General features: G+C 32.3%; 4 protein-coding genes, 1 long non-coding RNA gene and 1 pseudogene across 7 annotated transcripts; 3 read left to right on the top strand and 3 right to left on the bottom strand.

The window, feature by feature from the left end:
- Positions 1-10783: 10783 nt before the first annotated feature.
- Positions 10784-12292, bottom strand: LOC140841511 (zinc-finger homeodomain protein 8-like). Its single transcript, XM_073208998.1, is given in 2 exon segments — positions 10784-11211; positions 11214-12292. Coding segments are annotated over 2 exon segments (1083 nt in total). The 5' UTR covers positions 12115-12292; the 3' UTR covers positions 10784-11029.
- Positions 12293-28969: 16677 nt separating this feature from the next.
- LOC140840510 (uncharacterized) lies at positions 28970-29917 on the top strand. 2 transcript variants are annotated; one of them, XR_012120011.1, is made up of 4 exons: positions 28970-29052; positions 29294-29406; positions 29597-29691; positions 29791-29917. It is a non-coding gene; the product is annotated as an uncharacterized lncRNA (long non-coding RNA). The 2 variants fall into 2 exon arrangements; XR_012120010.1 differs by lacking the exon at positions 28970-29052 and having other exon boundaries at positions 29224-29406.
- A 3798-nt stretch (positions 29918-33715) lies between these two features.
- LOC140841509 (uncharacterized) lies at positions 33716-35065 on the bottom strand. 2 transcript variants are annotated; one of them, XM_073208997.1, is made up of 2 exons: positions 34631-35065; positions 33716-34542 (listed from the first exon to the last, which is right to left on the bottom strand). In XM_073208997.1, exon 2 carries the CDS (start codon positions 34518-34520, stop codon positions 33876-33878), a length of 645 nt encoding a protein of 214 aa, XP_073065098.1. In that variant the 5' UTR covers positions 34521-34542; positions 34631-35065; the 3' UTR covers positions 33716-33875. The 2 variants fall into 2 exon arrangements, with proteins under 2 accessions (XP_073065098.1, XP_073065097.1); XM_073208996.1 differs by having other exon boundaries at positions 33716-35062.
- An 11311-nt stretch (positions 35066-46376) lies between these two features.
- LOC140841508 (casparian strip membrane protein 1-like) lies at positions 46377-47741 on the top strand. The gene is made up of 3 exons (XM_073208995.1): positions 46377-47048; positions 47134-47257; positions 47366-47741. Exons 1-3 carry the CDS (start codon positions 46807-46809, stop codon positions 47579-47581), a joined length of 582 nt encoding a protein of 193 aa, XP_073065096.1. The 5' UTR covers positions 46377-46806; the 3' UTR covers positions 47582-47741.
- An 87-nt stretch (positions 47742-47828) lies between these two features.
- On the bottom strand, positions 47829-49375 carry LOC140840868 (pentatricopeptide repeat-containing protein At5g15300-like; annotated as a pseudogene).
- An 8577-nt stretch (positions 49376-57952) lies between these two features.
- LOC140841507 (transcription factor MYB16-like) lies at positions 57953-60210 on the top strand. The gene is made up of 4 exons (XM_073208994.1): positions 57953-58244; positions 58483-58612; positions 59076-59346; positions 59515-60210. Exons 1-4 carry the CDS (start codon positions 58112-58114, stop codon positions 60076-60078), a joined length of 1098 nt encoding a protein of 365 aa, XP_073065095.1. The 5' UTR covers positions 57953-58111; the 3' UTR covers positions 60079-60210.
- Positions 60211-62275: the final 2065 nt, after the last annotated feature.

Raw genomic sequence — 62275 nt, 5'->3', positions numbered from 1 at the left:
ACTTATATAGTATTAAATCAACAATCCCGATAAAAAAATAATTAAAATTACAAAAAAAATCAGAAATTTGTAATATAAAATACTAAAATCGTAATATTAATGTGTGTTTTCCCCTCAATCAAATCCACACACACTGACATGACTGAAATGAGTCGATTTTTCCCATTAATCAAGAAGTTAAAAATATCTTTCATTAAACTGAAAAGTTGCACGAGTTTTTGCCCAACTTATCGAAGACACAACCCATAATTTTTTCCCTTTAGTTTTTCTAAAGAAAGGAAATGAAAAAAGCTTGGCCTTCACATGGAAGTGTAATGATTTCTTGAGCTCTGCCACATGAAAAAATGCATCATTATCAGATTTAATTCGTAAATGTTTTATGGGCAAACAAATGGAGCCAATCCAAAATCCGTCACGTGAAGTAGCTCAATTAGGGTTTTGTGTGTAATAGAAATCGCATCACAACGATCAAAATTCATGCTAAAACCTCCACTGCCCCGACATGGCACGAGACACTAATTAACACCCATCCCCACAAATAAAAATAATCCATTTTCCAAAATTAATTTTTACTCATTGTGATTTACTAATCATCGATTTAATCATCGAAAATAACGAATTGCGAGTTCGATTTCGAACGGTGCTACACGCGTTCTTACCTTGGTCTTAATTTAAGTCACCAATAACTAAAATTTACAAAACAATACATCATTAATAGATTAATAACGCTCTTAATTTAACTGTTGATACGACGTTCATTTTCGAATTATATTATCTATAGAAAACTTGTTCTTATGCAAAAATTAAATAATTTTTTTTTTCGTTTTTTACTTGAGCGTCATGATGATTTTACCGTGAAAAAATTCGACACTCTTTTATTATTTATATTAATTAAAAATATAGACTCCATTTGATTTAGGACAATTATCTGAATGTGTATAAAAATCAGTAAATGGCATTATTGTCCACTCTATTATAATATATTTCACCTATATATAATATATAAAATAAAAAAATGGTAGACGTGGTCCAACCAATAATTTTGTTTGGGAATTTGGACCATTTTAATTGCTAATATAAATTTTATTTGTGAAAAACTTGTGTCGAGAGACACCACATGCCCAAAAATTAAGACAAGTCGACTATGCCATTCGTCTAATTCCCATCTTGGTTTGTCACATGAATTATTGATCTCTAAATTGTTTTCTAATTTCAGTCTATATTTTGCGTGCGTGATAAACGTTTTTCTAATTCGTCACTAGACTATGTGCAAGAATAATCAATTAATTTAGTTACACAATGATTATTAAATTGATATAATAGGATTAGAAAAAGTAACAAGTGAATAATTTCATTTCAGATATCAGCGATCATGATATATATTTGCTGTTTTACGATTTTGGTTATATATAATCGAATTTCAGTCTTTATCGTGTATCTTTCAATTGTTGACAATTTTAATCATTTTTACATACGACGTATCTCAACATACATCAATGCCCATATCAGCGTCACATCAGTGCTATATCAACCTCACATTGAAAAAATAAGTAAAACTGTCAAAAAACAAAGATAACTAACTGACTAAGATTGAAATTTGACAATATAGAAAATTAAAATCACATAGAAGCAAATACTTCAAACATTTGGTGTTATTAAATGTTAAATAATAAATATGCCCCCACAAAATAACTTTACACATATTTATTTTAAACTTATGACACATCTTCACACCTAAACAATTTATTGATTATATAATAAATAATATACAATAATTAATTGGCAATGTATGATACACTTGATAAATTAGTGATTGATATATAAATTATCATATTTCATCTTATGTTTGATAATTTTTTTATAGAAAAAAACCCATTATAATATCATAGGTCATTGCTAAATGTTGTTCGAGTAGAGAAGACATCACTCCACTGTTATTGGATATGAGGAAAGATATCATTAATCACATCTTTGTCTTCAACATCCATACATGAAAATTATTAAATTAATTATGATAATAGTATATTATGATATTTTTAAGAAAAAAAGTTGAAGCAATTACCAATATTTAAAAATTTGTGAGTTTTTTTTATATATATATAAATGCATTACATTGTAAAAGGGGATAAATCAGTAGATATTAAATATTAATAAGAGCATTAATTAATTTTCTTTTCTAAATATAGTATAATTATTTCTGGTAATATTTGTCGATTTATCTTTTTTATTTCCTTATATATTTTTTATAATATTTATTTAACTATTAATTATATAAAATTATAAAACTTAAAAAATATGGTGTTCCATATATGTCAGGACTAATTTTAGTATCCGACACTGACCTGAAAAAAATCTGGTTCGGACACAAACCTGAACCCGACATTTTGAAAGAAAAAAACAACTCGGTTAGGTGCTCGATACCCGAACTCAAACCCAAACATCCAACCATATCTGCACGTGCAAGAAATCTTTATAACATTGCAAAAATAAAAGTTTAGGTAGGAAAAATATTGTCATTATAGCCCAACAATCAAATTTAATCACTTTTATTAAAATTATATCAAACATTCCATATTTTTTCTTAACGTATTACTTATCCAAATATTATATATCATATCATATGTATCACAACTATGCCTCGTATGGATTTTGTTTAACAGACGGACCAAGCATAGTAAATATCATCACCATATATCTTAGTTGAGCCCTTGAAGAAAACCAATATGAGAATTGAGACAATACCTGATTTGGAAAGTTTGGTTCGACCTAGGGTAACCAAGTAAGGTTTTTTTATTAATAATTTTTAAAAAATGTAATTTTAAAAATAACGTAAGTGTAGATGTTTGCAATACTACTGTAAAACATCATTAAAATGTGTAAAAAGTTAATGTTACAAATATACTAGACATCCTCAGAGAAATCAAAAACCAAGAAACATCATATTACGAAAATACAAATCAAATGCCACAATAATCACGTGTACTCGCTTGCTACTTCAATTGCTTCAGGAATGGACCGATACGTGTGAATCTTAATCTTCATGACGATATCTTGACGACAGAATTTTTCTTGGTCAAACATTACTCTATTTCGCATATTCCAAACGTGGTACACTGTTGCAGCCAGTGCTGTTATTATCATTCTTTTCAACATCGAGGTACCTCTATACTGCTATCTGAAAGCTCGCAATATAGCCGCCGGAGATCCCATTATTTTCTTCATATCAAGCCAATGACGAACACTCTTCCAAATGGGATTTGTAACACTGCAATCGAAGAAAAAATGATCAACAGTTTCATCTTTATGTTCGCACAAGACACATCTCCGATCATTGATAAATCTCAGTCTGTCTCGAGTCATGAGTTTACGGCAAAACATCATTAGTAATAGCGGACGTTGCCACATAGGTAGCAGCGTTTGCTTCCAGTACATGAGTGGCAGCTCCGCTGAAACGCTGCTTAGCATCCGGCTCAACTGCGTTTTTCATCTATAAATAATCACTTTTATTTTGTTTTGTTATACTCAAAAACTTCACAATTCTAAAATTATTTAGCTAGTATTTCTTTCTTCCTTACACTTCTTCAATCCAAAATTATTTTGTCAACTTATTTAAACTTTTCATATATCCGAAATTTCTTTTTCTCAATTTCATTCAATAATGATCAATCATCTATTCATGAATAATCTTTACAACTTGTTTTTAATTAAAAATTATGTAACAATACAATGAATTTCATAAGTTAGGGTTTCCATATTGAATTATGCATTGCGGGTGTTTTTTTAGCGCTGGGGCGTGTTGTTCTCGTAGAAGGGCAAACTAGGGCATCTTTTTTAAACCAATGGGGCGCGCCTGGTGCAATGGGGCTGGCAGAAAGCCCCGCTGTGGTGCGTTTGTCTTTGCCTGGTACGATGGGGCGTGCAGAAATGGTCGCTAGAGCCCACCTGCTTTGACCTGGAGGCTCTTTCCACGATTTCAAAGCAAATGAGAGGGAGAGGGAAATAAGTCGCTATATTTTGTTGTCGTATATATGAATCAATAATTGTCTTTACATATATGTCATGTTTCTTGTAAATGATCCAGTTAAGCAACACCAAAAAAGTTAAATGTTAAAATTCATATAATCATTACATAATTTAAATGATCCAAAAATGCTTCATTATTGTTCACACGATCAAGACAGTCTCTTATAATTCTTACAGCATGAGTTGGTGAATGTGTGGTACTAAACACAGTTTTTCCACTTATAATTCAACTGATATGATTACATATTGAAAATTTTAAATATAATTATAGATTATATTTGGACAACAGATTAAAATATTACCGTCCATCATATGAAATAACTGGAAAAATATCATCGGGTTGACTTGGAGACGGATCAGGCTGTTAACCCATCTCGGTCAGTGTTAACCAATTTAATCATGCTCATGCTCATATCTAATAATAATAATAATAATACTTAAAAAGATATATGTTGTATTAAATAACGAAAATAAAATATTTATATTTGCAGAATATGTGAAGATCCAGCTATTGTAGATTTTCATATATATGTTACATTGCACAGTTCCTTACATAGGAATACTAAAACTGCACTTCCCCAACTATAAAATTTCACACGGTCAATATCATGTAGTAGTTGCAAAAACACGAGTCTAGCCGACTCTCCTTGATTATCCTGGAACAATGTACCTCCAATAATCATCAATGCTATACATAGAGTATATTTAACGATATCTACTTCCGTACTATTATCATCAATAAGGGTAAAAATGCAGTGATCGTGTGGTGTATTCATAGACAAATGATCACTTTAAAATGCAATGATGATGACACAAATCCCAACAAGTCAAGACATATATGTTGTCATCGACCAACTGTATGTAAAACATATATTCCAGTCAGCGGGTCACCATCAATTGTTAGACCCCAAATTTTCGAAACATCTTGTAACGTCACAGTCGCTTCACCACATCTAAAATGAAATGTCTGTGTCTCGCGACGCCATCGTTCAACAAGAGCTGTAATCATACGGTTATCAAACACTCAAAAACCACATTGTAAAACCCCATAAAGTCCCATATGCTTTAAGTAAGCAAAGACGTGCAAATATATTTTCCAACATATAACGTCCAAAGCCAGATTGTCTAATCACTTAGTTCTTAAAATATCGTCAATAGTTTTGGGAGAAATTGTTGACGACATATGTGTTTCTTATAAGTAGAGAACACCGAGATTTCTGAACCCTAATTTTCTATCATTGTGAAATAAATTGTCAAAACAATAAGTTACACAAAATATTATACTAAGAAATAAAATAACACATAAAATCTAATCGAAAAAGTTAATAAGCATAAATTAAAAATAATAATATAATATTTAATATATATACAAAATAAAAATTCAATCTTCACTTTTCATATAAACAAGTACTTGTTCTTGTATAACAAATATTTGTTCTTCTTTTTCGTTTGATTATTTTACTCTTCGTTTCCTTTATTTATAACAAACTTTTGAGCAAATTTTTGGTCCCGATATTATTGTTTCAGCGTCCGTTGGACCAGTGCTGGAAAAGCTACAGCAACTTTCAAGAAGTTGTAAACGTGCCAGCGCAGCGTCCGCTGCAATACCCTGGAATTGTAGCGTCTGCACTTTGTGGTTCAGGCCACATGGACCCAGGGACGTAGCCAGAAAATAATTTGAGAGTGGACTGAATGCTAGTTGCGACGGGTAAATATCTAAGCGTCCCTACTAGCGACGGTTCTTCCAAATACGGTCGCCGATCTAAATCGGCGACGGTTTGGTTAAAACTAAACCGTCGTAAATTTAGCGACGGATTTATTAAAACCGTCGCTAATATATCCGTTTTTTTTAGTGTGGGCTATGGGCTAAAATTTTTAATAAATTCAAAAATATTAGCGACGGATGTAAGAAAACCGTCGCTAATCCATCCATTTTTTTAGTAGGCCCAAAAATCTAGCATGGGCTGGAGCCCACCCCAGCCTTTGGGTGGCTCCGTCCCTGCATGGACCTTACTAGTACCCACATGGAGGCTTGGATCCGGACCCATGGCCCGACCGTGGGTTGGTGGGTGTACGTGAGGGGGGGGGGGGGGGGGACAAAAAAATTTCATTTTAGCCCATATACTTACATACCTTTACAAACAAGACCTAAATACTTTCGTGTGTGAAGAATAAAATATGCAACTCGACAATACTTTTATTTGTAAATACTTCGAATGAATTATCCGACAACCTTTTTCAGTTTACCTTTCGACTTTATAGTAAAAAAATGATAAGTCAACAGCATCTTCAGCGCCACCCAAAATTTTATCCAAGTGGGCCTTTTTAAAAGTGATCGAAACTCGCATATTCTAATGACTGACGCAATTATGTCATAATTAGTCTTATGTTAAATAAATAAATTCAATGTTATCTTTGTTTCTAGTGTCTTTATTTAGGAATATATGCCAAGTGTAGAGCTCTTGCTTGTTTAAAGGAGAAAAAAAATATATGCAAAATTGGGTTTGTAAGTTGGTCTAAATCGGTTTTCCGACCTTTAATTGGTTTCTTTTTCCGGTTATTTAATCTGATTATTGCATGAGTCTTTTGACATGATGTCGAGTATAGTTGGTTCGATGTTGGATATTGCTTATATGTCTGACTGGAATTCAGAACACCGGTGAACATATGATTACTAAATATTTGCAATGAAATCAAATTAGGGGACTTATAACTGCTCCCATCGGTACAACAATCGAAAAGTAGCATCTGGGCTGTCGTGCTATTTAAATTATTTGTGTTGTATTGTAATAATCAGTTCTTCCATTTGATAAAACGAAAAACACTCGATTTAAATTTGTGCCAAAGACAAGGTTATGCGTTGGATTTCTATGTGCAACTATAAGAAGGAGATTGTTGAGAAACAATAATTGTTCATATTAAGATAACGATTAAATATATAATACTTGAGTTACTGTACAATTTAAATATTTATGTTTCATTGTTCTCATTATTTGTGTATAACTTTGATAAGAACGTCAAATTTTTTATTCTAAAATCAAGATTGTGAAAATCAAATAAAAACTAAAAAAATTTAACTTAAGATCAGTAGTAATAACTCACTTGATAGTATAATCATCCTTATTGGATTCAGTAAGAAATTTAAAATAGAATATGGTTTATCTATATACAAACTAACACACAAAAAGATGTCATTATTGCTCGAATGAAGTGACATAAACATATTTATTTCTATGGAAGAGCCATGGGTTCAAACTCACTTGAAAGCAAAAAAATTATCCACCATAATATTGTAATAAAAAAATTTAAATAAAAAATAGCACACATAAATATCCATACTGGAAAGAAAAAAAATTCTCCACCATAATATTTTAATAAAAAAAGTTTAAAGAAAAAATAGCACACATAAAGATCCATACGCAGAGATTTATAACATTAAAAAAAATATCTAAAAGCAAGATATTGGAAATACACGGAATAGTTGTAAAGAAAAATATGAAATTTTAGAAATAAATAAATAAATAAATATATGTATATATATATATATTTATAACCAAAAATTGCAACAAGATAATCTAACGAGGGAAAATCACTATTTATAAATATTTTATAAACATTATATAACAAAATCGAGATATGCAAAATCATAATGATATCAATTTGTAATAAAGTAAATTATATTTTAAATATATCCAGCTGTCTTAATTAGGATATTATCGTTAAGTGTGGATTTTTATAGGGAATAGAAAATGCAATGGGACAATGATTATGTGTGTAGGATGCAATATATAAAATATAAATAAATAAATATATATGTATGTATATATGTATGTATTCCAGTTAGCCATATATTTTGGCACATAAAAACAATTTTTGAAATGATTACACTGTAAAATTTGTGAAAAGAATATTTTATGACAAAAACTTGTATGAGATAGGTTTCACATGTCGTATTTTGTGAACCAGATCTTTTATTTGGGTCATCCATAATAATGCTACGAATATTATTTTTTATTGTGAATATCGGTAGGATTGACCCGTCTCACAAGTAAAGATTCGTGAGACCGTCTAATAAGAGGGCAAAAACTTATGTGAGAAGGTCTCACGGGTCGTATTTTGTGAGACGGATATCTTATTTGGTTCATCCATGAAAGAATATTACTTTTATGCTAAGAGTATTACTTTTTATTGTGAATATCGGTAGGGTTGACCTGTTTCACTGATAAAGATTCGTGAAATCGTCTCACAAAAAAACTACTCTTAAGAAACATGCTCATATCTTATTTGAGATATTCATGAAAAAAATTTATTTTTTAAATAATTATTATTTATTATTATATATATATATTTTAATGATCTGTATCATAAATAAAAATTCTTAAGCCGTTTAACAAAATATCTAATATTTTTGCATTACCCACTATACTAGATCTCTGAATTAATGAAAGCACTGACCCATACTTTTGGTTGTTGAAACTGCACAAGGTGGGAAGCAGCCCTCCCACAAAACAACACTACTGATTTCACCATTCACCAAATTAATATCATTATTATAGGACACAAAGGTGATTCTGTTTCGACAAATGCATACTAATTTTTTAAATTAGATTTTTAGATTATATTTTTTTTAACAAAAAAGGGTTTCATACTCCATAATATATTAATTAGTTTTTTATTCCAGAACCTATTTTTGAGGGGGATATTGGCTAGATCCATCTCCTGAAGAGTACATATATTGATAGTCGATTGTATCAAACGTGTCAACAATGTTTCGTGACCTGAATAATATCCGAATCATGTCAACACTCCAACAAAAAATAATTAAATTTAGTTTCAACCTAGTAATTTTTTGGTTTTTTAGTTTAAATCCATTTTCAGTATATTGCTGATATGGCACCGAGTATGTAAACAATGTCGTTGTCACGTAAAACGATATTTGGCATTATGTCAGAACTCAAACGAAAAATGATTAATTATTGTATTCCGATTAAATTTTGACTAATCAAAATCAAAAACCAACTAACTCATAAAATAATTCACTAAATTTCCCCATAGAAAATTCATAACATGTAACAATATATTGAAGGCAAAAACGTGTGTGAGACGGTCTTACGGATCGTATTTTGTGAGACGAATATCTTATTTGGGTCATCCATTAAAAATATTATTTTTTATATTAAGAGTATTATTTTTTATTGTGAATATCGGTAGGATTGACTCATCTCACAGATAAAGATTCGTGAGACCGTCTCGCAAGAAACTGTTCTTTACTTTAACCAATTGTTAATCATTCCACTACTTCCCTTAAAAGGAAAGTAATATGCATGGAGATTGAACAAAGTCGAGAGGTTAGATTAGCTAAGTATCCAATTATCATTATTTAATGAAAGCCACCAAACATATCTTATTAGCTACCAAATCTTATATATTTTAATTAGGAAATCAGAAAAGGAACATTCGAATGTTACATCTAAAAGCCACATTAAGTAAGATAAGCAATAAATAAAGCTGCCATTATATTTGGATCAAACACTTGCAATTGTTCAAATTGGTTGTTAATAATTGATAACTCAATACAGAAAGAGTTAGTATCATGTAGACCGTCTCACGGATCTTAATCCGTGAGGGAGGCAACCCTACCCATATTTACAATAAAAAGTAATACTCTTAGCATAAAAGGTAATATTTTTTCTTGAATGACCCAAATAAGAGATTCGTTTCACAAATACGACCCGTGAGACCGTCTCATACAAGTTTTTGCCATACACAAGAGTATGCCTCCATCACACATACTTGTATATATATTTACATATTATTTTTTCGAAATAGTTATTTTTTTTAGTTCATTCTTTTCCATTTAAAAGAAATAACATGTATATCTTTCTATATTTTCAAAAAAATGCATCAATTTTTTACAAAATAAAGTATTCAGCCACAAATTTACCAAATCAAAACATATTATATCTATGACAAGATGTATTCGACTTGATAGATTGAGTAAATGTTTGATAAAATATTAAAAATTCGATTTTCTTATTAACACTTTTTCGGTAAAACTTATCATACAAAAATTGTTCTGTATAATTTATTTGACTACCATAGTCTCTAAACTATTGTATTAATTCATGAATTTATTTGATACTTAATAATAATAAAACCAAAAACACCTATATATAATTAGCAATTAAATGTGTGATTTTTTTTTAGCAAAAACCTTTAGATGTGATATGTTTCCCAAGCAGACAGTTGTGTTTATCCATATATAAAAGATTAAAGAATAGAGACAATGTAATAGATCGATGTAATTTATATTTATAATAAAAAATAATATTTTTTTATAATTCGATTCATTATATTCACATAAAAAAAAATTGTGATAAAGAAAATGACAAGAAAAACAAATAAGAAATGACATTAAATCTAAAGCACAAAATATGTCATTAAATTAATAGGTTAGGAACAAATATAATATTAAATAAAATCTAAAGATAAGTATGTAAGTATACATCTTCTCCACTCATATCAAGAAAAAATCGTGTAATCTCAGACAGATGCGATAAAATTATTCCATTAAATACTCCCACTTTCTGCTTCTTCGTCTCGGACAAACCACTCATTCACACACACAGAAAACTCCTACACGCCAATTAATGAGATACGGATGAAAAATTGAAAACAAAAAATAATTTCATCAGATAAATAAATCAGTAGAATAAATAATAATTTATAGTGAATTAATGGAGCTGGAGATTTCATGGAATTGATGATTTGGAGATGGGAAAATTTATTAACGGATGAATAAAAGCGGATATCCAATCATTCTCAATTGTGATCCCAAGAAACTGGATGAATATATTTAATAGCTACTTAATTAATTAAAGAAAGATTAAGAAAACGAAAATCTAATAACCATAATTTCAAGAAACTAATAGCTGCAGCCACCATTGATGACATTCATTCAAGCTTTTTCTCCCTATCTAATGCTTATTTTCGACGCATCAAAAGATCAAGAAGATGAAGACGACACATTAGCGCCCAGAGCATGTGTGCTGTGGCTCAAATCTTGTCCATGGATGCTGTGTTTCATGTCATTATTAGTGCTTTCATGAAGGTGGTGGTGGGGGTGGAAGTGGACGGCGGTGGAGGCGGAGGCGCCACCGATGGGACCGTACCCAATGCCATTAGTGTTGGGGATTTATCAGTAAGATTGTTAGTTAACTGGGGGGGTTGAGGTTGATCTTTTTTACCGAAAGTGTTCTTGTTATTGTGCATCCACACTTTGAAAACTCCTCTGTCGACTCCGCTTTCGCTGCAGAATTCTGAGATCAAATCCTCGTCTTTTTTCTGCATTTTCCAGCCGATTCTTTCAGCGAGTCCGAACATTCTCTCCTTCTGATCCTGCGTGAACTTCGTCCGGAAACGCTTGCGGCCGTTTGGGCTGGACGAGAGAGGGGTGGAAGAAGCGTTTATGGAGATTGGAATTGGCTGGTTGCTATCCGGAGGCGGGACGGATAAACCGTGGCTGAGCGCCAGCAGCATGTGAGGCGCAGAGGGGTAGTAAGAAGAAGAGATCGGCGGCGGGGACGGTGAATTGTTCGGGCTGCTGCTGCTGTTCCCGCGGTTAGACGCGCCAGCCGGCGGGAGGGGGTGGTGGCGGTGGTGGGGATGGTACTCCAAAGCCGGAGTAGCATTCGGCAGAACAAGCGGCGGCTCATCAGGCTCCCGGCGGTGGAAGTTCCGGTGACAGCCGCACGCCGCGCATTTCAGGGACGTGGGCTCCGCAGGGTTGGACGCAGGAGACGGCATAAACTCCCCACAGCCGTCCACCGCGTGGCCCCCAAGGCTCGCTGCGTGGTTCTTCAAGCATTCCTTGTAGGTGACCACCACGGGATGGTGGCTGCCGAAACCGCAACCACCAGCACCACCACCACCGTGATGAACGTGCAGCGGCGCGTGGCGCTTCAGAACCCCGTTGCTGAAGGGCGAGGGGTTGCTGGCGGGCTGGATCCTGGTGGGAGTTTCAGTGTCAGCCTCCGGAGTCTTGAGTACAGCTGCATTAGTGGGTGTTGAATTACTCAACGGGTGATCCATGGGAGCTGAAACAACATCAAAAAAGATGGAATCTTTTGGTGTAATTTGCTACGAATCAAGAACAAGGGTTTTCAGAGCCATGGGAGAGGAGAGGAGAGGAGAGATTGGGAATGGTAGACACTGTAGATACACAATAGAAAAATCTTCGGTTTATGTGGCTGAGCAGGCTCGTAAACCAGGTTGGTGTTAATTAAATTAACCTGTTAAATTTTAGCTCAAGGCTAACCATCTGTCAGATTCTTTGTCACGTGAATAATAAATATATCTACTTACCTCTTACAACCCATTTGGTCTTGTTAACAAAATGTTACACCTATATTGAAATTATAATTTTTTTTAAAAAAAATTTTATTTGAAATTTCATATATATTTTATATATTCACATATGCTATGATATACTTTTTTATTTATACATATATATATTTTAAAAGACATAATTTTAAAAAGATAAATATTATAGCCTAAAAATCGACTTTAATAGTTCGTTAGATGTATACATACATAATTAGAGTTTGGTTTGTTGGATTTATAACATTTCATATGACATATTGGGAATGAAAGGTTTTGCTCGCTTCCGGGTTTGAATTCGGATCCTGTTGCTATGCCACATGGCTGGTGGCTAACTTTGTATTCTAAATCTCCCAAGAAAATGCGACCGATTTAACTACATTATCTTTTATAATCATTTTATTATAAAAAAAAAACATGTTTTTCAATAGAATCACAAATCCTAATTTTTTTATGAGACGATCTCACGAATTTTTATCTGTGAAACGAGTCCACCATACCGATATTCACAATAACTCAAATAAGAGATCTGTCTCACAAAATACGACACGTGAGATCGTCTCATACAAGTTTTTTCCATACAATTTACCCCTAAAAAAATTTGAAGCAAATGAGTCAACCTAGCCAATCCAATTTATTGGTTTGATTCCCCGGACGTTTATATACAAAAATAAAGGGAAAAAAAAAGAAGAAAAGCAAACAAACTAACTTATGTCAGATTGATTGTTTCAATAGTCGATTTTATGATATAAATATTTTATTTGAATCATTCATAAAATAATAATACTTATTATAACAAAACTATTATTTTTTTAGGCAAAAACTTGTGTGAGACGGTCTCACGGGTCTTATTTGTGAGACGGATCTCTTATTTGGGTCAGCAATGAAAAAGTATCACTTTTTATGCTAGGAGTATTACTTTTTATTGTGAATATGGGTAGGATTGACCCGTCTCACAGATTATGATACATGAGACGGTCTCACATGAGACTCACTCATTTTTTTATTATAAATATAGACATGATTGATTCTGTCTTACCAATAAATATATACAAGAGCTACATATATTAATTATTTTACATTTATATATTAAATAAATGAAATTAATACATTTAAATTTAATTTTAAAAAATATATATAAAAAAGTACAAAACAAATTCAGGGATTATTGATTGCGTGAGAGTTACATACATACAATTATTTACCATATAAATGTAAAGTTGACAGAGTCAGAGCAGTGTCCTGCTGCATTTACTGAATCCCACCTTATTTTTTTTGTCAAAACTTCCCTGTCCTATTACACCCGGAACACCAGAGCAAAACCCAGGGCCCCCACACTCCTCACTAATTGCCTTTTGACCACTCCTCATATGCTTTTTAATCATCTTTCACAATCATACCCCTCCAAAAAATATTTATCGAATTTCTAATTATTGAATTTTATTCTTCTCATTATTATTTTTTTATTCTCCTTGACTGGAAAATTGTTCGAGAAAAATCTAAGATGTAATTCTTAGCATATTTTCTTGGATACACTTGGATTCTATGAATTTAAAATTCTCCACCCATTTTTTTTACGTGATCTCAATAATTATAATCATTTGAAATTTATTTATGACAAAAACTTGTGTGAGACGGTCTCATTTTATTTGGGTCATCTATGAAAAAGTGTTACTTATTACAATAAAATTATTACTTTTTAATGTGCATATCAGTAGGATTGACCCGTCTCACAGATAAAGATTCGTGAGATCGTCTCACAAGAGACTTACTTTTTATTTATTTAATATTTTTATCGAATTTAAATTACAAAATAATACGACGGATTTTCACTGCACGAATTATTGTCCAAACAACTTAATTATCGAATGATAAATCAACTCATCGAGTTCTTGTGTTACATGCAACTTATGTATATTATGATATGTTTGTGGTTATATGTAAGCCTAATACTAATATATGAGACAACATTTATATGGCAAAAACTTGTGTGAGACGGTCTCACGGATCGTATTTGTGAGACGGATCTCTTATTTGGGTCACTAATGAAAAAATATAACTTTTATGCTAAGAGTATTACTTTTTATTGTGAATATGGGTAGGGTTGACCCGTCTCACAGATTATGATCCGTGAGACGGTCTCACATGAGACTCACTCCATTATATATATATATATATATATATATATATATAATTATCAAAAATGAATTTTTTTAAAAAAATTATCATATATATTAAACCAATGATATTTTTAATTAATAATAATAATAATAATTTCAAAAGTTGAGGAGGGGGCAAAAGTGTCTTTTCGCGAGTCCAAGCCGGTCTGTGGACGAGCAGTCACACGATTGCTACATCCCCTAAATCAAAAGCACTTTGTCGGATTCCCCCATAGAATTTTGGGACGTTGAGCGTTTTGTCTCAATATATTAAAAACTATTTTTTTTAAAAAAAAATATTAAATTTTTATATATATTTAAAAGTAAAGCAAAAGGGGCAAAGATAATCGTAATCCGCTTTTGATCCCTAATTTAATAATATATAAACAAACGGAGATTTTCCCACTTGGGACGCAAGATTTATTTGGAGTCTAGCGCATGAAAGATGAGGTGTTTAATTTTTAATATCACATAAAAAATAATAATTTTATATAACAAATATAATATAATAAGCAAAAACTTGTGTGAGACGATCTCATTAGTCGTATTTTGTGAGACATATATCTTATTTGGGTCATCCATGAAAAAATATTACTTTTTATGTTAAGAGTATTACTTTTTATTGTGAATATTTGTAGGGTTGATCCCTCTCACAGATAAAGATTCGTGAGACTGTCTCACAAGAGACCTACTCAATATAATATTACTAAAATACATAGGAAACAATTAGATTAGAAACGAAAGTAGTAGATGGTATTACTCATTCTACCGGATAAGACATAGAAAATCGTCTTAACAAGAGTTCGCTAAAAACGATCAGACATAAAAACAATCGTCCTAACCAGTGTTCGCACAACGTAACGCAAAAACAAACTACGATGTCAATATCTCTATTTAAGATCTTACAATCTTCTACAAGTAATTCCAAATGTAGTATGATCTTTTAAAAAACGAGGAAGTTGTTATTTCAATGTTGAAATTTGTATAGCGTCGTATAGATCAAATGATGAACACCTCAAATTTGTTAGCACACATTAAGATGGTATACATGTCCAAATTTATATTATATTATTTGAAACTTAGGTCAAAGGATTTTAAATATATTATCTAAATCTATTTGATTTTTTTGAATTATTTTATAAAGGATAAATTTCACAATTTAAACAAATATTACAATAACATTCACGATCGATTTTATTTAGGAGTAGATTTTAATGTGAGACCGTCTCACAGATCTCTCACGGATCTTAATCTGTGAGACGGGTCAACCCTACACATATTCAAAATAAAAAGTAATACTCTTAGCATAAAAAATAGTATTTTCATGGATAACCCAAATGAGATATTCGTCTCACAAATACGACCCGTGAGACCGTCTCACACAAGTTTTTATCTTTATTTAAAATTAAATCCATCGACATAAAACATAACCATTAATTTGAGAACTTCAATTTCTTTCTAAATACATATTTTCGAGTACTTTAATCTTATATATAAAATTTAAATTATGATATTTAATCTTATATTCTAGGTAAAAACTTGTGTGAGACGGTCTCACGGGTAGTATTTTTTGAGACATATCTTTTATTTGGGTAGTCCACGAAAAAATATAATTTTTTATGTTAAAAGTATTATTTTTTATTGTGATAAAATTCTGGTCCTTAGATGTACCCCTACAGGCACTGTCTGTAGGGGTAGGGTGAAATAATCCGAATTGATGAGGTCATAAAGGGTTTAATCATCGGAACTAATCAAAAGCATTGAAACTCGCAATTCCAAAGTTATTAATTCGGGGAGGAATATTATTTAATTAATTAATTAATTAATTAATTAATAGAGTCCATGACATTGAGTCAATGAATTTGATACATACATGTGTTTCCAAATTAAATATAATAATTATAGATTTAAATTATTTTTATTTCCTTGATTAAAAAAAGAAAAATATTCCTTTCCGATGAGAATTTTTATATTGTTTTACTTATTTTCAAATAAATAGTCGAAATTCAATTGCCCATGTGATATTTCACAAGCCACATACGATAGAAAAATTTGTGTGAGATGATCGTACATATCGTATTTTGTGACACAAATCTTTTATTTGAGTCATCCATGAAAAAATATTATTTTTTATATTAAAATTATTACTTTTTATTGTGAATATCGGTAGGATTTACCCCTCTCACAGATAAAAATGCGTGAGATCGTCTCACGAGATATCTACTCCTAAAATTAATATTTTTTATTCTTATAAATGGAAAATTACTAAAATATACCATCGTGCTTGTGAGGCCTTAATCATAAGTTACTCTCACTCAATGTAGTGTTGGGTAATTAATTATACGATATAAATAAGTTTTCAATTAATTGGTTACCATTTCCAGTGCTCTGCTTTTTTTTTTTATTGGGCATATACAAGAACAAATGTATGTAGAAAGAGACAGATGACACATTAACAATAATTAAAATTTTAATAATGCCCCCAAAAAATCTAGAATTTTGCTTAAAAACAAAGAATCTAAAATTGAATAAAAAATTTTGAAAATATTTATCTAAAATTTTGTTCAATTTTGACATTTGGATCCAAAAATACATTTTGTGAATTTAATTAAAAAAATATGGGAGACACGAAATATAATTTAAATAAGGTGACAAAAGTTATTTAAGCAAATTCATAAAAAAATTTAAACTAGAAGAATTAATTATATAATTAAATGAATTATTCTATATAATGCACAATTTGAATCTTGGCAAAAACTTGTGTGAGACGGTCTCACGGGTCGTATTTGTGAGACGAATCTCTTATTTGGGTTATCCATGAAAAAATATTATTTTTTATGATAAGAGTATTATTTTTTATTGTGAATATGAGTAGGGTTGACCTGAGACGGTCTCAAATGAGCAGGGCCATACTTGTGATTCACAGGGCCTGAGGCGATATGTAAGAAAAAAATCTTGTTGTGATAAATAACCGTAAAGCCGAGTTTGTAAATTAAAAATAACCAAACAAAAGATATAAGGAAAATATAATTTACGAGTTATATATTTATCTCTTTACGATTTTTTTCATTGTGCGCCACAACGTCATATAAACAATTATATTGGAAAAAGATTGAAATTGGCAAAAATTGTAAGATATGTTGCTAAAATTGAAATTTATTGATATAAACTATCAAAATAACAAAATGATAAATTAAACGAATAAATATTGTAAAAATATATGATTTGTTTTAAATAATAAATATAATATTTTATTCAAGAAAATAAAAATATTTAAAATATGTAAGTATCACAATTTTTTGTGTTCTATTTTTTTAAATAGGTTCAACTACATAAATTCAAGAAAAGAAGCCAAATATCCACAAGTAAAGTATAAAAGTTTAACACATGAATTGACACAAGATAAAATAATAAATATATTGGACAAACATTACTATTGTTTACATACAAAATTTTTAAAAAATTAATTAATGAGCCGTATTGTAACGTACCGTCCTTTTCATACTAAAAATTTGTGGAAAAATTAAAAATTTTCTTGAATGTAAAAATACTTTCAATGTCTGCCATAAAATATTTCAACAAGTCCTCATAAGACATGGTTTTTCAAAATAACTACAATAAAAATTTGCTCACAAAAGGTTTGTTCAACGTATTCCCATCAAAATATGAAATCAGAGTAATTTAACTTTTGCATAAAACTTAAACATGGCGGTCCTCGGGTTTAGCCTCCCGCTCAGTCCAAGCCTGCCCCTTGGTCACCACCTCCTGTCTCCTCATCAACATACTCACCTGCATCGATCAAGTCTAGTGAGTCTAAAGACTCAACACGTATAAACTGATAGTAACGAGTGATACATAATAAAATCACATGCAACTTTAAAATAGGACATACATACTTAAAACTTGACTTGCGTATTAAAACTTGAACATACGTACATACATACTTAGACGTGCCATCAACATAAACTTTTCTTAAGCATGCTGCATACTTGAACATACTTGAACATGCATAACTTCATCATTTTGCGTAGAGGATGTTTCAAAGCAAGTGACCCATAGCATAATAAATGCCTGATCAGACAAACCACAGTACTGGACTGACAGGGACGTATCCACTGCCACATACATGAGATCTCCGTTCATAATTTAACGGGCTGGTTGGTCCCCGTTCATAATTTAACGCTTTCCAACCACGATCTAACCCGTTCATAATTTAACGGGGTGGAGAGATCCTCGGCCATGTTCACCGACTTCCAAATCCATTCATAATGTGAGACCCCGAGACTAAAATAGCTTTGATGGCATTTTGGTAAATAAGTTGAAAAATATTCAATTTATTTTGATGGCATTTTCGTAGATAAGTTGAAAAATAATGAATTAATTTTAAGGACAAAATGGTAAATAGTGACATATCTTTTTCATATGAAGCTCAAATGATTTGAGATTTGGATATGACCTAGAAAACTCAAAGATATGGATGTTTCATGTTTTGAGTTTTGAAAAATGGGATCGTTTGACTGGTCCAAAGGAATATACCGACGTTAAAATGTTAAATAGTATATATTATATTATATTATATTATTTTATTAATATAATATAATATAATATTAAAAAATAAAAAAAAAATAAAAAGATGAGATAAACTTACGTGAAAAGAATGAAACTTCATTCTTTCAATTTTCGACAGAGAGAGGAACGAGAGAGGAGAGAGAGGCAAAGAACAGAGTTTTCGATTTTTCTTTCTATCGTGCGACTTATCGGTTTATCCAATCGACGAACCGACTTCAGTTTTGGAATCGTTGACACGGGGTCTTCGATTTGAGGTACAAATTTCATAGTTTTGGTGATGTTTAAAATTCGTCGATTTTTGGAATAAATCCGATAAATTGTTAAATCAGACTGGAATTGAAGATTGTTGAATAGTGTATTATTTTAACGAAGAAGAGATGATTATAGTGATTTTATTTTGAATTATTCCTAATTTATTATAATTAGAGAATTTTAATCATTTGATTGAGATTGAAGAATTATTTGTCGGTTATATATGTGGTAGAATAACTGACAAGAAACTAAGTTTTGAAGTCGAAATTGAATTATAATATGATTTGGATTTGATATGAATTTTTGAAGTTTCAAATGATATTTGAAACTCATATTAATGGTTTTGGAGTATGTTATTGATTGGAATGAGTATGTTATTGATGTAGATAAAGTGTAATATCAATATCTCCAGGCTACATCAACTAGAAACGAAGAATTGAGGTATGTTGCGACCGGGTAACATACGACAGGTATCTGTATTTTATGATATATGTTGGATTGATTTAATTGATTGGATTGGAATACGTGTCTATATGCCTATTTGTTGATTTGATGTGGCATACATGACATTGAGATTTGAGTATCGATGTACAAAATAAATGTTTTGTTAACACACATCATTTTATGCATACATCGATACATGACATACACGTTGAGCTATGATCCTTGGATACCCTGATATGATTTGATTGGATTCCGGGGTTTGTGAACACAATCGCTATGCCGGTATTATATGACCCGTAAATCATAGACAATTGTGGCCCCATATGATTGGATATGAGATGTGGGATTGATGGCGCTTCGTCGACGCTATCATATGTGTATTCCCATATCGGCCGGTGTGCCAGCTCGAGCATTGATTTGATTTGATAGCGATTCGATTGATTCTGACATGTGCTCAGTGGATGGGCATTTGACCTGATACCTCCACGACATACATGCATTGCATACCATATATCATTGTTTAGATATCTGTGGTATGTATGATTGGTTGTTCCATACGGAGCTTTGCTCACCCCCAAGGGGGGCTGTTGTTGTCTTTGTGTGTGGACAATGGCAGGTACTCCAGGACATCAGGAGACCAGAGAGGGTACTTCTGGAGGGAGCCACAGCTTGGGCTGAGGTTTTATGTATATGTCTTGTTCCCAGTATATATGTATATGTATCTATATACCGGAGCATGTCCCGAGGATATGAGTTGTTTGTATATGATTGGTTTTGATTTCGTGTGGGCATGTTTTATGATTTGAGATTAAATACTATTTTTAGTATTATAAATCTAGAAGAGATGTTTTGGGCTCGTCGTAAAAGAAATTTTAAACCCATTTTCCGCTGTGATTACTTAACCCTAATCAAATTGTGTTATAATAACGATTAGGAGCTAAAGGCCCCACACATAATTTGGTCACGAGACAATTAGTATACCTCAAAAACTTAAAAATATTTTCTTGCACGTCGAAATACTTACTTACTTGGCGTTGAGGGATTCGTTAGACTTCGACTAGGGCCGTTGCTGCGACATACTAACATGAAATTGCATACTTCACTTGCATAACTTAGACGTAGAAATCATACTTACTCTTAAGTTCAATCAATACGTAGGACGTTCTAACATTTCCCACGACTCGACCTTGTAAACATCATATTAAACCTTAGCATAAAACCTCAAACCGAATCCTAAGTGATGAAAGAATGTATCCCAAAAATAGGAGGACACAGACCCCGTGCTTAGGTCCGGGCTTGGGTACGTGTTGGTACTGCATGGTGTGTGTGTGTCGAAAAGGAAAGGACACGGACCCCGTCTATAGGTCCGGGTCAGGGTCCGTGTACCTACTGTGAAGGGAATACTCGGAAAGGAGAGGGGCACGGATCCCGTGCCAGGGTCCGTGTTCGGGTCCGTGCACCTGCGGGACGCCGAAACCTGCGAGAAGAAATCTTACACTATGCATATTCCACCCAACAAACAACATGGAACACAAGTGGACACCTCAAGATCCATCCTGGACTACTATAATATTGACTCAAACTTCTACAATCGCTCCCAAACAATCACACATCCTAAGCGACACAATAAACTCGTGGACACGAATTTGGCATAACGATCAAACCCTATGACCACTATTGAATATAAGGGCCTAACGGCGCTAACCAACCCGTTGAATATCAACCCAACATCATAACAATCATACCTAAGCGCAGCAACGAACGCCCGTCGTACCCCCAACGGAGCCTGCAACCATAAAACTTGAAGAACACATCAATATCGTAAGTTTTCTGAAAATGCAGTTTGAGCAGTCGTACGAAAAATGCCATAACTCTCCTCAATTTTTATCCAAATAACTCTAATTTTATATCAAATCGAAGGCATCAAAAAGTTCTACATTTTTCACGTTGAAAGTTTTCTCAAAATCTTGACCGAAAAGTCGCAGTATTTGAAAAGACAGCAAAAATGTGAATTTGGTGATCCAAAAATCGTTTCAAACTTGATCTAAACACGATTGCTCAAACTATGAACATCATACATGAGTTTTACGCACAAAACAACGCACACGTAATATGACTTGATCGACGCAGCAAAAGAGAGATTATACGTGTCTTTTGATGTAAAAAAATATCGATACGACGATACCGAAGCGGAGACGGTGCGAGGCTCGATCCGAGACGAACATGGCGTTAAAATCTTGCGATGAAAACTCTCGAAAATTGATGGAATGGTGAAGGGGGTGGGGCGGCTGCTGAATGCTATGGAACCCTAGGTTTCTCTCCTTTTAAAAAAATCTGAAAATAAGATGTGTAACGTGTGTGTGGGTTTTTAATGAGGAGAATTTAGTGCTAAATTAACTAATTAAAATACTAATTAAAGGTTGACACACACTAATTTAATCAAACTCTACTAAAATAATTACATACTAATTTTAAAAGTTCTAAACTCTTAAATTACTAAATACATAAATAAGGCTTTTAAAATCTCTAGGTTGAATACACCATGTAAACTAATAATTATTTAAAATACCCCACTCTTAACTTAAAATAAAATACCACACTTTTAAATTGCTAAAAATCGTCACCGGTCTTTTCCTCGATCCCGTCTCGAATAATCGCCTGAAATATGAAACTCGAAAAGTATTTTAACGTGCATCAATTAAACATAATTATTAAAATAATACAAATTCTTAAATCGTGAATTAAAACCCAAATCAATGAATTAAGCATGCATTAAAACCATTTAATAAATACATAAGGAATTTAATAACTTGCACACACGTGGTTCATGTGGATCTCAAATTTCGGGACGTCACACGTATATCCTTATTGTTTGGACTCTACATAATTTGATTAAGTCCTGAATGAACACAATCATCATATTTAATCATATTTTCAATAGGTCAATATCTATTTTTTTTTAAATGCCCAATGTACATATTATTTAGGTGCATTTATCAACAACATGAGATCAATGATTTTTTTTTTTGGACCTCTGTGAGAGCTGGGCCTGAGGCGATGGCCTCTCTCATCTCACAATAGGTACGGCCCTGCACGTGAGACCGACTCTTGAATCTTTTAAATAATAAAAAGATGAGATAACTAACTGAATGAAAAGATTGAAATAAAATTGAGAAAAGCTCAAATTTATGCCACGGTTCCACAAGTAGAGTGGTGACACACTGCACTTTTCTATTCTTATATCTTTGGTACAACCCTTATTCTTAGATGTGTAGTCCTCATAATTTAGGGTGTGCGCATATACATGACGAAATGCAATTGTTTGCTCTATTTGTATATCAATTCATGTTACACTTATAAATGTTGAGCACAATTTCAATTATATAAGATGTTATGATCAAATGCTAAGTATTAGGTCAAAATATATAGTTGTTAGGTAAGATGCAAATTTATTTTATCATATTTGTGACAGTCACCTACTTGAGTGTTAATAGATCGGACAGTTAGGTCCATGAGTTCGGATGATGTTTCATATACATTAGAGATCGACCTTATCATTTTCTTATAGAGAAACAATACATCGTTGAGATCTGACGTCATTTTTTTATGGTTCACCCAGTCAACCAGATCAAACGAACCAGTCAACCAGATCAACGAACAACATCAGCAGCATGACACATGAAAGTTTACCACGAGATCACATATGTCAGTACTACTCTTGCTCATACACGTTTCATCCAACACCCCCCAACAAAAGAGAAATATTTTTATGCTTTTAAAAGACTTGAACACATGACATATCTCTGATATCAATATCAAGTACTTACCACTAAATTAAAAGTTATAACTGTTATTCAAGATACAACTTTATTTTCTTATAATCTTGACAGCACGAAATACACCTACTTGGGTGCTCATGGGTTGAACTGTTAAGTCCATGAAACCGGAGAGTTGGGTGTCTATCTACTGATGTTGTTTCATATCTCATAGAGATCAATCTTACTATTTTCTACAGCTGGTCATGTCTTTAACATAGAATTACTCGTTGAGATCCGACGTCACTCTTTTGTCGTCTCCTAGCCAATCAGATCAAATAACGCAACCTTAGCAGCTTGACACACGAAAACTTTGCAAAAAATCATATTATAGTATTACTTTCGCTCATGCATATTCTCAAGATACAAGATCTATTTGCCAAAAAATAAAAATTAAGGACGTCAAAATGAAGCAAATTATTTATTTCCAACAGAAATCCCACCAATTCCGAGACTGAAAAATAGATGAAAATTAATTTTTCGATACAGCATGGAATGACAAATCCAATTACCCAATCAATTATTGTGATGTGAATTGCTTCAAAATTTAAATTACCCATACCTTAAAACTCACACTTCTCCACGGTCCCACCACATGCATTTTCTGATTCATAAATATGAATTCCTGGTGATTTTTTTCTCCTTTTTTTGGTGTTAATCATCACTATTAATTGCAGTACTCGCACTAGTATATACTGGAGAGCCGTTAGAAATTAATACTCTCAACAACTCAAATATTTTAAATCACACAGCAATACAAATATGACATTTAGATTGCTCTAATAAGCATATACAATAATTGTTTTATCCAACAATATCTGGCGCTCGTTGCAATCAATGAAAATGATTTTCAAATGCCATGAATAATAATAGTTGTATTTAATATATACTACACATCAAATATGACTGATTGGAGATCCCATAACACTTTGATAGGATAGGACAACCTAATTGCACTGAATCATTGTAGATGTTACCCCTCGTGCATTTCGATAATGGAATAAAAGAACTCTTATTTGTCATGAGGTCAATGGAAGAATGTAGATTGTTCTGAGAATCACAATATGAGAGAGAACCAAGATTTGCTTCGAAGAAGTTATGATGAAGTTAGTGCGATAAAATGGGGGGAAGTTGGTGAAAAATCTCCAATCAAAATATTTCTTTGGGTTCACTCTCTACCCACAAAATTGTGGTACTATATCATACAAAATGTGGCACACTCCATGTGGAAATGTGGTACACTTCATGTGGAAATGTGGTACTAAAAAAGTACCCAGTGACTGAACACAAAAAAAAATCGACAACTGGGGACTGAAGGTCAATTTTCCGTAAAATTGGTCATGTCATCTTATGTTGATGTCAATGTGATAACTTCATTTTATGTTCTTATAGTGGTAAGATGGCCTTGAAATATGATTTTTTTAATTACAATTTAATAATTTGATTTTTAAGAAATAAATAACTGAAAAATACAATTACACATAATTAAATTCTATTAATGATTAAAATGTACACATAATAAAAAACTTACACGCGATTAAAGAAATTACAAATAATTAAATCTAACAAACTATGAACTAAATACATTACCAATTGAATTATTTACAAAGAATTTTTTCTTGCATCTTGGTATAATATTCAAGTTGAACATCATTTATGTTTGGATTGTTAATATTTTTCTTCATGATCTGATTTTGTTTTTCCGTATCCTTTGTTTCTTACTCCCTCAACCTTGTTTCCAACTTCCTTTATTTTCCTAAAATTTTGCAAAATACTTTTATGCTAGAGCAGTCTTCGTATCTTTCTTTACATAGTATTATGTCTCTCCTTTCATTAATTCTTGAAGCAAATCCACAACCTTTGGAGCTTTCAAGCCTTCCTACCCATTGGTCTAATGGTTTTGTCCAATCATGCACTTCGTCTCTTTCACAGATGGTGTGGAAAAAGAAGATCGAGATGATTCTTCATTAATATTCTTTAATTTTTAGATATTATTCGTTGAAACTCTTTTGAATTTTTCGAAGAACCATATTTTTTTATTTTGGTTGATCTCTCAACACTAACCAAGCTTTCTCTTCGAAGCATGGACTCCTATAATCTTGCTCGAACCTTATTTGAGCTCGGACATACTAAACAAAAATATATGTAATTAGGAATGTGCTAAATTTCAATTTTTTTTTAAAAAAAAATCAGAATGAATACTTTCATCTCAAATGACGAGCTGCTTTGGTCGAATGTTTCTAATTCACTTATTTTATTTTGGAAAGCGAATACTCGTTACGTAACATAAGCGAAAAGTTGTCGCATGTTGTCTCGTGTAAGTAGTTTCCATCCATTTGGCAATTCATTGTTATATTCCTTCCAAACTAATCTCTAAAAACTAGCGTTGCTTTGATTATTTCCAAGTATCAAATTGGTAGAAGCTTTGGACCATGCCTTTGCGAGGAGTTTATCTTCGGTCTTTGTCCAATGCTGTTTTGTGACACCTTCACCCCATTGTCAGTAACAATCTTCTTACTTTTTTCTGGTTTTGGAATAGGGACTTTATCAGGAGCCCACCTACAATCTTGCACGCGGACCCTCACCACTTGGAGGGGCAAGGAATACATATGCAAGATTCAACTGTTGATCTATATCACTAAGATTTTCATATTTCTTTCCATTTTTATTCATGTGCAAGATTCTTACATTGTGAGAGTAAATTACTTTTGATCTATTTCATGTGAATGAAAATCGGATTACAACTTATTTGGGATTTTCATTCAATTTCCAGTAAAACATGTGTAAACGTTTAGTCCTAGGACAAAATAGAAAAAGGGGAATTTGTAGTTTATATGATTATAATACACATTATGAAAGTGTAAAATTAAAAAATAAAATTGTTTAGTTAAGAGAGAAGCACCTACATAGAAAATATATACACTCGCCCTGAAAATGGATAGTGTTTGTACGCAGCAGCTAGACCTTATGCTACGCCGCGCACAAGGAGCTCCCCCTCATTGGAGGGAATTTAACTCCACACTGCCGCTTACGAGACTCGATCCCTGGTCATTGCTCCAAGATTTACTGCTGCTGACCAACTGAGCTAAGCTAATGATCAACCCAAGAGCAAGGAATGAAGGTGATAAACACAAGGAAATATAAAATAATGGCACACACGAAGAAACAGAAGAAAATTTTCACCGTGATAATTGAATAGTATAAAGCGATTTTAATGGATATTAATATGGTTCTAAAAAAACCAAGAAAACAAAAACAGCTATTTCATTGCGAGCTTCTCGATCAAGCCAAACAAAATAGAATTAGGGTCATCATATTCTAACGACTGGATTACCTTTTCACCACCAGATAAGTTGGCTATATTTTTCCAGCTCTTTTTTGAAGGTCTGACACTGAATACAACATGCACCTTCAGAAAAAGGATCCAAGGAGTCAACTAACTCAACTTCTGCATCACCTCCCAGAGTAATCATCTGTAGCAGGAATGTGGAGAGCTACTATTAATAAGGTATGAAATCAGCGCCATTCAGTGGACACTATACGTCTATGGTTCTACCGAAAATGTGAAAGTACTATAACCTGAAGGCGCGCACCGACGAAACAAGCAGACGTTTGAATAAAATCTTGACGTCTTTACAATTTCCTCAAGATTGAATACAAGCCAATGAGTACCTCACGCAAAAAACTCCAATCCACAGTATCAAAAGCTTTTTGGATGTCCATCTTCATAATACACTTAGGAGAAACCCTCTTGCGACAATACTTACGAAGAAGCTCTTGAGCAAGGATGGTCGTAGGTCAGATAAAACACGACCTTTGACAAAGGCTACCTGAGCTGGATCAATAACATATTCAAGAACACTACAAATCCTGGATGCTAGTATCTTAGAGATAACCTTGTAAAACACATTGCAACAAGAAATGAGCCTATAATCCCCAACCCAATAAGCATTTGAATTCTTGGGGACGAGCAACGACAGAGTGATTAATATGCCTCAAAAGAGAACCAGTGCGAAAGAACTCCCAAACCGCTGATCAAAATTTCTCCCCTTCCAAGACTTCTTAAAGAAATAAGTAGGGATGCAAATGAACCAAACCGTTTACGAGCTATTCGAAGCTCGGCTCGATAAAAAGTTCGTTTGAGTTTGTTTGTTAATCATATCAAACCAAGCTCAAGCTCGATTTTGAGCTCGAAAATTTAATCAAACCAAGCTCAAACCTTAGATATTCGGCTCGTGAGCTTGCAAACATGTTCGATAATAGGCTCGCGAGCTCGAGCTCGGCTCGTTTAGGTGGCTCGTAAGCTTGAGCTTGGCTCATTTGTTGAGTTGAAAAATAAAAATATTAGTACTAATGTTAATGGAAGGAATTTAACACAATACATGTTTGAAAAAAATGATGAATTCACACCATTTAGTCACAATTACATTTTTAATCTTATTTGCATATCTTTACACTAAAATGTTTTTTAAAATACAATAAATAAAATAAAATAACAGAAATACATCAACTTATTCTTTTTCCCTAAAAATTTAGGGAACCAAGTCATATACAAGTCGAGTAACTTTACAAATTATTATACTAAAATATTATATTAAATTGACTTTGTTAGGATAATTTACTATTAGTCTATGAAGGTTAATTAAAAATTTTACATGCTAAATTGATACGCCATTTGACATTAATTAATAATTTAAGTTAATTATGTCGAATTTATTTCATAATGATGTGATGTCGTCGATCTACTATATTTAAATATCTACTTCCAAAATATAAAGAGTGTAATGATAAGTTCGATTGAATCTATAGGAAACGGGAGATTATTTTAAAGCTTCAACTTTATTTGTCTTGTTATTTTGCTTCTATTAATATTTGACTTTTAATAACACTTTACTCACTATTTATAATTATACTCATATAAAAAATGATTTACATGTAACATATATTTTTTAAAATTTGGGAAACACATTTTTATTTTTATTTACATGTAACTTACCTTGTTTCAGGTTCAGAATATCCGACTTCAAATTTGTTTCTTCTCTAACTCTATAACATAAAAAAGTTATTGAAGAATACAAATGTGGGTGAAGATATTTTCATGGCAAAGATGATTAAGAAAATGAAGAATAAATTTGATAAATATTGGGGTGATTGTAACTTATTAATTTCTATAGTGGCAATATTAGATCCAAGGAATAAGATGAAGTTGATTGAATGGTGCTTTCCAAAGATCTATTCTGAAGTTGATACAGTTGAGAATATCGTTACAGTTCATGAGACCTTGCTTAACTTGTATAATGAATATGTTGAGGCTCACAAAAAATATATTGGCGAAAAGGATGTTCAAAGTGATCAGAGTAAAAAATAGAGCTCTAATTGTACAAGTAGTATTGTTAGTGGAAAAACAAAAGGTAAAGTAAGGGCACAATTTGCCAACTACATTAAGAATGTTGATAGTGTAGAGCAAGTGAAGTCTGAGCTTGAAGTGTACTTTGAGGAAGGAGTTGTTTTTTGCGAAGATGATCAAGAATTTTGATGCATTGTCATGGTGGAAGATGAACAACTTAAAGTTTAGGATTTTTTCAAAGATGGCGTCTGATGTACTATCGATTCCAATAACTTCTGTGGCTTCTGAACCAGCTTTCAGTGCAGGTGGTAGAGTTATTGATCCATATCGTGCCAATTTGGGAGTAGAGACAGCTCAAATGTTGCTTTGCACAGAAGATTGGTTACGTGCTCGTCACCAAATCAAGAGAAGAGCAAAAGTAAGTAAATTGATATCTAATTTAATTATGTATTTATAAATGTGTTATATATCTAATTTATTGTGTTTCATCAATTGATATCTAATTTAATTATGTATTTATTAATGTGTTATATATCTAATTTATTGTGTTTCATCAAATTTGGTTATTTATGTCTAACATATTGAATTTTTGTATTTGTATGTAAAAGGAAAATTTGCAGCTTAAAGAGATTCATTTGACTTAAAATACTTGGAATCAACTATCAAGAGCTCTTACAAAGTTTTTTGTCGTTAAATTGGTAAAGTTTATTTTTTAAAAATTTAAATATAATGGTTTCTTCTTGATTAAATTAATAACTCATTTTTATTAAAAAAAAATTGGTATTATGGACTTTGCAGGTAGTTGACTAATTGTTATTGGAGATGATTTTGTAATTCCCGATTTTATTGGATTCTCTAACGTCCTCTGTACTCTCACTAGACTTAGTTGAAGTATTAGAGGGGTGAAATTATTTCATTGTTATTTATACAGTGATATCAGTGTATAATGAATATTCTAAATGTTTGATTTTGGAATGTTCAAAAATATACTGATTTATGTTTTTTTAGCTATCATTTGTGTCGTTTTGGTTATTTATGAATGCAGAATGAATTTATATTTTTATGTCTGATTTAAAATTAGTTTATAGATATATTTAATTTTTAACAAGCTCGATTCAAACTCGAGCTCAATTCTATGTTTAACGAGCTCGAAAACGAGACGAACTCAAGCCATGCTTGTTAAACATGCTAAACGAGCTATTAATGAATTAAGCTCGAGCCTGGCTTGATTAACATGCTAAACGAGCTTTTAACGAGCCGAGCTCGAGCTTTTCTCGAGCTCAGTAATTTCAATACAAACCAAGCTCGAGTCTGATAATAGAAGCTCGAATCGAGCTCGAGCCTCAAACAATTTTAAACACACCAAGCTCAAGTCTGATACTGTTTGGTTTGAATTAGATCGTTTACATCCCTAGAAATAAGCATTAAACCCATTCGGACTTGGGGCTTTATCATTTCCAATACTAAATAATGCATCACATACCTCATCACTGGTAACGTCTGCCACAAGGAGCTGTCGCTGATCAACTGAAAGAACTGGGCCAGAGTTAAGTATGTCCTGGTCAAGAGCCTCACATGTAACTGAGGTGCCAAGCAAGCGAGTATAAAAAGTCACAAAATCATCCTCCATTTGGGGGAGGGGGGCAAAATGTAAACTTCCCGTTATCAATATAGGGACGTAATGGAGTTACACTTAGAATTCCGCTTCGCAAGATCGTGTTCATTAGAGAGAGCTAGTTTCGCTTCACGAGCTCTTGAGGAAATGTGAGAGAAGTGAGTAGAATTAAGTTTCTTTAGTTCAACCTTCAGAGCCTTAAGTTTAGAGTGTTCATTCAACTCTTTTTCTAAACTTTTATATTGAACACCTTTTAAAATTCGGAAATGATCAATAACGGATTTGAAAAAACAAGAATGAATGTCAAGCTTGTTTCAGATAACCAAAAATAGTGCTTCCAATAATTGTTAGGATGATCGGCCGACACATTCTCAAACAAGAAAAAACTTTGAACAACTTTTATTTTAAAACGAAGGAAAAGTCGTTTAATAAGAAGGAGAAATAAAGATAACAAACTAGTAACCTGAATTGATTTTTTTGAAAAATTTCCAAAAATGTTTTTTGGTTGATGATCTTCATACATCTTCTTCTCCAATGTGATTTTGGGTGGAAAATGGGTATTGTGTAAAATTTTCGAAATTTTTGGGAATGATTTGTTAATTCTCCCTATTTTTCATTTTTTTCTGTTCTCTTTAAAACCCAGGAATTCAAAGGATTTTTACGATGAAATACATCTATGAGGCCTATTTATAGTGGAGAAGGAAGGAGAGTGAGTAATCTATCCATACCCAAGCGTTGGACTATCTTTACGACATATTTCCATCAAAATTATTGACATATCGTCCATTAAATTAGTAACACTTAATTATCTATTAAATTTAATTATTAATAGAAAAATTTGAATTATATAATATTTTATTTAATTTTTTATATAATATATATTTTTTTATTTCTTTTTTTTTCTTTATTTAGGTTGTATTATTAGCATATTTTATGTATTTGCAGTGTTCAATTTAAATTTTATTTTGTAGAATAATAAAATTAACTTACTAATATTATTTAGATATATTTTTATTTATTTCATTCAAACTCTTTTAGACATTAAGGCTGCGTTTGGTTGCAGGATAAAATAAACTAACGATTAATATGTAAATGATAAAGAAAATGATTGTCGTAGATATGTAATATATGATAGTATATTTGGTAAGATTTTTAAGTGTATGCTAATTTTGAAATTTTTCATGAAAGGACAAAATTGCCCTTCCTCTTTTTTTTCTTCTTCCATTCCGGCGACGGCGGTGGTCCGACGGTGGATCCGGCAGTCGACGTGGCGGCGACGGCGTCGGTCCGACGGCGGCGGCGATGGCGTTCTGGCAAAGGTCCGGTGATAATTTTGAAATTTTTCATGAAAGGACAAAAATGCCCTTCCTCTTTTTTTTTTCTTCTTCCATTCCGGCGGCGGCGGTGGTCCGACGGCGGATCCGGTAGTCGACGTGGCGGCGACGGCGATGGCGTTCCGGCGAAGGTCCGACGACAGCTGTGCGGCGCGGTCCGGCGTATGTCCGGCGACGGCGGCGGAGGTCAGACGGCGTTCCGGCAGCCGAGGTGGTTCAATAGCGATGAAGGAAGAAGGCCAAAATTGGAAAGAGAGTACGGATAGAGGAGGGATTAATAATCCTACGGAGGAAGGAGGTATTATTTTATCACACGTAATACCACCTAATCACTCATAGGAAGGATTGAGCTGGTTAAATAAAAATCGTACCAAACGTATGATTAGGTTTGATAAAATAATCTATCACACCTAATCCGCCCAACCAAACGCTGCGTAAGTAGATTAATGTATAGACAAATTATTTATATATGCCAAACTTTTGCTAGAATAAATTTGTTATTGATTTTTTTATTATTTATATAAATTCATTAATTAAATTTTGACAAAAACCTCAAAATTTTTTTGGTGTTACATAATTCCTTTCCATTTATTTTCTTAAAGCGATAAAATTAATCAGTGGCAATATACTGATAATGATTGATAAATATTTTTACAAATCATTATTATAATTTGATAATGATAATGATAATGATTGATAACAATTTTTTGGATGATTTGAAAAAGAAATTTGAGAAAAATATATAATTTATATTTTTGAAAATTGAAATATATATTTTTAATTTTTTCTTTATATATCACATCATGGACAACTAATTGTTTTTTTTTATATAAACGATAACATTCAGTTATGCACAAGTTTTGACCGGTAGAATGTACTGGTTCAACTTGATCTACTTGTGACACCCAATTGCGGGAGGAGCCGGGATCGAAAATTTGGGTTTCGATTATCAATTCCAACAGCATTTAAAGTATGAACGAAAGGAAGAACAAAATGTAAGCTGCAGTCAAACAGGATTTCTTCGTTTTCTGGGATTGATCAAACCGAGAGCTTCCGAAAAACCGTAAAAGTATTGAATCATCGACGACTGAGCAACATCTACCAACAAGCAGTGTTAAATTATCAATATCTACCACCAAAGTTTCAGATTAGCATACCAATCAAGAGGTATTGCATAACTTTTAGGCTCAAATTCATGATCAAACGGAGGAGACGCTATACCATGACATAAGAACTTAAAGAGAAACATGCCCTACTCATCCAATCCTTCAAGATTAACAAAATATTCATCCACAGTAAATCCTTCCCGTTTGACAACATGATCGTGACCATGATCGTGATAGTTTCCGAAAAGGTTGAAGCATTGAGATGAGTTGTGAGCTGCAAAAACTAAGCATTCAACAAGTATCCCAGTCTATGTTGTCACTTCCCGTTTTACGGATTCAAGTAACAACAGTGGCTGGATGGAAAAGAAAATGGCTGTCCCTAAATCACATGTGGTGGCCTAGCTTCTGATATTTGGGATAAGGACATAAATGAATGAGAATCCAACACTTCAAGTTCATCATGGATGAAGCAACAATTTCTCTCAGCATAACAATCTTGAATTGAACAGATAAAAGTCTGCATAGGGTTAGAATATAAAATTCGATACAGGAGAATACAGTGATTTATAGAAAGTAAAGAATATGAATCATCTTTTGAATTTAAAAATTATCCAGTAATAAAGCAGAGGACCACAGGAAGAATAAAAACTCCATGAACAGTTAGATAATAAATCAGACAAAAATGAATTCCACGTTCTTCAATTAACCCTTCTGTATTTTATTGAGATGATTTATTCCAAAGATCTTAAAGTATATCTGTAAATGTATTTATGCATACTCAATATCCAATCTGTTCCCTGGAGAAAAGAAAGGGTAAAGTTCAATATAAACACTACTTCTTATCCTTTCCAGATTTTTTTGGCCCCGGAACTTCCATTCTGCCAACAGAACAACCACACCTAGCTCGGAAAACCAGAACCGCCCTCCCGTTTGCAGGCGCCAGTTTCTTGAGCTCTGCCTCCAATTCCCTATGGTGATCTCGAGGCAATTCAAACAGTCCCTTCTTTATTGCATTTTTGGCTGGATAGTTTGCCTTCTTTACATGCTCTCCTGTCTCTAACTGAATGTCGAATTCAGCCGCGTTGCGAAGCCCTCTACATCCCGATTTTCCGCACTTTCTATCCATAAACACTGTGATTGCCACAAGTGCGGACGCTGAAAACAACATGCTAAGGCCTAAGCATCCAAACACCATAGGAGCACCGACAATTTCCTCACTCAGAACTTCCAAGATTTCTTCACCGAATTCGATGGTTTTGTGCACTAAAATCTTGGCACAGGGATAGAGTAAAACCCCAAAAGCGCCAATCACAGCAATCAAGATTACGACATCAATCAGAGCAGAGCGTGATTGCTCACAGGCGGGGATCGCAACATGATTTGGGGAGTTGGGATTCTTCCTGTTCTTGTAAAATTGATTAATTTGCCTCATTTTCAAACAAGGGTCGCTCGAGTTCACATATTTAGCCATGCCCATATGCTGGTCATCCGAAATCGAGCTGACGAAAAAGACCATTTGGATTGAATATCGCACCCAATAAATCAAAAGATTGAATCTTTAATCAGACCCTCGATGTTACAACAAACCTTCAAATCAACCCACTTCCGGAAAGGGGGAAAAATTGATTCTGGGTGCACCTGAAGAAGATCCGGAATTGCCGGCGCCTCGCTACGTAAGAAACCTGATCTTTCCACAAAAGCAGCTCAAAAACAATCTCGCAAATAAAGCATCTATATTATCATTATCATCTATAATAAAATCACCAAGAAACTGCGATTGATGACATGAAACAAGAATTCTGGCCGGCTATTTAGAGAGGTTTTGAATTTTGAGAAGAGACCAGAAGATAAAGCAAAGAACCCAGATTAGTAAATGATACACTTGAGATTTTAATTTAATCAGTTACAAGTCACAATAAAGATGAAGCGCCGTGGGATGAATGGCTCAAAAATAAAGTCATACACGCTAAGGAAAATTCTTCCTCGCTCCTTTTTCTTGGAGTCTTGCGGGCTTACAGGGGAACTCGGTCAGACCAAATGCTAGGGGTTATTTAGAGTTTGTGACTCGAACTCTTACGTTAGAGTAGGTTTTTTATGAGACGATTTTACGAATTTTTATCTGTGAGTCAAGTCAGTCCTATCGATATTCACAATAAAAAGTAGAGTGAGTCTCATGTGAGACCGTCTCACGGATCCTAATATGTGAGACGGGTCAACCCTACTCATATTCACAATAAAAAGTAGTACTTTTAGCATAAAAAATAATATTTTTTTATGGATGATCCAAATAAGAGATTCGTCTCACAAATACGACACGTGAGACTGTCTCACACAAGTATTTGCCTAAAAAATAATACTCTTAGCATAAAAAGTAATACTTTTTCATGGATGACACAAATAAGATATCTGTCTCATAAAATACGACTTGTGAGACCGTCTCACACAAGTTTTTGTCATTATATTATATGGAATTTTTTTGGTGTTTTATCTTGATTGTTTTCCCCTTATATTAAAATATGAATAATTCATATGATCTACTTGACATTAAAATACGAGAGATATTGCTTTAAATATAGGATACACTAACTTATACTCATATCTAAGAAACATTGTAAGACCATACATGTGTAGGTTAATTTATGGATGTCAGATTTTATTTAGATCTAAAGATTTAGATTTGAAGAAATATTTGAGATGAATATTTCAAATGACTCTATATCGAAATTAATTTGAAATTCACTACAATGACTTAAAAATAACTGTTTTAGATTTGAAATCCATGAGGAATTTGTTATTATGTATTTGAAATTTTTGGTTTCCAATTCATCCATCCAAATTCAATGTTAGAGTTGAGTTATAGGATTAGACCAGGGCCGTATAAACTTTGACAAAAACTTGTGTGAGACGGTCTCACGGGTCGTATTTGTGAGACGGATATCTTATTTGGGTCATCTATGAAAAATCATTATTTTTTATGCTAAGAGTATTATTTTTTATTGTGAATATGAGTAGGGTTGATCCGTCTCACAGATTAAGATCCGTGAGACGGTCTCATATGAAACTCACTCATGAACTTTTATCATTTTAATATGGAGAGGCTACATTTGAAAAATAAATAAATCTTTATTCAAAAATTATTATAAATCTTTGACTCAGCTTTGAACTTATCTGATTGAATTGTTTCTCCATGCTTAGTTGAATTAGTCTTGAAGATACTTGTTAATAAAAGCAAAATCATTATTTTGATCGATTCAATTTATGATCAATCAAAAAACATAATATCATAAGTTGAGTTTGATAAATTAAATTTTACTGTGAGATTTGTTTCAATCTTATATAAGTTTTAAATGATTAAATTGTTCATTGTAATAAAAATAATATACTATATGTCTCAATACAAAAACAATTATAAAGCATCATAAATTCAAAAAAATGGCTGATTAATATTATAAATTTTAAATAACTAGGCAAATTAATTTTTAAAAAATCTTGTAAAAAAGATAATTTCTCTAAATATGTTGTTTACTATAGCATCTAAATCTTATATACAGAAATTAGGGAAATTTAATCTATACAAGCATTCGTTCTCTTTCATCCGCTATGGCATCCACCATTCAATTTGGATTTGTGCGAGTCCTCACCAAATGAAGGGTGGACGGTGGACCTAACACATCTAGTTAGTGGGTGAGTCTATGCTCTACTCTTGGCGTGTTTATGTAAGATGATCGACCGATCATCTCACTGTAAAATAAAAACAATATTGATAGACTACAATTTTTTGTTTCCGAGTGAGATGATCGAATGATCATCTTATATAAAACAAAAATCAGGAGTAGATCTCCAAGTGTAACATAGAGTTACCCCCATTAGTGATCAATACTAAAAAGAGTAGGTTTTTTGTGAGACAGTCTCACGGATTTTTATTCGTAAGACATGGTTGGTCAACCATGTTTATCTTATAATAAAAAGTAATATTTTTTCATGAATAACCCAAATAAAATATATGTCTCACAAAATTGACATGTGAGATTATTTTACAAGAGTTTTTTTATATTAAAAACATCTGATAAATACCGTAGAGAATTAGATGTCAATTTTTCAACATGCCATAAGTCAACAACTTAAATTCAATGATACCATTAAGTAGTTTATTTGTTTTTTTTTCCTACAAGTATTTATTGCGACCTCGTTGTCAAAGAAGATGATAATTAGTCGCCCTCCCCAATGAAAGTTTCTTCAATTCAACTCTTTTTTATAGATAAAATCAATTTTCATTAGCTATTTTGATGGTCAAGAAACGAGGATGATGACGAAAAGAGGTTGAGATAATTGACTTAAAATCTTGGCACCATTAAATAATGTTTTCTAAGAAATTTTTTATGTATCATATTCATTCTTTATTATTATTATTATTATTATTATTATTATTATTATTATTATTATTATTATTATTATTATTATTATTATTATTATTATTATTATTATTATCATCTAGCTAGGTACTTTATTTTGTTGAGAGTTTGAAAATTTATCATGACGATCGTTGGATGAAACTTTGAAATTTCTATTTTGTTGTATGCATGTGGCTTTGGGAGAATTTGGTCGATAATCCTCCTATATAAATGAAAACTTTAGTCTCAACGACTTTACAGATAAGTTTTACAAAATAATATGTTGGATTAATTCCCACAATAAGCATAAGCCTTGTTGTTTAATTATCATCGTTGAATTTGGAACCTTGAACATACCGTCAGTGATATGTCAGATGAGGATAAATATGATATGATTTATAAGTATTCACATAATCCTTATATGACGTACTCAAATTTTAAGCATTACTAGTATTTTATCAGTTCGATGCACGAAGTATTATTTTATGTAATTAATTATTAAAATTAGTAAGTATTTATGTTTGAATAATTATTCAGAACTATTGATATAATATAATGAATATATTTAAATTTTAAATATTATTATAAAAAGTTGTTATATCAAAATATTTATGTCATTTGAGATGATACTCAAATTATTTTTGAAAACATGTTATAAATATCTATATTAAATTTTTATTAAGATACATATATGAAAGTTATGTTAAGATACAAAATAACAATAAAGGTTTATGGGCAATTAATATACTAAAAATTCACGGTAGTGGAATACATTAATAATTATAAATTTTTAAGATACATATATGAAAGTTATATTAAGATACAAAATAAAAAAAAAGGTTTGCGGGCAATTAATATACTAAAAATTCACGGTAGTGGACTACATTAATAATTATAAATTTTTGTTTTATAGCATATTATTTTTTGCGGAAAATTTTCAAATATGATAAAAAACTATGTTTATATATAAATAGATATAGATATATGACATTATTTGAGAATGCGATTCACTCTTTCCGAGACCGATAGATTGATTTCATATATTTGTTAACCCTATAGCATAAAAAATATGAATAATACCCGTAAATAAAAAAAAATAAGCTCTTGATAATGGAAAATGCATTCTAAACTAAAATCTATATTGTTTCAATATACAGGTAGATCATATCAACAAAATAATCAGAGTTTAAGATTCAAATATATTTTTGAATTATTTATCTCACGAGTGATACTGAACATTGCACCTATTTTTTTTATTTTTATCCTGATTAAAAATTGGTTGTCTAAATGTGATACAAAAATCAGTTTGAATTATTTATATAGTTCATAATAACAACTAAATATGTCATAGCAACACAAAATCATATCCAAAACTAAATGAACTGGTATAATCAATGCAAAAATTTAAAAGTAGTTTATGTTTTCAATTGAATTTAGTTTCAATTTGAATAATGAAAATAAAAAATATAATTCATAATTTACATTTGAATTGATATAAATTTGAATTAATAAAAGAATTGATAAAATCAATGCAAATAATAATTGAAGTTATCATTTATTGCAGTGCATCTATTTCGATATTCATTATATATCCTTTTTTTATAAATATAATTTTGGCGAGATCTTACTATTTTAAGCAAGGGAGAGGATTGTAGCCCATGTCTCTGTCAGTTTCTAAGATATTTATGTACTCTTGCAAATATGTGGTGCCATTAAAGTGGTAGTTTAAATCTTAAATTAATCTTAATTATAGGCTTCCCTCTTGACCTCCGTAACCAAAATTTTAGCAATCAGAAAATATCAACTTTGATATACTGTACTGTACACTAACTTTGTTCATCTATGTATCATTGATTTAGTAGATGTACAATTTTGATATGTTTTAATACATCCAATTAGGACGATCGCCCCTCTAACAAGAAAATGATCACCCCCAACTCACTTAAGCAAAGATATAAACAACCGGAGCCAGTTCGCGAACTTTTCGAGGCGGCTCAAAAACTATTTGATTCGTATTTGACCTTATCGAATTCATATATGTTTGAACTTTTTCAAGCCGAACTTAAGCCCAAAATATTTTGTTCGATATTTCGCGAGCTTTAATATTTAATTATATCTAATTATATATTAAATAAATAAATTTCGAGCATTTTGAGTACTTATTTTTTAATAATAGTTCGAATAGTTCACAATATGTTCGGAATTTTCGAGCTGTACTCGAGTTTAAATTTGAACCAAAAGTTTTAACATTTTCGAACTTCGAATCGAGTTCGAAACCGAATAGAACTAATTCGTATAGAATTCGAGCCTTCAAATTTTCGTTATATTCGATTTGTTTATAATTTTATGTCTAATAAATGAATGTCACCTCAGCGATAGACAAGGTGAGTGCCAACATACCAAAATTATACAAGATATTACATAATATATGACAAAAATTACAGCGATGTGAAAACGGAATTGAAGTTTATATCATCATTTGAGAAAGAAACTAAAGGCCAAAATTTGCCCATAAATAATGGGGAAAATTTTCCTATTAAATATGAAAACATGAAACGGTTGAAAATTTATTTGATTGATAAGTTTTGTCTTCTAATGAGTTTCGTGATTACTTCTTCCTAAAATTTCGTAATCCCCCTTTATCCCATTTAGTTTTAATTGAATTTAGAGATTCAAAATTAGTTTTTATAATGTGGTTTATGTTAAAAAAATGTAGAAAATTTTCCAAATCAATTATCCTCCCATGTCTTACAAAATCACGAAAACTCACAGATCAATTTTATGAGACATTTATCTTATTTAAGTTACCCACAAAAAAAAGAGTGGATCTCATGTGAGACCGTCTCACGGATCTTAATCTGTGAGACGGATCAACCCTACCCATATTCACAATAAAAAGTAATACTCTTGGCATAAAAAATAATACTTTTTCATGGATAACCCAAATAAGAGATTCGTCTCATAAATACGACCCGTGAGACCGTCTCACACAAGTTTTTGTCTAAAAAAATATGAATCTTTATGTTAAAATTATTATTTTTTATTTTAATATAGATAGGGTTGACCGATGAGCCTACAAAATATAATGTCCATTTACTTGTTCAATCGTTAACACACTTGTTGCATAGTGGTGCTTAATTAGTAATGAATGAACGACCTTCGTTTGTTTTCCAATTTTTTCAACACATTTTAAATCATGGGATTTTTTAGTCTTGAAATGGTTGTGACATAAAAAGACTGACCCAACGACTTTTCTAAATCAAACGAGTCCATATCGTGAAGTTAACTTTCACCGATGGAGTTTCAGCACGTACTTGGGAAATTAGCGAAGGATTCATGGTTGAGAAAATCTAAAATTTTGGATGATGTTACGAAATTTCTATTGTGTACTACGCGTAATCTAAAAACTTATGCAATGTAGATGATAGATCATATCGAAATAGTTATAACTTCGTATTTATTTATCAGAATGATGAATATGCACTTGATGATGTTCAAGTAGATTGGATGAGTTGAGTAGGCAATTTATCGAACATAGAGATATAGCAGGGTGTATTCAATATAGGAGATTTATTGACTTTTAATTACTTTTATAGATTTTAAAAGTCTAAATGTATTCAATTAAGACTTTTGCATACTCTATAGAAGTACAATGGTATTCAAAATAGACTTTCACAGAGTTTTAAAAAGTCAAGTGGTATTCAACATTGATTTTTAAAAACTCTATAAAAGTCTATACGTATTCAAATTTTCCATAGAATTTTAATAACTTCATGGAATTCGTTAACATACAAACATTAAAGACTAAGGTACAACTATAAATTGTAAAAATTGTATTTAATTCAACCCAAAGATTTGGATGGACTTTTAAAACTTCTAACTCATACACAATCTATTTATTTTTGTCTCTATCGTTTCACATAACATATCTTCTTATCTCTCTCCTCTCATTTATTTCTATCACTCTCTCAAATTTTAGAAGTGTATCTCTATATATATTTTCATCTTTCATTTTAATTTTTTTAATTTTTTGGCTGATTGTTCATTTAATAATTTTTTATTTTAATATCACAGGAAATTTTGAATTCTAGAATTCCGGGATCTGATGAAGTAGGATGAATTGAGACAATATTTTGTAAATACATAATTATCTTATTGATTTTGTGATTTTTAATTTATGATTTATACAAATTAATGTAATGTTCAATAATAATAAAAGATGATCCAAAAAAATATTAATAATTGAATAGTCTCGTAACAACCATGATTTTTTAAATTCATTTTAGCAGTTTCAATTAATATGTAAACTATAATATTTTTATACAAAATTATATTCACACAATAATAAATAATATTCTTTTCACATGTATATTATCAATTTAAAAACAAGGTTATGGGTTAATCAATTGATGTATTTAAAAAAAATTCAAACATGCATATAAACCTACATATATACACATGTAAGGATTAAAATATTTAACTTTTAAATAAGTAACTTTATTTAGTATTATAAATATTGAAAAAATATTCAAAATGAATATGTTATATATGTCAATTAATTATTGGTTCAAAAAGATAAATAAAAAGTAATATGCTATAATTAAGTACAAAATTTATTAAATTCTATTAAAAAAAGTCAACAAAAGTCTATAAAAAATCTTGCAAAAAAATCCACATAAGTCCACATAAATCTGTTTATGCAACTATAAAATTCTGTAAAAGTTAATAAAAATCTATCAAATCCATAAAAGTCTATCATTTGAAAAAGTCATTAAAAGTAATCAAAACTCTGAATTGAATACACCTCATGTACTTTTCTTTTGAATATTTTGACCTGATAGAATGAGCCTGACCTGATGAGATGAACCTTGGTCTGGTGACCTGAACCCTGGTCGGACGAGATGACCTTTGTCGAATGACCTTCGTCGAGGGAGACGAACACTGGTCCGGGAAGATGAACCATGGTCGGATGAGATGAACCTGGTCAGGTGACATGAACCTTGATCCAGAAGATGAACCTTGGTCGGGGAATATGACCCTGGTCGGATGATCTGAACCCTAGTCGGACGAGATGAACTTGATCGGGAGACACGATCCTCGTCGGGTTACCTGAACCATGGTCAGGGTCATGAACCCTTTACATTCCTTCTCTAATTTCTACACGGGCTCTATTCAGTTTCCTATGAGCAACTTGGAATCTGGTCCTATTTTGGTTCTCCCTTCTTGCCTGAGTCCAAGGATGACCCAGGCCTTTTCCTAGCATCACCATTCCTTAATTAAATAGTCTTGCTAGAGTCATACTTGTTGTCCCTATTAGTCATGCTTGGATTGCGCCAGAAAGAAAGTTAGTTCTTCCTTTCAGATCGGCTCCCACAAATAAAAAAAGAGCAATTTGAAGAGGATGACATTCTCCCTGCAAACATGAAAGACTTCTCCAATTTGGACAAGGCTTTGACTCTTTCTTTGATGATAAGGCAACTCTTGGCCTCAGCCACTCCATTGTACTTGTTAGCTATTGATCAAAATATTCATTTTCTAGTCCAATCTCTTCTTTCTTGAATTTTTCGCTAGTTAGTCGGCTAATTGTTGGGTCTTGATCACTGACCGAAGACTAAGTAGCCCCAACACTTTGTAAAATTTTCTAAGTGTTGAAAAGTAACCGGGTTCTGATGCCTCTCGGGCTTAGAATAAGGTGTTGGGACCTCGTGCCTCTCGGATTTAGATAAAATGTCGGGGTCTTATATCTTTCAGGCTTAGAATAAGGTATTGGGATCTCTTGTCGACATCATCCTTCTCGGACCTAGAATAAGGTGTCAGAGCCTCATGTCTCCCAGACTTAGATAAAATGCCGAGGTCTCATCCTCTCGAGCTTAGAATAAAGTGTCAGGTCTCATGTCTCTCCGGCTTAGATAAAGTGTCGGGGCATCATGCCTCCCGGGCTTAAGATATGGTGTCGATAACGCATGCCTCTCAGGCTTAAGATAATGTCTCGGGGTCTAATACCCTCCCGACCTTTAGATAAGGTGTTAGAACCTCATGCCTCTGTGACATTTAATTTTCCTACATCTCTTACTGGATTAGTTATTTTAAGACCAAACCACTAACCTGTAAATCTTGAATACAAATTCATTTACGGTAGAGTGAGATTTCTTAGTTGAGCCGAATTATGTGTCCAATATAGCTATACGCTACTTAGTGCATAGCCAAATACCCTTCCATGTCAATCCGAAAATAGCTGCCGAAATTCGAGCCTAGAAGAAGAGTCATAGATAAAATCTGAATGTCGAGCTGGTCGGGCTTATTTTTGAATGAAAACCATATCTACGTCTATATATCGGATTTCCCACAGGTGCTGCCAATGATGATGTCTGGATAGATTGTATGAGTCAGGTGAGCAAACTACCGAGCAGAGATGTATACTTTTCCTGTGAAGATTTTTGACTTGATAGGATGAGCAAAGTTGGTCTGGCCTGATGGGATGAACCCTGATGGCCTGACCTAATGAGATGAGCAGTGCCAGGCCTGATGGGATGAGCCCAGATGGTCTTGCTTGTGAGTACCCATGCCCGAGTCTAATGATTTTGAGGCATGATAACCATATTGATGGGCCCATATCCTTGCGATCGACCTAAGTGGGAAAGAACCCGATCTGGAAAGATCTTTGCTGGTGTCTAAGTGAGATGAACCCTGGTCATGCGAGATGAACTTTGGTTGAGTGACCTGAAGCCTGGTCGGGGAAGATGAACCGTAGTCGGACGCAATGACCTTGATCAGGCGAGATGACCCTGGTCGTGTGACCTGAACCCTGGTCGAGCGAGATGAACTTGGCCGTGTGACCTGAACTCTAGTTGGGCGAGATGAACTATTTACTTATCCTTGCTAACTTCTACTTGGGTCTACTCAGTTTCCAAGTAATACTTGGAATCTTATCCTACTTTAGTCATTCTTTCCAGTCCGAAAACAAGGATGACCTGAGTCTTTCCAAGACATCAATACTCAAATTCAATTTTGTGATTTATAAAAAAAAATCAGTCAAAATAAATGTGTTTTTAAATTGTTCATCCGAGGGAAAAAAATTTGATACTAAATATCATGTTTACAATATATTCATTGATATATTGGAAATAGAATTTTTTTTTTTTTTTTGCTCCTTAAGCGGGCACAATTTTAAAGTTTTATATTTACCCTCCTAAATCGTCACAATTTTAGAGTTACATATTGATGATATCAAGTACAATCATTTTATAGTTTTTAGATTGAAGCTCGAAGTAAAGTATTTTTAAAAAAATTTATTGATTCTACTTAGGCAAAAACTTATGTGACACGGTCTCAAGGGTCGTATTTGTAAGACGGATATCTAATTTGGGTCATCCATTAAAAAATTTATACTAAGAATATTACTTTTTATTGTGAATATAGGTAGGGTTAACCCGTCTCACAGTCACAAATTAGAATCCGTGAGACGGTCTCACATGAGACCCGCTATTCTCCTTAAATAGAAAAATCATTTTTGATTTGTTTGTTTTTTTTTTTTTACACGGGGCCTGGAGTTATTATTATGATTTTTTTTTATAACGAGTTTTGATTCGATGTTTCTAAAAACTCTATTTTTTCTTGATGATCAATGATTGTATCTGGATTGATGGATTTCAAATTCATTAAATGATTGATCTTGATCAAAAAAATTGTATCAACTTATGTAATTTCAATTATTTTTATGATATATTTCAAATTTACCAAAAATAGACATCATTTGCAATTCAATACTAAAATTTCTCCGTAGATCGAATCATTCTCTCCACGCACAATCGAAGATAAACCAATTCACCAGACCAGATATTGCTTACAGCACCATTATAAACCATCATATAATGAGATCCAGAAATTGAAGCCCCCGCTTGGAGATTTGGCTGATTTCAAATATACATACAACTACATCAGGACTAACATTAAATTTATTTTTTCCAATAAATTGAAACCTGTTGGGCTCAAAATGCTCCATCGGACTCGCAAAAGCCTATTGGGCCCCCATTACTTGAAATGAAGAACTCATCTTCCTGTTTACAAATTTGAAGTCTTAAACATTTGTCAAATTTCAAAAGCAAATCTAGTATTCCATTTTGTAATAAATTATTAATATGTAGTAAATGTTTTGTTATTATATTATTATTAATTCTTGTTCCATTTACCATTCGAAATATTATTATTAATTTTGTAACATGTAATAGCATTTTTTTTTATATAGAAATTTGTAATTTTATTGATATAAATCATCCCTTACAAGCTGAACTAACCAAAAAAGAAACTCGTGACTCATCCAGACATACGATGGATGGGAGTAAAAAAAGAACTGGCTAAATGATGGGCCACTACGTTAGCCGGCCTATAAACATGAGTAAACTTCGAAATTGCAAGATTTCTGAAGCGTTCTCCAATATCAAGATCATAAATTTCAAATTCACTCATCGCATGGTTTATATAGTGTTTTATGTTAATTAAAACGTATTTCAAGTTCAAACTCATTTTACTATATATAATTAATGAATAAATAAGATATTGATTTAAAATTTCATTTATTATTTAATTATTAACAATATAAAAAACTATAATCGAAACCCATGTATTTCAAATTCATCTCCCCAAATGCTACATAAGTTTTCTTCTATGTTAGTCCACAATTGTAGGCTTAAAAATCCAGTGATGATGTAATGAAGAAACTCGTGTTTTGTCTGTGTTAGATTTTTTTTTTTATCTTCTTGTGTTTATGTAGGTAAACTTCGATTTATTTAAATGGATGATACTTTTCCCACAATAAAATATAATATATTACAAAATACATACAATTTAATGGAGACACAAAAGAAATACAATGCTCAGAAAATGGGTGAATCTAGGTGGAAAAATAACAAAGCTGAGTTACCTGAAGTCCCACAGGGGTCAAACAAAAAACGAGACAGTATGGCAGAACCCCAATATCCAAGTCAATATTGATATTTGTTCAACTGTTAAATGGAAAATATGAGAGAAGTCGCGCGCTCTTTCTTGAAAAAGTGATGACCAAACTCGCATATTGAGGTAGAAAGCGTGCAAGTGGATCATATTTATAATTTAAAAGTTAGGGATCAGAGCACTTGAATTCATGAAATAGTGGGTAAGATGACACTGTATGATCTTCAATTCAAAACCAAACATTGTTCAAAACCCACAATGCCAAACATTATTTGACTGGTTTGCATGATGGAAACTTGCACATACTACGTACTCAAACTAATTAACCATCTATAAATTCACATGCAAACATACAATCTTTGTCAACCAAATATATCGAAGTTTAAAATATATACTTTGAAACCAGCGCGGTAAGGCACAAGCATGTTTAAGAAAGAGAAGGAAAGTGCACCAGCGCAAGAAACCGGTGAAGCGCTCAAGAATGATGCTGCTCCAAAAGCTGCAAACGGTAGAGGAAAGCCGATACTTGATTTGATCATGAGAATATTTGCTATGATTGGTACCTTGAGCAGCGCTATTGCTGTGGGACGAACTGGTCAAACTCTTCCGCATTTCTCTGGGTTCCTTCAGTTCTCGGCTGCGTACACCAATCTTCCGACATTTACGTAAGTTGTTAAGACCATATCACTGAAAGGTGCATTCCATTATTCCATAGCTTTGATGATATGTTGAGTAGGCTTTGTGCCACAGGTTTTTCGTGGTTGCAAATGCAATAGCAAGTGCGTACCTGGTTCTTTCGCTCGTGCTATCCATATTCCACATTCTGAAGACTGGTGCAAAAGTAACCAGAGCAGTGTTAATCATACTTGACTTGGTAATGTATCACATATAGAATCACGGATAAATCGTATTCTGGGATTACCATGAATATTGTTTTTCTCATGAGAGTGGTGCAACTGATACAAATTGCATCTTCTTGTAGGTGATACTGGCTCTTTTGATTTCTGGGGCATCTGCAGCAACAGCCATAGTGTATTTGGCTCACAATGGCAATCCTCAGGTCAACTGGTTTGCTATCTGCCAAGAGTACAACGCCTTCTGTGAGCGAGTGTCTGGCGCTTTAGTGGGATCCTTCTTAGCAATTCTCGTGCTTATGCTGTTGATATCATTGTCAGCTGTTTCCCTCTCTAAAATTTGATGCTGCTAGGGAAATTGATACACTCAAATCAAGCGCCGAGTGTCTTCTCATTGTTCGTTTGTCTTCTCTTTGTTCGTTTATTCTGAAAGATACAACCTTGTCATTGATTTGACATGCTTTATTTTTTTATATGGACTCAAGTGTAGTTCTACTATTGTACTGATTGTGATTTATCCATTCAGTCAATGTACTCGCACCAAATGACCTTTATGAAAATATATGGATCAATTTTAAGTATTTGTCGTACCGAACAGATATAGACCTCAGCATCCATCAATAAAAGGCAGGTTCTTTCTCAAGAAACCGAAAAATGAAGGAGCTCGACATTTTTCTTTTCAACTAGACTAAAACCGCACTCTTTCTTCACCCCTCTTGAATCCATCAAATTTCTCACATTTTCAACTCCACTCCACTCCACTCCCCACCTGAAGCATAGATGTTCGACAATAACACATAATCGCCACTTTCATCCTTTCCTAATCTGAGTAGTTGTGCATGAGCGTGTTTCCCTAGCTCTACATTACCATGTATTCTACAAGCTCCTCGTAATATCCTCCAAATAATACCATTTGGTTCAATATCCATTGTGTTAATAAATTCAAATGCTTCATTCAACAAACCGACCCGCCCAAGCAAATCTACCATGCAGCCATAATGCTTAATATTTGGCTGTATATGATATACATCTTTCATAATATTGAAGTACGCACGACCGTCATCAATTTGTCCTGCATGACTACAAGCAATCAGTACCCCAATAAATGTAATCGCATCGGGCTCAAACTTCGTCTTTCTCATCTCCTCGAAAAGAGAAATGGATTTGTCCATATAACCAGTAAAAGCCAATCCTACGTTTATCGAGTTCCATGACGAGACATCCTATCTCTCATACATTGAAATACATCGAGTGACTTGTCCATGCTTCCACACTTGGCGTACATGTCAATGAGAGCACTACCGAGAAAAACACTCAAGACTCCATTGCCCATTTCCGAAATGGAGCTATGTATCTTCTTTCCAATATCCAACGCTCCTAGATTTGTGCACGCGGACAAAAGACTCAATATTGTCACTTCATCGGGACTCTCCCCAGTGCTCCTCATCTCCTTGTACATCTCCAATGCTTTTTTGTGCTCCCCGCCTTCTACTTTTAGGAACCACATCAAACAACTCCGTTGAACACTCCATCTCGCCTTGCTTCACATGAAACCAAGTCCTTCACAGGCATTTCATCAAACAGACACCTTGCCATATGCAACTCCCCCTTCCTGGCATACCCCGCAGTCAAAGCAGACCAAGAAACGACATCAGTTTTCACTGAGCCATCAAACAGCTCTCTTGCAACCCTTATTTCCCCACAATTTGAATGAAAATAAGTAAGTGTATTCCAGGAAAACTTATTCCACTGAAACCCGTTTTTTGTTACTATTCCATGCATTGCACAACCTACGCCAACCCAAGAAAGTCTGGTGCACGCCTTAAGTACAAAGGAAAAGTGTAATGATCAGGTTGCACTGGAAGTTTCTCCATCAGGGCATAAAGTGAAATTGCCAGCTGAGGTTTAAAGCTCTGGGCTGAACCCCGTTGCAAAGTGTCCACATAAACAGGTCTGGCTCAGAAATTTGAGCGACCCGTTGGTGGGCATATTGGATAGCAGATTGAACCACAATAACCGCGGCAAAAATGAACCTTAATTTGAAACCAATCCAAAGGAAAAAAAAAACCGAACAAAAATTTCAAAACAAATTTAAAGTCATGCCTTAATTTCGACAGCCAGAGTACAGGTAACGTCATATCTCGTTAAATCATCGTAGTCCATTTATTTATATAATAATAAATTTTTGTCAGAAAATACAGCGTTGAACCATGTGAATGGGTGGAGTGACAGCAAGAACTGGGCCCATTGTACTCTACAATTTAATCTTTGGGCTTTAACCCTGCATCCAATTAACGGACTAGGCTCTTGTTAGTGGACCCCTTTGTCTTATCTTCACCAAAGCCCATTGGACCACGCAAATAAATGAAATTTCATTTTTTTTTTAGAAACGACGACTATGACTTTTTTATACAGAAGTCGTATTTTTCATGATAATTATATGAGTCAACATATCTCACAGATAAAAATCGTTTCACAAAAATATAAGCTCTTTTCTAAAATTGAAATTATTTCTTCTTTTTTATTTGGAAAAAAAAGGCATGATTTCATTCATTGAATAATGTGTTTTTAAATTACAAAAAGTTTTATATCAATCTCATGTTTTCTGATTTGGCAAAAACTTGTGTGAGACGGTCTCACGGGTCATATTTTGTGAGACGGATCTTTATTTGGATAATCCATGAAAAAGTACTACTTTTTATGCTAAGTGTATTACTTTTTATTGTGAATATGGGCGGAGTTGACCCGTCTCACAGATTGAGATTCGTGAGACGGTCTCACATAAGACCTACTCTTCTGATTTTATGTAGGGAAAAAATATTTAGTTTTTATGATTTATTGTTACAAGAATTTTGGTATTTACGTAAATATTTTCATCTAACAAGATTAAATATGGACAATTATTGATATATTATTTTGAGTTTAGAATCCAAAAAATGTAACATTAAAATGTTGAAGTAAAATCACTATGGTAGGATATTGTCATATTTGATTATAATATGAACAAAAACCGTAAATACAAGCAAGAGTGATGCTATATGTACATCAATGTGTACAACATAAAAAATTTAATTTGTCAAAATCTCACTTGATATTGAATACAAAATCTCGCGATATAATGATATATTGGTTATATCTTTAGCATTATTCTACAAGTAACACGAGTATCAAAAGCACTAAGTATGTATCTATCTATTCCAAGAATTCACCATCTTCTCTTGGACTCTAACTAAAATATCGAACTTAAACCGAGATATTCTGTTGAAAATAAGAATATTTGTAGTGCACGATAGATTTCAATTTTCAAGATATTCTTGATCTAATTAAATAAAAGTTTCACATATTGAATAATTTATCTCGAAATGCACAAATTCAAAACTCTAGCAAAAAAAAAACTAAAATGTAAGCACGATCCAACGTTTTCATAACCAGATCAATGATCGAACCAATATAAATGTGCGAACCGATCGGACCGGTTATGATCGGTTCTTGATCGGTTTTGGTACATTTTTTCGCACTTTCTGTGCCGGACCAGTTACTTGTTCTCGGTCGAACCAAAGTCCGATCCGCTTTTGAATTCAAACTTAACAAGATATAAAATCTCAAATTTTCATTTCTAAGTTATGTCACTTAGAATTTATAAATATATTCTTAGCCAAAGATTGTAGGGGAAGCCGTATAGTGAGTAAACTATATTTTAAAGAAGAAACAACAAAAAATTTGATGTGATTCATTTTCAATTGTTATAAAGTTCAATAAATATCTGAAAGTGTGGAATGTCTTATGTAAGCTAAAAATACTTTGATAAAATACGAAAAAAAAAATTGAATGAATGATGGTAGATTTGGAGGGCGTGTATGTCGAATATATGATATCATGATAAACTTGATCTTCATTCTTACTATCAATATTGATTGATTAAAATCACAACATAACTTAATAGATTCGTAATAAAGAGCTTTAAATAGAAATCTATTATATAGCTTATCAAATTGAATGAACTTAAAATATATAAAATATAATTTTCATAGTGACAACTCAACATTATTGACTAAAGATCCCAAAATATTGGTTTAATAGCACAACTAAATTATGAGAATTTGTGCTAGCACTTAGAAACTATCATCTTCTCCTTCCTAGGACAAATAGTTTTATTTTCTACAAATGTAGTGAGGAGAAGTTTGTACTTTTAATGGTTTCATTGCTTGTAAAAAGGTGGAGTATGATATATTTATATATTTGGCGTTTAAATTTTCATATTCTCCCAATTTTAATCATTATAACTTAGAAATTTAAATTCAAGATTTTAAATCTCTTGAAAATTTAGATTTATATGTGTTGTTTACCACAAAGAATACGACGACTTATCACAACATATACAATACATTGTATATAATTGATATATCTTTCTTATATCCATCAGAAGCTATTAATGCTTCATATTTCATTTCGCAAGATATACATATCATCATGTACTATAATAAATAAATATGGTAAAAAATTATTTTCTCATATTTAAGTTTTCAATAAATAAATTGAGACCATTTAAGCTTAAACTCATATCCCATTTCGTTATGTAATTTTTAAGATATATGTGTAAGGGCCAAGATCTTGATTATATTAATCTGAGATTTTGATTATGTTAGTCGGAGATTATCGATTTTAAACTGATGTGATATAGTCGGGTCATTACGAGACCAAATTGGGCCAAGCATATGAATTACACAACTTGGGGACAGAGAGTCTGGCGCCCGAGCGGTAGTTTTTGACCGCCCGAGCGCCAGTGTTCAATAGAAGTATGTTCGGGCAGAAGATGTGGCGCTCGGGCGGTAGTTTTTGACCGCCCGAGCGCCAAGGTGTAACACGCCGAGTGCTTGGACAGAGTCTACCGCGCCCGAGCAGTAGTTTAGCACCGCCCGAGCGCCAATCGAATTTCATGAAAAAGTGACACGTTTCTTCAGCACGCAATGGATGTATATATATATATATATATATATATATATATATATATATATATATATATATATATATATATATATATATATATATATATATATATATCCTTACGCCTTTATATTTCGATCCGTCCGTCCAAATTTAAATCTGAGTACGGCACAGTGTTCCTAGCAACGACAACTACAACAGGACGTAAGTTTTGTTACGTTTTGTTAAGATTTGAAATTATGCTGTGTCCAGAATTAGATATGATTCATATACGGTGTTCTTGACATAGTAGACATTGTAGAATCGAAGTCAGATTAAGAAACGGATTGATTATGGAATTGTTATGAATTTCAGAGTTAGATTGACTGAGATGTGATGTCAGATTTGTATGGTGGTTGATTTTAAGTTAATGGAATTGGTATAGACTGATATGGTATTACCGGTATCGCAAGATTGTACTGTTGTATTGTCAGAATTTGATAAGACAGATAGGTCTTGAATTAAATAGAATATTGATACAGAATATTAATATTGGCATTGCCAGATTGAACAGTGACAGATTTTGAGTCAAGACTCCGATTGTATCAGAGCGACATCAAAAAAGGTATAAATAAATGTTGATTCGGGATTGCACAACTCGAGTTAGGTTTGACTTGAGTTTCCCTAAATCATATACTTTATTTCATTTCATTGATATTTGCAAATTATCAGATGGATATGTTTAGTCTATTGAATTATAGCAGAGCAAGAATTTGAGTCTAGGGCAGATCAGCCTAGCTAGGGCAGAACCACCGAGTCTTTGTCAGAACCGCTAGGACTCTAGACTTACGGTGTATCGATGAGCTTAGATGTAGATCGACGTCTATTGTAGACATTCGATACAGCATACCAAAGTCTAAATTAGATCGGGATCCCTAGATTAGAAATGAGTCTTAGATTTAGGTACAGATTTGTATCGATTCATGTAGTCAGATTAGATGCATGTTGTTATGATTGTTATGTTGTTATATATGTTTTATATGATTGCATTAATACATTGTTTATACTGGGATATTTATATCTCACCAGAGTTATCCGACTGTTGTCTTGTCTGTATGTGTGCATGACAACAGGTGGGACAGGTTCAGGGTCACAGAGGTGAAGAAAGATCGAGTAGAGTGGAGACCTACGGACTTGGACTAGAGATAGGGTTTAAACACTTGATAGTTGGTGGTTGAACCTGAGATGTGTATGATTGTATATTGTATCAGATTTATACTTTTGTACTGATATGTATAGGAGTTTGATTTTATTACCTTCCGCATTTAAAAAAAAAAAATTAGACCATGTTTATTATAATTGATTAAATTAGTCCTAATGATGATTAAGAAGATGATTAGCGTCCGGATCCCCACATATGATTGATTATCTTTTTCAATCTATAGCCCAAGTTTAAGATCTCGAGTCTCATTCTGATTTTATGTTTATTTAGTATCAAGAATTTTTTTACAATCATTGGATTGGATTCTTGAACCGATAAACCATTTTAATGGACTTCTTTAGAGTCATGTGTTTGACATAATCTTCATGATTCATTACTTAAAATAGTCCCATTTTGCAAGAAAAATAATATTTCATAGTTCTTCAATTGAATAAATTTGAAATAACTTCAAGTTTAAGAACTATAACAAAGGAAGCATTTGAAATTTCGAACCTGAAATTCAAAATTCAGATATTTTCAAGTCGTCGTATTATTGTGAGACTTTAGTCTGTGTGCCGATCATCGTGTCTTTGATAATATTCCATCATTTTTTTAAGCTTAGAGCCTCTACAACCAATTTACACACATTCTTGACGAAAAAATTCTCGTCGAGATCAACATTCTGATGGCATGCTGGGAATGGTGCCATCTTCTTGATAGAACAGAAATTCTGAGAGCATTTCAATATTAATTCCATTTGAAGAGAATCATGAATTCATCGCTCCGCCTTGTATTCTTCTTTTATCTAATTCAGCTAGCTTTTCTTCGGCTTCACAAAGCATAAACAAGAACAGTTAGGACTGATCTGGAACAAGAACTTCATCCCTTTATACCTCTGTGGGTCAGCAAGGAGAACTTCTTTGAAAATCATGAGAAAAATCATCTTAAGATTGCTGGTGTGGATTCTCCAAAGGACAATTCACAAGATCTGCAATATGAAGATGATAATTTTTAAAACGAATGTTAGAAAATTTGAAGTCGAGGCCAGAGAAATCTTTGTCATTAAGGTGTCTCTTGGTCCATATAACTTATTTTAACAATCAAAATACATCATTTGGAGGAAGTGATATCAAGAAAACTCGAAAAAACAAGTATATCACGAAAATTCAAGCATCTTTTCGTGAAAACATACAGACTAGAGTAAGGGGCGCCCATTTTGTGTTTCCGGGCGCTCCTATGCTGCACAGGCTGCCAGGCTGCACCAGAAATGTTCACCCCTGCACTGCTTATGCTGCCTGGAACTTCCAAGTTTATTTTTTAGCGTGGGTTCATCCTCTGGTGAAATCATTTTGGCTATGTTTGATAGCCATGATAAGGGAATTTCCCTTATCTCGCGTTTGGTTCGTTTTTTATTAATTTATAGGCCATTGATTATGATTGAAAGCCCACACTATACATGTTATTTGTGTGATTAAATATCCCTACTCAAAGGGTGTGATAATTAATAATTTTTGAATAGTGACCATGATAAGATTATATATTGACCATAATACTATTGAATTATTTTCTTCAATATAATATGAAAATTAAAATTAGTGAAAATTTAATAATTAATATAATATTTTAATTTTTATTATATTTTTTTATAAATTAATTTCATATATTTTAACTATTTTCAATCATTTTAAAGAAAATAAATTATAATACAAATCTATCTTAAATTAAATTTTTACAAATTTATAATCTTGTTAATTAATTTTTTTTATGAAAATAAATATTTTTTCAATTCTAATTTATTTTTTTAATGATTTAAATTAATTTTAATAAATGTAAATTATAATTATAAATATTTAATTATATATCCAATTATTTTAAAAATATATATTTAATTAGTATTTGGGCATTTTGATCATTACAATAAAAATTACAAAATTAATCAATCATTTTAAAGTCATACCAAACACCATGTTATTTATCCCACGATACTATTAATCCATATATCTCATTTTTTAATCACTCTAATTATTAATCATTTACTTATCCTATCAAACGTACCAAACAGAGCCTTTGAGTTTTTATTAATTTCCACTTTTACTTTTTATTCATTAAGCCTATCAATTCCAACATGTATATCATTCTCAGTCACCGAGATTAACTCCCGGTGCATTTCATACAAGAACGTCTGAATTCCAACAAAAAATTGGGGTTTTTTTGTTGGAATTTAGATGTTCGTGCGAACATCTTTTATATCATTCTAATAATTACAAAATCAAGTACTTTTTCATCATTTTATTTCTCCGTTGAAATACGAGTTTGTAAAAGATAAGGTCTTGATTAGTTTTAAATCGAAACATTTATTGGATATAAAATCCTGAATTTGAACTTTAAATTTCAAATGCATAGATTTCGAAACTGGAGAGTTTATACAAAAAGTTCAATAACATTTTAAACATTTTGAGTTCCATATGACTGTAACACTTGTAGTGCTACAAGTGTGACATCGGACATGATGTGCGAACTACTTTGCATATCTGAGGAGGACGATAAAATTTTCAGTATAAAGAGTTAAACTCTTGTCTCGACTATATATCATCAAGATTTCTAGCCCCAACATTCATACCAACAAGGACTACTAAAATTTGTTTTACCAATAATTATAAACCGAAAAAAGAAAAAGAATCCAAACGAATATTGATTCATATTGAGTCCATGTTGCTTCAAATTCATGATGGGGAAGCTCTCCCAGCACCTATTTGTCTATTTCTTAATTTAATAAATTCAAGTATTAGATTTTATATGAAAAATTAAATTATTTAAAATGTGATGAGTGAAGTAATAATAACCGTGTATGCGGCTGGTTAATGATGAATTAAATTTTGAAAAATAAATGCGCAGTGATTGGCTGAATTAAATATATAATGAATTGAATTATATACGCCTATTAATAATGATAGAGTTTCTGGTCCAACCAATTACAATTATTTGGGTTGAACGTTGATTTGAGTCCAGAAATCAATCAGATTAATCCATTAATTATTGGGGTCAAAACATGCATTATTTAGCCACTTGTTTGTAATTTCACCCTAAATAATATTATAAAAATTCATGAGAGCGAGTCTCACATGTCAATTTTATGAGATATATATTCTATTTGGGTCATTCGTGGAAAAATATTATTTTTTGAGTAGATCTCTTGTGAGATGGTCTCACGAATCTTTATCTGTGAGACGGGTCAACCTCACCGATATTCACAATAAAAAGTAATACTCTTATCATAAAAAAAAATATTTTTTCATGGATGACCCAAATAAGAGATCTGTCTCATAAAATACAACCTGTGAGACCGTCTCATACAAGTTTTTGTCTTATTTTTTATATCAAAAATGTTACTTTCTATTGTAAATATGAATATAGTTGACTTCTCCCACGAATTAAGATATATACTCTATAATATTTCAATTATGTCAATATTTTATTAATTATGAAAATGTAAGACTTAATGGGAATCATTGGTACTAACTTACTTTAATTATTAAATATGGAAAAATGTGAGACTTAATGAAAAATATGATATGTCCCGTGCGATTTATTTTTCGCAATTTACATATGTTCCATGGACTACGAAGGTACACATGAGTTATACTTGTCACAAATTCAACTTGTAGTTAATTATTTCAAACAAGATATTTTTAATTACACAAAGTTTTTCTATTTTTAGATAAAATTTATTTTATTTTTTAATTAATGTTTGATTTGATTATTAACAATAATTTCATTTCACGTGTTACTATTTTTTTTTTATATAAATCAAATAAATTTATTATTCCATTTTCATCACATATTTTATTTCTAAAATTGATTTCATTCACGACTTATTCTATTCCAATATACCAATCATAACCTTGAAGTTATGATTTATATAGTATAGATCAAAATGTAGCTTGAAAATAAAAAAGTTTGATTTTCGAATTAGGTATTTCAATAATGATAATTAAAAAACAAAAACAAAAACAAAACTTAGTTTAACAAAATCCAACCAAAGTGATTATTACTCCTAACGTTTAAATAAACGAAAGTATACATCATTTAATTGCATAAATTTCAAATTCAGTATCATTTAGGACAAAAACTTGTGTGAGATGGTGTCACAAGTCAAGTCGTATTTTGTGAGACAGATCTCTTATTTGAGTCATTCATGAAAATTATTATTTTTTATGCTAAGAGTGTTACTTTTTATTGTGAGTATGAGTAGGATTGACCCGTCACACAGATAAAGATTCGTGAGACCGTCTTACAAGAAACCTACTCATAGTTTAGAAATAAAAACCTTCGAGTTGGAGATTGCAATTAATCCATCCGCCGACAATACCCCGAGAAAAAGAAATATTATACGGAACTATAATTTAATTCGATAATAATACAATCATAACGTTCATGTATTAATGAGAAAATTTATTCAAAAATATATATATTAATGAGTCACAGGCTATTAAATCTATGCTCCCTGTAGATTTGTTTATTTTATTGTATTATTATTATTATTATTGTTATTATTATTATAAATCTTGGCTTATATTTAAAGCACGCACTTGTCTTGCAATGAATTGGCACTGAACTCTCTTCACTTCCCTTTCCTCTCCCCATATTATGTTCTACTTCTCCACCTGATCTTCTTATTCAAATGAATCAATAAATAATTCAACAAGATCGATCGAAAATTTATCATATATTTATTCAGCCATTTGCGAATATGGGTCGATCTCCGTGTTGCGATAAAATCGGGTTGAAGAAAGGTCCGTGGACACCGGAAGAAGATCAGAAACTGCTGGCTTATATCGAAGAACACGGCCATGGAAGCTGGCGCGCCTTACCGGCCAAAGCTGGTGATTCGTTTTCAACAGTTTTTTTTAGGGGCCAAACTGCATTCGACGTCCTTAGTAAAACTGAAAAGACAACGAAATACTATGTCTTATGTTTTTAAAAATGCTCTTGTGATTTAAAAAACATGGGGTTTACACTTTTGAGTTTTCACAGTGTCGCAACTGCGATTTGCCCGTTTTTAGCGACGAGAATATGGTAGAACTTGCTAATTCGAGGGTTTTTATGTACGTAATCGAGCAGGGCTGGAGAGATGTGGGAAAAGCTGCAGATTAAGGTGGACTAATTACTTGAGGCCTGATATCAAACGAGGAAAATTCAGTTTGCAAGAAGAACAGACCATCATTCAGCTCCATGCTCTCTTGGGAAACAGGTAGATAGATCATCATTACATGAAGAGATTGGTTTGTTCTTAGTACTGCATTTTGGTAACTAAAACAAACGTTTCTGGTAAGAATTCTGACGTCTATATTTCGAACTTCTTAATATTTTTAGTTTGACTGCTATTTATGGAGAGGAAAAAGACTAATTAATTATTCTCTAATGTCAGAGTTGTGATGAGTAGCAGCATTTACTCTCTGCGATGCATCGTTGCTCTCACTACTCTTCGACCATCTGCCTCAAATTTATTTAAAATTGCAGGAGCATCCTATTTCCGGTTGAAATCCAGAACTTTGATAAAAGCTGGATATGTAAATATAAATCAACTTTAAGATAGACCTCGAGATTTTTCCTCAAAATTTAGCTTGTTGGGAGGATTTTATAGATGTTCGAAGTTCTTGTATCACTTTACTTGGTGCAATGAGACAACAAACGGTGTTGTGTCTTGTTCACAGGTGGTCGGCCATTGCCACTCATTTGCCCAAAAGAACAGACAACGAGATTAAGAATTACTGGAACACACATGTTAAGAAGCGCTTGGCCAAAATGGGTATTGACCCGATCACCCATAAGCCCAAAAACGACGCCCTTCTGTCCCGCGACGTGAATTCCAAGAGCTCGGCTAATCTCAGCCATATGGCGCAGTGGGAGAGCGCTCGGCTCCAAGCTGAAGCCCGACTAGTCAGGCAGTCTAAGCTTCGTTCGGCTGATGCAAATTTGTTTCAGGTCTGACGGAAAGTTATTTATTTTATCAAAAATAATTTTATTTATACTTCATTTTATGTTGCAGCGAACCGGAAGAATAAAAAGCTATGAAAAACTTACGAATGATTCAAAAAAATATAATTTTTCTAATATCAGATAATTAATATACTCTTTTTAACTTATTCCCAGAACCCGGAACTGGCTCTCATTTCTAGCCCGCACGTGGGCCCGACCCGATTTCTGAAAGCGTCCAACGGCGGAGGGCTTTGGGGAAAAACTACGGAAGCCAATGCTGGTGGAACAGTTGCTTCAGTGACTGAACTGGGCCGCTATTCGGAATCTCCAACTTCGACACTCCGCTCAGGCACGGGGATTGGAGAGAGCGCCGCCGCATTAATCGTGAATTCATCCGAATCGTGTGACGGCGGAATCGCAGAAGATGAAAACGAAGGAGAATGGAAAGGATTCGGGAACTCAATTACCTTCCTGCCGGAGATAAACGAATTTCCTCAAGTGGTGGAGAGCGCGTGGGTTTGGGAATCTCTGAGCGGGAATAATATTTCTTTGGAGCAGGTTCCTTGTGAGAATTTCGTCGAGACGTTTACCGATCTTTTGCTTAGCACTTATGCAGACGGCGGCGGCGACTCGGATAGCGGCGGCGCTAAAGGTGGTGATTATTTTGAGGATAACAAGAATTATTGGAGTAGCATTCTTAATTTAGTGGATTCTTCGATAAATTCGCCACTGCTTTAATTTCGAAGTACAAGAATTTTGTCGAAAACTTTAAACTGTACTCTAATGTAAAATTTTTTATTCTGAGTTACTAAATAATTATTGTAAAAATTCATGTCGATTAGACTACTAAAGTTTATTACCAAATTTGAAGTTTTTTCTTTAATTTATTTATTTACCAAATACATAAGACTGAAATTACAACATATTAAATCAGAATTAACATTTGAATTTCCCTGTTTTTATGTGCAAAAAATTAAATATTTTATAGCTCAAAAAAAAAAATTCCTATTATTTATTGGTTTTTGCATAAAATTAAAACAATCCGTTGTTAAAATATTTTGTATCGTTTATTTTGAAACGAAATCGTTTTCAATTTTGGAGTTTAAGCAACATGACAAAATCTTTTAATCATAATTTTATCCACAACACTAATTAATTATCCATAACAAAAGTAGTCAAATTTATGATAATAGAACTTTGAAAAAGTAATCGAGTCTTCAATAATATCACTACAATAATAGTTAAATCTTGACGTTGCCGTATTGAAATTGAGTAGGTCTCTCGTGAGACGGTCTCATAAATCTTTATCTGTGAGACGGATCAACATTACTGATATTCACAATAAAAAGTAACTCTTATCATAAAAGTAATATTTTTTAATAATGATTCAAATAATATATATGTCTCACAAAATAAGATTCGTGAGATCGTCTCACATAAGTTTTTTTCATTAAATTTCATTAATTATGGACCATTTAGATTATAAAAGTTTAATAAATTGAGGTCGTTAGAATAATTTTTGGATTTATTTTATCATAATATCTCATAACTTGTTTATACACCGTCCATGGATTGCAAACCAATTATATAATTATATTATCACTAAAACTTATACAAAGTTGTCTCACGAGTCACGAGTAAATTTTGTGAGACATAACTATTACTCGATCTAATCTATAAAAAAATATTATTTTCATGTCAAAAATATTTATTTTCAGACTAAACGTAAATAGAGTTGATTTATTTCACATATATAACAAGACAGACTACGAAAAACTTAGTATTAAATTTTTATTATATTTTGGATAAGATTTGATTAATTTATTGCATTTATAATATCGCGAGCAATAAAAGCGCATTTTCTGGAAACAATTAATTCAGCGATGCATGATGTTTCCCTATTTTGCCGTCAGAATAATTGATCCATAGAAGGACCATCCAGTGGTGGACCCAGAAATAAATTATATTTCTTTTTTGGAAAAAAAAAGTTGAAGATATATAGTTCCTATATTATTTTGTTCGAGGTTTGGAGTGGATAAATGCGAGTCGAGTCGAGTCAATATTTTTAAAAATTAAGTTCGAACTCAAGCTTAAATTAGTATATTCAAGATTGAGTTTAGAGCTCAATATGTAAATATTATTTGATATAAAATTTTTAGCACATTATTTGTTTGATTTTTATGACATAAAAAAGAGTGGGTCTCATGTGAGACCGTCTCACGGATCTTAATCTGTGAGACGGGTCAACCCTACTCATATTCACAATAAAAAGTAATACTCTTAGCATAAAAAATAATATTTTTTCATGGATAACCCAAATAAGATATCCGTCTCACAAATACGACCCGTGAGACTGTCTCACACAAGTTTTTGCATATAAAAAATTGGAAAGATTACAATTTTCGTGCATTATCTTTGTAATTTTAGTTTTGTATGGTTTCAAAATAAGGAATTGATAATGTATTTTTCAATTTTGATAAGTTTAATGGAAATTCCTGATATGAAATACGACATATACACCACATCAATTTCATGTTAGAAAAATCAGAATTGCGAAAACGAATATACAAAATCAAATGTAATTTTCCCGAATTTTTAGTTATATCCAAATTTTTATTTTGGATTATGCACTCTTTCACTTATGACATAATTCAATTTAGTGATAATGACATCAATCTCTCTCTATATTTATCATAATTACAAAAAATGGAACTCTATGTAAATATTACATATAATTTCTATTAGGTTTGTGAAAAATTATCACATAGATCCAATGACTTCTAAAATTACAAATACCCCTCAGGCTTTTATTTATCTTATATTTTACATTTCATGTATATATTTATACAATTTTGATATTTTATTTTTGGGTAATTATGACATATATCAAGGAAAATAGATTTAATTATTCCACTAACTTCCAATAAACACTTTA

This window comes from Primulina eburnea, chromosome 9 (assembly GCF_022965805.1).
Source record: "Primulina eburnea isolate SZY01 chromosome 9, ASM2296580v1, whole genome shotgun sequence".
Classification (NCBI taxonomy): domain Eukaryota; kingdom Viridiplantae; phylum Streptophyta; class Magnoliopsida; order Lamiales; family Gesneriaceae; genus Primulina; species Primulina eburnea.
Note: the sequence above shows the minus strand (reverse complement) of the source record. Positions and strands in the feature narration are given on the sequence as shown.

Coding starts and splice junctions, on each gene's coding strand:
- LOC140841509 (XM_073208996.1), bottom strand. CDS start 34,559: ATGGTCTTTTTCGTCAGCTCGATTTCGGATGACCAGCATATGGGCATG.
- LOC140841508 (XM_073208995.1), top strand. CDS start 46,807: ATGTTTAAGAAAGAGAAGGAAAGTGCACCAGCGCAAGAAACCGGTGAA. Junction 47,049..47,133: donor ACCAATCTTCCGACATTTAC/GTAAGTTGTTAA, acceptor TTTGTGCCACAG/GTTTTTCGTGGTTGCAAATG. Junction 47,258..47,365: donor TGTTAATCATACTTGACTTG/GTAATGTATCAC, acceptor ATCTTCTTGTAG/GTGATACTGGCTCTTTTGAT.
- LOC140841507 (XM_073208994.1), top strand. CDS start 58,112: ATGGGTCGATCTCCGTGTTGCGATAAAATCGGGTTGAAGAAAGGTCCG. Junction 58,245..58,482: donor CGCCTTACCGGCCAAAGCTG/GTGATTCGTTTT, acceptor GTAATCGAGCAG/GGCTGGAGAGATGTGGGAAA. Junction 58,613..59,075: donor CATGCTCTCTTGGGAAACAG/GTAGATAGATCA, acceptor TCTTGTTCACAG/GTGGTCGGCCATTGCCACTC.